This window comes from Telmatherina bonti (genome assembly GCF_933228915.1).
Source record: "Telmatherina bonti genome assembly, chromosome: 17".
NCBI lineage: Eukaryota > Metazoa > Chordata > Actinopteri > Atheriniformes > Telmatherinidae > Telmatherina > Telmatherina bonti.
The window spans coordinates 18657176-18729264 of NC_136615.1; the positions used below are offsets into that span (position 1 = coordinate 18657176).

The window sequence follows — 72089 nt, forward strand, 5'->3', positions numbered from 1 at the left end:
CTGAGCCTTTTACAGCTTCACATTTGGGTACATTTTGATGTTTCTTGTTACAAAAAGCTCAAAACATAAAGGATCAAAATGATGAAAACTACTTATATATTCACTGTGTGTATGCGTTGTGTTTAAAGCTGTTTATTTTTTATAGTACCTCATGTTACTGATGTCATGTCCTGCTGGGTGGCAGCTTAGATAATTACCAGGCTGTCACATCATTTAATGAATGCGACAAAACATCATGATTCTGAATTATTTTGGCTTCCAGCTAATCGTATTGTCACCATTAGATGTTAACAATGACTGTCATACAAAAAGTCCCACTGTGTTTTGTGTGCGAGTTGTCTTTTACGACACCTATTCACGTTTTTAAAAGGTTTTAATTTTGTTTAGCAATTTTTCAGATTTCTTAAATATTCAATTAGGTATTTATTTGTATACAATGGACACAATTTTCACGTTTTATTATTATAAAACATATTTTAAAAAGAAAATTTCTCTGCTAGAACATCAGAATAATTTTAATATACTGGCCTACATCACCAACATATTTCTTTTAGTTACGTTTTATTAAGAAATTGTAATATCAGTGTCTTAGTGAATTATTTGACATTTTAATTGCAATTTTGTTTGAAATGTGATATTTTGAACACAAATGAAAATAAAAATAATAAAACAATATAATCAAATGAAAATAAAAATAAAAAGTTCTCAAAACAGCGTTGATACACTGGTAATGTTTGTTAAAAATGACTGACTCTTATTGTTGCACGTCTCTTCCACTCTTGCTGGAGACACTACAGTTATTGTACACGAGTTAAATCAAAATATAGTCATAAAATAAGGTTAAATTTCTTCAATAATAAATAAATATGTATTGTACATATGATAAAATATGATTTAAACAGAAATGATAGCTTTTACATTAAAGCTATAAGTCAGACATTTACCCCTGAGCTGGGGTACAGCTAATTAATTTATTTTTAGTCATTTTTTGTCCAGGGAAGCTCAAACTCTTCATGAAATGAATCTCAATGGTCCATTTCAGTTTGTCACACCTAGATAATGTCTTTTCTTCGCAAAACGTTGCCGCTTATATGCACTCATATCTGTACATTTTCTAATAAACTTATATCATTAGTTAACCTCTTTCCACATCTGTTCTGTAGCAGATTCTGGATACTTTCAGCTTCAACTAGAATTATTACTGTTTTTTTAAGGATTACGGTTCACTATTTAGTTATTTCCCCACATACTCATCCGCTCATCTCAGAGATACACACGTCAAATCCCAGCGAGAGGTTTAGAGGAGAGCTTACCTTTCCACGATGGAGCTCCCAATAAAAACGCTCCCTCGCAGATGTTTTATACTATCCAAACGATGCGGCTCGTGCAGGTTTTCACGCGTGGTGCGACCAAGCTGCAATGTAGAAGAGAAGACCAGACTGCTGTTGTGTTGCGTTGTATGGCGTGTTTGTAGCCAACACTGAGCCAGGTTGAATCCAACTGGGACTGTGCGGAGGACTTCGCGCTGCAGCTATTGGATAAAGAGGATGGAAGAGGCGTGGCTTTGTGGAAACGAAGAAGAATAACTCCCAAAGTCAGGGGAAAAAAAAAAAAAAAAAAAAGAGAACTGTGTTTTGGAGGTAGTGCACCCTTTGAGCGACTGCACGGAAACGCTTGTCAAGGAGACGGCTTGTTTCCACTCAGCGCTTGTTTAGCCCGTTTTATCAACTTACACAGTTTAGTTTCCTCCTGACCAGTAAACTACATCTGGCTGAGGAACAACCCAGCAAGTTGCCACAGGTTAAATACTGACTGAAAACTAGATTTCAAAGCTTATTTTACTGAACGCTGCAGGTAAAAATCACGCCATTCGGGTTTTACGCAACTCTACAGATCATGTACAAAAAAATAAATAAATAAATAAATAAATAAAATAATCAAATAAAGTTAAAGGAAGAAGATGACAGACACTTGGATTAGCTCTTGAGATAATGCTGCTCTTCTTTTCCCAAAATTAAACCTGGTGTTTCTGTGTTAACCCCTGCTCACCCTGTGTCAGTCCCAGTCAGTGTCAACTGGTGCGCAAAGAAAATGGATATTTAAAAAATCTAAATTAAATAAGAAATTTAATAAGAAGCATATCCTACTCCGTGAGTAACAGTATAAGATATACAGTAACAAGTAGCAAAATGTACAGTAAAAAAAATTAATCAATTTGAAGCGAGTTAATATTTTAACAAGCTGAACTTTTTTTATTATTTTATTTTCAAAGCTAAACTTTATCCTGACAGCATAATGCAATCTGTTAAAGATGCCTGTTTTAAATGCTCCACTCGCCCTTATTGTTAAATTTTGGTGCAGGTATTAAGATTTGTACATAGTACAATAAAAGCAAACTACGCACTAAAGTGTAAAAATGCTATAAAACCTGGATCTCTATCTTTTTGTAGTTAATTCAAGACCCTCTTTGCTATTTGGCGATCTATGGATGCATTCCACCTGATTAAAAAAAAAAGTTAGATTTGTGTTCATGAGATGACACAGTGTAGAGATGGAAACAACTTATAGCTTTGTCATTTCTGCGTCACACAAGTCCCTGGTGTACGTCATGTCACACCAGGGTGCGAGGATCCCCGCAAGTTTAAAACGTTGTTAATTTTGCTATTACAAGCCAGTAAAACAAACAAAACACCTCTAAAGACTGTCTCCCATGGCACCCTGTCGTCTGCCATAAAATATCTGCACTCTTGTTTAGCCACGTGGATTTAAGCGAAACTGAACCCCAAAAAAGGAAGTTTATGACTATCTAAATAACACACAGAGTCTAACATAACTGAACAGTGATGATTTTTTGATCATAAGCAAAGATACATAAGCTGGACGCAAAACTCTCTGCAAAGCAGTTGCGCTCCTTATCTCGTCCGTTTGCGATCCGACGTCCTTCATCAGAAGATCTGCGCTGCTGCAGGACAAAAGGGAGTCTGTTTTAAGATAAATAAAACTGTCAAGAGACCAAAAGGAATCATAACATTGGCTGGAAACAGAGATCTATGAAGCGACCGTAGTGCAGAAAAATGACGAGTGCCTGCAGGGAGAGGAGTCAGCAGAGGCTGAGAGGTTACCGAGAGTTGAACAAGGGATTACTGATCGGTATCTTTACCAACACGGTAAAGAATTAGAATTAAAATAGTGCTTAATTATACAGGCCCACTTGCCAAAGGGCAACATCCATTGCACGCCCCGAATCGGACCCTCTTCTAAAAATTTTGAAATGGGAAGAGAGAAAAAAAGTCCTGCAGACATGATCATTTGTGCCTTTTTAAATGAGTTCATGAGGATCTCAGATTATTAAGCGTTTTTACACACATGGATACAGGTGGAAGATCTTATGTATAACTGATGCACAAAAGGCTTGATTAAGCTATATTTATTAACTAATTTGTCCGTACTGTGAATTCACTTTTTGATCTTAATAATAATAATAATAATAATAATAATAATAATAATAATAATAATAATAATAATAATAAATATACATTTCTAAAATGAGAAATAGCCTACATTTACTAAAAAACTATTCTTAATTTCTAAAAGAAATTGAGCTAAAAATTATTATGATACACAATTTCCTATGTCAAATTTAATTTTTGCTTGGGAGACAAGAAACGGGTTTCTCTTTTGTGTATTTAATTAATAAATTCAAGAACAACAAATATTACCGATAAGATGTGCAATTAAAGCGGAATTTGAAAAACTGGACTGACATCCGGACAACAGTCACATGTGGGGTGTTTGCGTCCAGGCGGACACATTAAATGGGTTCATTTTCGGGTTTTAAAAAGTGCCGGTTCATGAATTTCCTCAAAGTTACAACATGTGACTTCCTGACATGTGACAAACTGTCCATGAGTTGTATTTCCAAGTCTTTAGAGTCCCATTATGAAGTTCACTCATTCACCCTGCAAAAACTGTCCAGTAAAAAGCTTCACATACGTGGAAGAATTGGGCTTTCATTCTTCATATTATTCTAATATGTCAGCCGTAGTAAAGGGAAGAGGAATATGTTACATTTATCTATTTTTCCCTTTGGGTGTGTCTCGTTTATCTCTGGATTTACCATCCGGAGCAAAGTTAAAAATAAATAAATAAATACATTGAAAGGAGCAGGTGACCTGCGGCGACAGGTGGCAACTAGATCTGAGGCTAAAAGGTCAGAGCAGAAAGCATTTCCGACCCCAGAGATAAGACATCTGCATACCCTTACTGGTTCCTGTTTATACTGTAGGACCCAAGTATTAGTTTCTGCCTACAATTAGAACACAAACAACTTGATTTTTATTTAGCTAGGTTATAAAAATGATCTCCAGTTTGATGAAGTTTCAGGGATTAAACTTTTTAAAACTTAAGATATAAGCTAACAACACAAAACATGTCCAAATATAAAAAAATAATCCAGATGTTTTAAGGAGTCTAGACAGGTTAAATTAAAAAATTGTTGGTGAATTTCTATTGTGGATAAATAAAAAATCCTTCAAACAAATATATAATATAAATGACTTGCAGTCTCTCATCCAGCTAGGCCTCCCAAGCGGAGGTGCGCGGTGCGCGCTCCCGCAGGTATGCCTCGCTCCACCCTCCTGCTCTCCTGCGCGTTCTGGTAAAGATGAGCGCTTTCACGGGAAATGCGCCCACTGACAAGTTTTATAAATCTCGCGGAGCCAGCGCATGTCTGTTTGAGGTCAGCGGGTCCAGATGAGACACATAATTAGGTCATAATAGCGGAGAAACAACTCAGTATTGATGAGCCCATTAGGGTAATGATTTTTACACAAGTGCTAAAAGGAGTTATTTTCTGTGCTGTTCCTGGTTGAAAAAAACAAAAACTCTCCCACTCTGCTGTTCAGTGGATGTATGAAGTTTTTCTCTCAGTGAATGTTAATCCACCTGATTCTTCTGTTCTGAGGCACTTTGCTGAGAAGTGTTGCAGTGAGAGAAGCTATGAGGTGTTTTTCTTATAAGAGATGGAAATCTGTTGCCACGTGGGATCAGATGTGTTTAGGTGCTGAGTCTTTCTTCTTCACTGTTACTGTCAAGATGAATGTGTTGCCAGCAGCTTCTTGTCCTTATCCTCTTGGTGCCGCCCCTCTCTGTTCGACCTGCCTTTACCATCTGCTGCTGCTCCCCTCCATCCCATCCCCTCATCTTTTTCTCCTCATCTTCCTGTGTTTTGTGCCCAGTCCACCCTCCCTCCAGCTTCGTCTGTCTTAGTCCAACCCAGTCTTTTGTTACGCCTGTGCCCCCCATTTCCGCTTTGGTGTTACCCTCTGACCCTGCTCCTTGCATGTCCCTTCTTTCCCTTTCCATCTTGCTCCCCCCCTTAACACCCACCCCCACCCTTCAACTGGGACCCCAAATCTTCTTGTTCTTCCCTTGACTGCTTCCTCTTTAGATTTCTTTTGCGGGGCTAATAACTGTTGCCAGCAAGCCCCACACAAAATCCCAGCATGATTGCTATTGTGAAGCCCACAATGGCACACAGGCAGTAATAGCCATTAGCAGCTGAGGGGTTTGGCGTGAGCATACTGTTTAGTTGTGTTTAGCCCACATGTGACCTGGACTGGTGGTCAGAAGTGAACTCTTGCTTTATAACCCTCAAGTTTATAGTTTCTTCAGACTCGTAATGGTCTGCCACTGATGCTCTGTTTTAACTTTTCGCCAAAGAAATGATGGAGAAATTTCTCAAAACATGGTCATTACGTCAATGATTTACATGTTATCACAGTGTGGACAATTCAAGACACAAACACACACACTCTCTGATCAACACACACTAATAATTGCATGAGACTTTGATCAGAGTGGCTGGTGGACCTTGTCGTCATGCCTGCCAGTAAGAGGCAATCACCATGGAGACAGGCATCCCAAGGTTGGCTATTGGCTGTAAGGTTTGGAGGGTTGTGGAGTCAAGTGTCCTCATGGGAACTCAGGTGTTTCTATTACAAGTCAAGGGAAAGAAAGTTGATCAAATGGATGGTAAAAGAGCCTCTATCAGCAGAAAAGTACAGAGCGATAATGCAGAACATTTTAAAATAGAAAAAGATAAACAATCAGCTTTGTCATATTTTGGATCAGTATGTTATTTGTCATTGCTTCTGGTAAATTAACATAAGACTTAATATCAAGGACATGATATGCCTAGTCCATCTAGATAAAATTGAATTTTTTATGAGCAGACTGGTCTTTTAGAAAAGTTCCAGTTTTAAATTGAAGTTGAAATCCGCCAAACTATTTCACATTTTCTTTGTAACCCAATCAGCTGAACTTAGAGAGTCTGCCATTTTGGCAGAAAGTATTGTAAGGGAAGATCATCAAGATGTGTTGATCCTGCATGATGAAGATGCATTTGGACAAATGTTGTTAACTGCCAATAAACTGAACATTTTATGGTATTGGAAGATGATTGGGCCTAATGTGAGGGTATTTTTTTTAATGATTTTATGTGAAATGACCTGAAAAATTTCCAGTGTGGTTTGTTGCAGACATTACAGTTCCTTTAAAGGTGAAATGTACAAAAGCCTCATCATCTGGGCAATTTCCGCTTCAGCCGGTGAATAATTTGCAAGATTACAGAATCTCAATCAGCATCAGCTGTAGTTTGTGAGTACCTAATTAAAACTAAACGTAAACCAAGTTAACTTCAAATTGAGCACGTCAGCGCATCAGCCTTAATGAAAAGCAATATTGTGCATTGAAACAGACTCCAGCTTTTCCAGATGCATGTGTTGTTTTATTTTGTATGATAAATAATGACAAAATGTCATGATGTTTGATAAATTGGCCATTTTGTGACTCTTAGTTATTGTAATCGCCTAGTCATTGCTTTATCATTTTAGCCCTGGAAAACACAGATATTCTATCTGTCTTGATCTCATATGTCTTTCATTCACTCAGGCTTGTTGTGATCGATTCATACAGTGAACAGTTGTAAGTTTACAATGCAATGCACCACTTAAACTTTTGTAGAAATGGTCAATGAACAGCCAGAGGAAAGAAGCCTCACTTGCCTTCAACATGTCTGCATTGGAGGTGGTGTTTCATGGTTTGTTCTCTGTTTAACACTTCCTACATGATTATGCTGACAGGCTCAGCTGATGCTTTGGCTGAGGCCGTCTTGTATTCTGGGAACCCATGAGCTGTCATCTCATGACACGGAACCCAATTATGCTTGCTTGGAGCGACAACTGTAGGGACTGTGTGTTAGCTATTTTTTGGGTTGTTATGAGTTGGCTGATGCCAGAATCAGCTGGCATCTTTGTGACATAATTATTAGAGGGTGTTTGTGAGACACATGCCTGCCTTTGTGTGCCAATAGCTTGTGCTTGAATCAAAGCATCCGCCAACTCCTGGACAGTCTGTGGTGCAACTTGGCGTTGGTGGATGGAGCAAGACATGATGTCCCAGATGTGCTCAACTGGATTCAGGTCTGGGGAACGGGCAGGCCAGTCCATAACATCCATGCCTTCATGTTGCAGGAACTGCTGATACACTTCAGCCACATGAGGTCTAGCATTGTCTTGCATTAGGAGGAACCCAGGGCCAACCGCACCAGCATATGGTCCCACAAGGTGGAAGATTTTATGTATAACTGAGGCACAAAAGGTTTGATGAATCTATAGATTTTTTTGTTAATTTGACTTAACTAATTCAGGTGTGGCATTGCGAAGGACTGACGAGCTGTCCAGGGTGTACCCTGCCTTTCGCCCGAAAGACTGCTGGGATAGGCTCCAGCTTCCCGCGACCCTGAATTGGATTAAGCGGTTAGGACAATGAATGAATGAATGAATGAATAATTCAGGTCTAAGGATCTCATCTCAGTACCTAATGGCCGTCAGGCTACCTCTGGCGAGCACATGGAGGCTGTGCGGCCCTCCAAAGAAATGCCACCCCACAGCATTACTGACCCACTGCCAAACTGGTCATGCTGGAGGATGTTGCAGGCAGCAGAATGTTCTCCACAGCGTTTCCAGACTCTGTCACGTCTGTCACTTGTGCTCAGTGTGAACCCGCTTTCATCTGTGAAGAGCTCATTTTGCAGGACTCTGGCAGTGCTCCTCCTGTTCCTCCTTGCACAAAGAAGGAGGTAGCGGTCCTGCTGCTGGGTTGTTGCCCTCCCACGGCCTCCTCCATGTCTCCTGATGTACTGGCCTGTCTCCTGGTAACGCCTCCATGCTCTGGACACTACACTGACAGACACAGGAAACCTTCTTGCCACAGCTCGCATTGATGTGCCATCCTGGATGAGCTGCACTACCTGAGCCCCTTGTGTGGGTTGTAGACTCCGTCTCATGCTATCACTAGAGTGAAAGCACCGCCAGCATTCAAAAGTGACCAAAACATCAGCCAGAAAGCATCAGAACTGAGAAGTGGTCTGGGGTCACCACCTGCAGAACCGCTCCTTTATTGGGTGTGTCTAACCAGTTGCCTATAATTTCCATCTGTTGTCTATTCCATTTGCACAACAGCATGTGAAACTGATTGTCAATCAGTGTTGCGTCCTAAGTGGACAGTTCAGTTTCACAGAAGTGTGGTTGACTTGGAGTTACACTGTGTTGTTGAAGTGTTCCCTTTATTTTTTTAACAGTGTATATCTGGAACAAAATTAAATGCAATAATAAAGCTTCAAAATAATCAGATCGTATGCAAAGATGTCAAATTTGTATTCCAACTACTCTGCATTAGTTGTTCTTCACATAGAAGTTTACTTGTGTGGAATCAAAGCCTGCTTAAGGCTTTTAAGACCTGACCCATAAAAAAATAGTCAATAAAATCTAGTTTTTAAAATGCGGTCTTTATGTGTCCCTTTAAAAATGTTTTTTTTTAAAAGAATAATTCAAAGTGTATTTATCATTTATTACCACATGATATGTCAAAATTACTGTGGTGTAGCCTTCTGCTTTCTGGTATTGCTAATTAGTTCTGTGGTAGCAATAAATTAATTTAAAGATACTGTCGATAAACTACTTTAAATTAAGTTTTCATGATGCATATTTTCAGACTACACATTAACTCAGTTATTTCATATTGGAACTGAAAATAATATATAAAGGTGCCCATAGAGAATCTCTGCAACCAAGTTTGTTAGCTACTGACTAAGCTAGTGCTACATGATTCAGAATTTAAATAGGAAGCTAGAAAGACTGATAGTTGATTTTAAAGTAAGCTATGACATGAAATTTTGGAAAGATTTCCCGTTTCCAGAAATATTTTGCATAAGAAGATATAAGAATTCAGAAAACTTAGATTTTTCCCACTTTTTGTAAAGAGTAAGGGCACAGGTCAGGCCAAGACAGGCCCCAATCACAGTGTTAGCAGCCTTAACATGGAGTTAGCCACACAAGTCATTATGGTCACACGTAAGGATCCATTCGACTTTCACCAGATGGTAAGCCGAAGCTGCTGGGGGGAGAAATCATTGATCTCCCTACTACTACATGAAGTGCCACATACTGCAACCGAAAACAACCAACACACCTTTGTATAGGCCTTTTTGAACTTATTGAAAATATTTCCACTAAATCCAAATGGTTAAAGTTAAGAGAAAGATGTAAACAGGTTTCATTTATCATGTCTCTCTTCTGTGGCTTTTATTTTATTTTATTTTATTTTATTTTACATTTATTACATCTGTGTTTGTGATAGAAAAACGCAATAATTTCCATTCTTAGTGTACAGCTTCTCTAATAAAGTCTTGCCAGCCATTTATTGACATATAGAAAAAACATGATGGAAAAGCAGCTGATGAGACAGTACAAACCATGTACAACCTATAACCAGGCTGACAGGGAGTTCTGCGGTGGTCACTGCAGGCAGAGATGTCCCGGGACACCCTCAGGTGAGTGAGCCAAATAGTTCATGCAACAATGTTGCATGAAATATTAATAAATACAACAACAAATAGTTCATGCAACAACTATGCCATGCAACAAATCGACCTACATATTCCATTCAGACAATTTAAGCGATATAAAGTAAGCATGGCTGACTTGAGTTTGTTTGGGCGCTTTCGTTGTCAGCAGAGGTTAACAATATAATGATAACAGGCATTAAGGGAGACAGAGAGGGCGCCTGCAGATTTACTTCTGCGATGTCCCACTGATGGCTCATGTTTGACGATTATGGATGGCCCAGGGTAATAGCAATGTAATTACGCCTTTACTGTCGTGTAATTCTCCGTCAAGCACTCTGTCGATATCTTGGTTGATGAGGTTGAAAGTGAGATTGGAATCCGGTGACCCGGGCCAGCTGCTACAACACACACATTCATGCACACACACATGATGCAGTGCCAACACTGTGATATTTGCTTTTGTCCCAGTGTTGATCTAAGCTGACATTATGCTGTATGGCCCTGATCGCTGTTTGTCTGAATGTTACATTTGTCATCTGTGGGAGGGCAAACGAGGGATCAGGAGTGTGAGTGGGAGGGAGGCAGGTGAAGAAGGGAGGAATTGGTATGTGTACAATTGTGTGCTCGTGTCTTGTGTTGCAGATCTGCTGGTGTGAAAGCAGATCTTTTCCCTCAGTGACTCTATTAATTTACCTCATTTATCTTAACCACCTCCCCCTCCCCCAATAAATACTGGAGATCTCACAAGGGTGCGTGTGTGTGCACATGAACAAGCACACATCTGGATGTGTGCGTGTGATGGAATAAAAACACAGCAGCTCCCCTTTCTATTCCCAGAGGACAAATCCGTGGCGGAAAAACTCATTTTCCTGCAAATAGTTTGTCAGCCAAGCTAGGAAGAGTGATAAATTATCTCAGACGTTAGGTGAAGGAGGACGACTGAAAGAAGAGGGAAGCCCCCTCTCTCTTTCTCTCTCTCTTTTTCACACACAAATTTCTCTCGCTCATCACTCACATTTTCCAACAACTCCTCCCTCTGCTTTTTTTTTTTTCTATCATTTCTATTTACCCCTGATTTTACTCATCTCCCATCCAGCTTTGACCGCAACAGGATACATGTGTTTCACACACCTATACAGTACAGGAACCAACACAGAGTAGACATGGCAAGTTGTGGAAATATGGTTGCTCTTACAACTCAAGTGTGACTCCCCATTCCAAATGATGAATTGATGGCCAGAAAAATGGATTTGTTTTCAACTAGTAACACATCAAAGAAATAATAATTCTGTGAGGGGGAGAGTGGCGGGATGATGAATGGGCTGGACAGCTGGATCACAGGGGAGCAATGGAGTGAGTGACTGAATGAGATATGCAGCGGTAGGATGCGAAAGAAAAACTGCAAAATCAACATACAAACACACACACACACACATAATAAAGACCACACTGTTAAAATGGGTTAGCTTGTGTGTGTTTTTTTTAAAGCAGGTTAATATCTCATTAGTCACAAAAAGTTTTTACCAAGGCAGAAGTGTGCCTCTGCATTAAAATACATTGTTCCATCATTTAGCATTTAAATTATCCTTTTCAACTATTTGCAAAATATAGCCTATATATATGTATATATAGGCATAATCTTTAGTTGGTGACATGTGTAAAACAAACTCAACATCTCTAGCTGAGCTCAAGCAATTTCAGGCACATATCAGACTGGTCATCTGTTGTTCTGTTGCTGCAACATTTTCTCACAGAGTTTTTGCTCCCACAAACTTAAAAAGAGCACTTTCAGGTACCACACTCTGGTGAGTCAACATTATATAACATTATTTAACTGCCTGCAGTTCAGTACCGTCAGCTTCTGCAGGGATATTTGTACTTTTTTGTGATAAATAGTGCTAAACAAAATTTTTGTGTCCCATATTGTAAGTATAGATTCCTAAACTACCAAGTAGCATGCTTCTATCAGGACTTCAAAGCCAGAGCTTTAACCTAGGTATTAACTTAGACCATTAGATAAATTATTTCCAATCAATAAAATGTCGCCCAGTGTTTTTTATACATAGATTCGATAAAGTATTTTTAACACACTGTTAAATAGTAGTGTTAAAACCAAGTAAAAATTCAATACTTAAAACAAAGGATGGACTCAAACCCACACGAGGCTGTTTGTCTCTCCAAGTGTTACACCTGTACTCCAGGTGTTTCATCTGTACTCCAAGTGTTACACCTGTACTCCAGGTGTTATTGAGGCCAAAATTAGAATTTGATTTAGGTGAGTCCCAAACCACTACTGCAACACTGGTTTTTAACTAATTCTGGTGCTCGATCATTTTATACACTCCATATGCAACACACCCATTCATTATCATTATTTATAGTTTACTTAAATCATACTAGTATGATTTTAACCTTTCTAGGGTTGTAAACTCAAAAAAGAAAAAACATCTGGTATTAATTTGCACTTTTTAATGTTTAGAGTGATGTATTAGTGTGTTGCTGAGTTTGTATTTGAAAGTAATGAAAAAGTTCAGTAGACACCACATTTGGAGTAAAAAAGGTAACCGATGTAATTAGCGCAAAACATGAAATCCTCCATAACCAAATAGCTTAAAATTAGTGCTGATTTGACCAACACTTTTTACATCAGTGGACCTCTGAGAGTCTAACCTGGTCCATATTGTAATAGTGCAGATGAGTCCACTAGAATGACTACAACAAAGCTCAACTGTGCAACTTTTGTGATGATCTATCGACTGAAACTGAATCTATATGTTTATTAACTGTAGTTTAATTCATCCAGGAAATTCATCATATATATTTATTCAGTTTTACCTTAGATTTCTCCCCAGATCTCTTAGGTAGGAGTCGTACACCTTGTTTGATCCCAAACCACAGTAGTTGTCACTTTGACAAAGGCAGCAAACTCAATTTTTTATGCTCTGATGGTTTCCTTACTATATATCTGTAATAAAAGCATACTATTTATGGAAATATTGTGGAATTTGCAAATATCTTGTGAGAGTAAAAAGAGATTAATCAAGCTTTTGATTTTTTTGGGCTACCTCCTTTATGGTTACATTGGCTAGCTCTCTGGAGAATGTGAGAGTATTGTTACATTCAGAATATACAAATCTATGGCTTCACTCACTCTGTGAGCAAATTCATTCTTCCAAGTTCAATTATGGCTGACAGAGAACACAACTAACGTGTGAAATTGATCAAATCAATTCAGGAAGTAATTCAGTTTAGTTTATTCCTGCAGATGTGTGATTGTCCTGAAGTGAACTTTAACTTTAACACTTGCTAACTGGTAGCAGAGTTTTCCCATCAGTAAAACACAACAAGTTGTTATTTAATTATGTTTTTTTCAAATAAACTATCTAAGCTAAAGTACAAAATAAATAATCTAAAATATGTTTGCTTTGCTGTAAAAGAGAAAGCTGACAGAGAACTTTTTTTTTGGTTTTGGGCCTTTTCATGAAAAAAAAAAACTAATAAAAGTTTGAACATATAACTAAATATTCATAAAATATGAAAGCAACAAAATATTAATTGGGTAGAAAATTTGCTTGCCAGTTTACTTTAACAATCTACTCGCTATGTTGGATTGTGATTAAAAACACAGTTCATTTAGATCTTTGTTCATGAATATATAAAGATCACAGAACCATTGCTGAAGGTCAAACCATTTGCATGTATGAGTGCCACAAAAGGGGATTTGTTTAAAACAAAATGCATTATATAAATATTTAATTGTTTAATTGTTTTTTTAATTTATACTTTTCTTTTGTATTTACATTACATCAGTTCAGTTTTCGGGGTTTGAGAAAGTGCTATTCAGTTTCATCAATTCACTATTTTAACTTGTGTTAAACTTCTTACAATATGGCTTTTTTTTTTTTTTTTTTAAGAACCTGTTTTTAATGTATTATGTGATCCATCTACTTCTGATTGCACAACAGATTTAAAAAAAAATCTATTCAGATCTTCATTATCACTCATGTTTCCCAGACAGTATGAGCCTTAAATTATGTTGTGGTGGTAAAAGAAAAGAGACTTTCTCATGAATGGAAGTACATGGGACTGCAACAACTTGTTTGGCTGTTTTTATTTTCCTTTTTTACCTTTACCACCTACGTCAGAATGGGTTGTAATTTCCACATGAATCTAAAAGCGCAGCCAGTGGGCTTTAAATGTCACAGATGTCTGCAGGATCTCCAGGCAACACTTAAAACCCACAATCATCCTATAATCAAAGCTTTAATAGGGAATCGACTAAAACTACTTTAAATAAATACAGTGTTGATTATTTCAGCAAGCTCCTTAATAAAAACAGCAAACAAACAAAGACAACTAGAGTGAAATTAACACAACATTTAGAAAGAAAATCGTTTTCATTTCTACTTATTGCAGCTCATCCACCATCGCAATCCTCCCACCCAGGTAATCATCTCGCTCAGGTAATAACTGGTAACATAAGCATTAAAATCGCATCATCATAATCATCACTATATTATCGCGCAGGAAGAACCAGAAAAACACCATTGCATCCATATATGCACACAGTTATTTGGACTGGTACTGTGCACAGTGGATCATTAAATGTAAGAGTTGGTCTTTCCACTTGTTCACTTCCCCCCAGGTTTCTAAAACCAGTCCTTTACAATATCTATGCCCACTGTCTGTTTTCATCTCCCTCATTTCTCTCAACCATATCTTATTCTTTTTATCGCCTCATCCCTTACACACACATACACACACACACACACACACACACTTCTCTCTCTGTTCATGGTGATTGATGGAGTTAGGCAACAGAACACAGAGCAACGTGTGGCCAACAGTCCAAGACAGTCAGCATCGGAGCGAAAGAGAGAGGCTGGTGTGGTGGGGAGAAGGAAGAGGAGGAAGGTGGAGATTAAACGAAAAGAGAGGTGATAGGGAGGGAAGGGAAGAGGAAGGTAGTTGGAAAGTGTGTGCGTATGAAAGAGAGGAGGGAGAAAGAGGAGTGTATGAGAGAGAGAGAAGGGAGCTCAGCTGAAAGCCACAGACTTAATTCTATGCATCATTAAGCAGTCTCACTCAATGCAACATCCCCTATACATCATCCACGCTCAGTAAACACAACGATGACATTACATTAGCAACTGCAAATGAATTTTCTTTTTAGAAGGAAATTGAGAATACTCTCCTTCTCTCCCTCTGTTGTACCCTCTCTGGCGTTCGCTAAGCTTGAGCGTAGGGCATAAAAGACACGGAGATATAAACAAAATAAAAACACAAACAATATTTTCCTTTCCTTTGCTTGTGCACTGCACACGCTGATACTTTGTTACCCTGAACAGTGTAGAGATTGGTGCATGAATATCCCTGTGTATTCATCTGAAATGTATTTATAGAATGAAACCACCAACATAAAACAAGCATTTTATTCACTCTTTTGCAGGATATATACACTATTTTTTATTTAAAGATAAAGTATCTTTGAAAAGCCAAACAAAGTCATTTGTGTTACTTGTTCTTGGTTTGTTAAATCCGATGTGGTCCTGAGACTTACATATGTGTGTAAGTGGATATTTCTGCAGCACTACATGCACACAATAACTTGTTCTACTAAAATGAGCCAAAAATATACTCTCAGTTACTGACAAAATTTACTGCCCCAACTGATGGAAATTATGTTTATTTTAATATACATTTAGTCTGTTATGTTAGTATCTTGTCACTCAGTGAAAATACTGAATCAAATGAGGAATTAGCACCATTTGCTCAACTTGTGCATGTTATGCTCATGATGGAATCTTATGCCAAAAAAAGAAAGGCTAAAGACAATTTATTCTGACAAACTTTTTTTTTTTTTACGTTGGTAAAGGAAATTGATCTCATGTCACCATTTTAAAATATCCTGCCTTCAGGACCGCAAACTGCAGGACTGCACTTCTGTGGCTTTATGTGTGCAGCTTGCCCAGGACTGCTTTGGGACTTTCAGATGTGCAGAGCATTTATCTCCCTGATATACAGAAGACAGTCTTCTTATCTATCTGTGTATTGGTCACAATGTTAACCTGTTTCTCAAAGCAGTCATGACCTAAATTATATATCATTTGTATAATTTCGAATAGGAAGCAGAAGAGTTATATATAAATTCAACCCTGCACAGCCATCATGAAGGGATAATTTAGCTATATACTGAAATGGTTTTCTGCACCAGGCAATAAATATGTTTATTCCTGCTGTAAAGTTGGGCATTTTAACATTTGACTCCAAGAATTGACTTTATTTTGAACCCAGCCTCAAAAGACCATTCAGAAACTTCAGCTTTTAGCACTTTCCAAATGGCCTAAATTTTTGAGACTGTAATCATCCTAAAAGCAAATCCACAGGTCATTTGTTGATGCAGGCATTAACAACATAATTATGCTAAAAGAATTTAAAAACTGCAATTGAGACATCCATTAAAAATACAATGTCACATGAAGAAACCTTTTACATTCCCTCTGTGCCAGACCAGTACTGTAAGAATTTGTTTCTAAACTTTCATTAATCCCAGCTGGGAAATTCCCTCCCTGTATTTATCCCATCCTTGTTAAATTAGAAGCAGAGGGTAAGAAAAGCTATACTTTAGCCTTAATCATAATGTTTTTTTTTTTATTCTAAGCAAGTAATTTTGATATGTAAATATTACCAAATGATATTACTGCCTAAACTCAACCAGGAAGGGGCAACAGTGTTTTAGTACATTGTTGTGTACCTGTATCTAGCTGTCAAACCTGTGTCTTATGGCTCAAAGTGTGTGGAAGAAAGTACTGTGTGTCATCCGCTTTCTGTTTAAAGAAACTTTTGCCAAAAAAACACATTTGATTTAATGTGGAAATGCTTGTAAGAGATGTATTATCTTCCTGCTGTCTATAGGATTAGTAGTGGTAGTATCAGGTAGCGGTAGCAGTATAGCTACAGGATTTCCCTTTGGGATGTGTTGACATATCATTTTAATTTTGGCATCATTCAGTCTTGAAGAATGCAACTGAAACTGGAAAAACAACAGCCTTTGAGCAAGACATCTTTTTGGGTCGTACGGTTAGGGAGGCATTCTTTGTTAATTTGTGGATAGCTGTGCAGCTTTACAAAGGTTTACAAAATGTCGTGTGTAACGGAAATGTTCATGTGTGTTTTACCATCATATTGATGTGTGTGTGTGAAAACCTTTCTTAGCAACTAATTTGAACAATTAGTAGTTATGAAATGAAAAGCATACCATGCTAATAGATTCATGACTGTCTATTCTTGGTGAACACCCACGAATAAGAGTACATACACACTTCGAAACACACAGACATGCACACACATTTATCTTAATGCCTTATAATATGAGAGTAACATAAATTATCAAGCAATTTGAATGAATAATTGTGTTTTTATTGCACAGATTACACCCCCTTCCCCTGCACTAGCTGGGCTCTGAGGCCTAAGAAATCTATTAAGGCGACGCCATAGATCATCCCATCCACTGTGGCGTGTATGTAGATCGGTCGGCTCATTTGAGAAATATTGAATCGGTTACAGTAAAGTAAGCTCCTGGATTGAGTCAAATGTAAAAATCCAAGCATGTGTGAGAACCTGTCAGCGTGTGGTGTAATGACGGATGGGGCTGGGTCTCTGTTGCAGTAAGGGGTGATAAAAAGTCAAATTATGAGCGCCAGGGAGAGAGAGAGAGACAAGAGTGTGGGGGGAGCAGAGACAGAGGGAGACAATTGGACCAGATCTGTCAGCTGATAAGGCCAATCAGTTAATTTGGAACGATGGAAAGTGTTATTTCCTCCCAGTGATAGGGTTGGTCAGGGGTCAAGAGTATGACCTCTGACCTTCTGCGTGAGGAGAGTGAGACACCAACCCAGCAGTTATTGATTCCTGGATTTACTTTCACTTTCTTAGATATGATTAATGTCCAGATGCAGTAATTTGCACTGGATGTACATGGACACAAATAAAAATCAATGCCACTGTTAGAAACATTTTCTGACATGTTTGTTTGTCTTATAAAGAGAATTAGGTAAGAGTGGAGTTCAAATCGACAAATACTTGCAGCAGGACAACACAAGCAACCATCCATAATGTCACAGTTTCACACACTCATAAATTAAAAGTGAACAATGAGCAGCTTGAGATTGTTGCTGAGATATTATCATGATTAGGATTATTTTCTTTTAATGCACAATTGCTGAGTCCCAAAAGAGGGGATGTCAGGGATATAAAAGCAACATATTCAAGGAAATCCAGGTGAGTAGAGGGTTATGTAATTTTGTGAACCGGCTGAAACATGAAGCATAGTAAATAATACTCAACACATATTGGTCATTTCTTGTCGTTAGATCCTCACTATATCTGTGTTTGTGTTGACACTATCTTCCTTTCTCTGCTTTCTGTCTCACAAGCATCAAACAACAATCCCAGACCCCCTCCCAAGCTGAACTCCACGCCGACCCCTTCAACACTCTGAAAGTGACCCTCTCTAAGGTGTGAATTTCTGTCCCTCCCAGCTGAAAGAGCTCCCTGATCATTTTTATAGTCCCCATCTCTTGTTTTTATGACTCGGCTGTTTGATTATCATGAAGAGGAACTTGGGAGAGGTAAATGTCCTGCAGAGGTAGACACACATCAAAGAAGCTATGAGAGGAATGTGGGCATTTGTTGTTTGTTTTATCATCGAGCACTGGCACTTCTCTACTTATCAATAAAGGACTGGCTTGGGAATGAGGCAGGATGGAGGTTGTGTTAGCTTAAGAAACTATTCTGAATATTGTAAATATTACTTGTGGGATATATCATTTACAAAGGAGGTTAATTTCAAGGAGAAATGCAAAATGTAAGAGGCCAATTATACATAATGTGTTGGAGAAGAATAGTGTACTGTTGTTCGTTTCATTAGAGTGACCAATACCAATTTATATGAGTTTACTGCTTCTTTGTTGTGTTGATATGATAGAGGAAGCAAGCTGAACATGTTCTGTATGTATACATTACTGATGTATTGTTTACTTATGGTGACACATTGTCAGCGGGCAAGTATCTAGTGTCTTTTTTCCGGATGAAATCCGAACAACAGGTTATTTATTTAATTATTAATCATTAATCAGCTTACCTTATTCAGTCTAAATTTATTAATTAACTGCTTGGTCGACTTTAAGTTTATTGTCAGTTAAATGGTAATAAAAACATTTTATAAGAGAATAATTAGCATTATGCAATAACAGGACCATATATGAAGTTATCAACATAAATACTTTTTTTTTTATATTAATATACAAGCACTTGATACAGAAACATAAAACCAACACATGAGCATACGAGGACAGCCTATTGGATTTTTTTTTCCTCCTAAAATTCCAATCAACCACATGTCAATGATTCATCAAGGCATTTTTATCTTTTGTATTTCTTTTAATTTTCAAGTCACCTTTCATTAAACTTGATACTTTGTAGGACTCATTTCAAAACAGAGGAGCTGTTAAAAATACTTTAAACTTTCAAATACAGCAATATGAAATAGTTATTGCAAACATGTATCCAACAACTAAGGCTCCATTTTGATTTCACATTGAGTTAGCTATGAAAACCAAGACTTGCAGTTAATCATTGCATCTTTGTTGCCAATGAAAGCACGTGAAAGTAAGTGTTTACCTTAAAGCAACAGAAATCCCATGGTTAATATTTAACACTTATATGGAACAAACTTAAACACAACGGATTTCTGCTTTGTTCAAATAATTATAATTGTTTCTTATGATTTTCATAATAATCCCATAAGAATGGTTAAAGGGCCTCAAATAATCATTTTTGGTGAGAAATTCTGACTCATAAAGAAAACTATTATATTTCAGAAAAATCATTCTGACATTTCCCTTTTATTTCAGATGTATTACAGGTGTTACTACTCTGTTATCTGACTTTTAATTTTCCTTTCAAATCCTGCAAATATAGGTCTTATTCATAGTGCCAACAACTAATATCCCATCTAAAAAAAATACCTTAAAGCAACATTAATGTAATGACCAAAAATATAATAGTCCTGGTTTCTGGACCAATTCTTGATTTCCTGTTTATTTGCAGAAATATTTTGTGTTGTGAAATGTTGGATAAGCACTAGTATGTGTTGGTTTTAGAAGAAAAAGGCAGCAGAGATTTGAAATATTCAGGCTTAATTCAGATGTGATTTTCACCAGATTACATCAAACAAGAAGCAGAGAACATCCTGAACTGGTTGCGTGCTTCACAGGGCCAACAAAGAGAAAATCGACCATACACGGTTACTTTTAGTCTCTCTTTGGACTTTTAGAGAAAGGCAGATTGCCTGGAAGGAACACAAACATGCACAGAGAAAAAAAATGCCAACTATAAGGCAAGACAGACTAAAAATCAGTGGCCAATGAACCAAACTACACATAAAACGTACCTTCACAACCAGATATCATGATTCCTGACTACTTAACAGTTTACCTTGAGCTGAAACTGCTCTTTGAAGACATTTTTTTCTAATAAGCTAACACAAAATGTGGCCATAATGACTTTCTTTTTCTTTCAGTCTAATTCTGAATTAAAACAGTTTAATTAAGTCACAGGATCTCCCTCTCCCTGTGTCATTGGCCCGGTGAGTCAATCATACTCTGCCCTTCGTTTCCCCTGTGTGGGAGGTTGGTGTGTGGCCTGAGTAGCTGGGAAAGTCCCGTGATTTATGGCCTTTTGCAGGCCTGACTGCTTCCCTGATGATGAAGGCAGAGGTAACGAGGACTGGTCGTTCAAATCCACTGTTCTATTTGGCAAATCCAATTTTATTCATTTGGGATTTAAGGGCACTTCACAGCCTTGGCCATCCGAATCACATTCTATTGGTAGATAAAATGGGAAGGATTTATCAGATTACTTTTATGTGCCAAGGAGTATGTTTTTACAGGTGGAAAGATTATAACATAGATAAGATGTTAATGATTGAGCAATCCAAAGGAAAAGAGAGGGCATTATATAGTCAGACTCGCATGGTAGGCTTGCATTTGTTTATTTATCTTCTTTTTTTCATCTGTAAATATTGAACCTTATAAAAAGGTTGCATACATTTTTGCTACCAAAGTTAGAGCAGCTTTGCATAAAAAAGTGTAGGAATCCTTTTTCAGTTTGTGCAACTAGATCTGCTGTGGCTTAATATTTACCTCATAAGTCTTTGGCCTGGTCAAGTTTACCACACTGCTGTATCAACAAAAATCTAATATACTGCAGCAGAAAACATGCACATGCAACATGAGACCAAAGCCCAAATTCACAACTGAATCATTATGAGGCCCATTCCAAGGGGTTCTGCACTTGTTCCAGTCTCCATCAGAGGACCAAGCAGCTCTGACATATTAAAATCAGCCAACCTTAAATATGAAGAGGGACACACAAGTGCACACACAGCACCAGCAGCAGGGCAGTAACTCAAGGCCAAAAGAGGAGGTTTATTTCTATCATGGGCAAAGGTGCCAAATCATGTTGGTATGAAGGGGACTATATAAATGCAAATTGTACTGGAGAGCTATTAGTACTGGAAAAGGTTTGTATGTAAATGCCCCATAGGACCAAAGTGGAGCACTCATCCAGTTCAGATTAGTGGGGTTTGTGGCAAATGTGCTCCAAAAGACAAAAGAGAAAAATAGACAGAGAATGCAATTTTCTTGTGGTAAATCATGGCGAACAAGGTGAGAATTTGAGTAATTGAATGGCCAAGGTGTTTCTATGTGGTTTGCGTAAGCATGAGAGATGTGTTTAGGTCTATTTATTGTGTGCATATGCAGGTGCTCATGTTTATGGTAATTTTGTTCAAGATGTAAAGTTTATCTATACCAAAGAAGAACATGCAGTGGGAGAAGTAGGAATGAATAAAATGTTAAAGAGTCACTTAATGGATCTTGGCTGATTAATGCTATGTGTGTGTTTGGCCTGGAATCTGTCTTACAGAACACCAAAAACACACACTGTGGCTAGTAATAAAGCATAGTGCACATTATTGGAGGAAGTGAAAACAACCTGATCGTGAAATCAACTAATCAAAGATGGTGCAGGATGCCACATCACCTATAGAAAAAAAAGGATGTAATAATTCAGCATGGGGTAGTGTAAGAAAACACTAGTGCAAGGTTGCCCTCTAGTTTTCAAGAGGTAGACCTGCAGGCCCATAGCGCTTACCAGTCTAGCTCCTGCTACTCCAAACATATTTACTCACAAAGTTACTGCCTTGGATTAAAGTAATATTACAAAAATTGCATGCAGAAATAACAATTTAAACAAAACAACATATATAAACTATACAGACAATAATTATAATAAGTTACCATAAAGAACAAGTGTATCAAAAATAAATATTTATAAAATGTTTTTTACTGCCAAATGTAAACTAAATGACAAATCCATACTGTCATAGAAGAAGAAAAAGAAAAACATATTGCTTTTATTAAAAATGTTTGGATAAGTCAAGTTTAAAGTGCAGTTGCAAGTTTGCTTTGGCTCCTGTCCTATTTCTTCTGAAATTTTATATTTCTGCAAACCCAGGTCATTCCATCCTATAAAACAAACAAAGAAATAATTACACAAGTAGTAATTTTGCTATTAAACATAGAGATTAAACTGGTGTGTTGAAAGAATTACTGCAGGGCAGTTTTTGCCCATCTTTAATGCTTAAAGTTTATCATCCCTTTAGGCCTAATATTAAATAAGATAAAATGTATGTTTTTAACCTTTTTCAGTCTGATAAGCAACAACCCCTCTGTTTCTAATGTCAATGAAATCTAATTTCTGTTTGCTAAGATACACTTCCACAAACATTACATTACATTTTGACAGATTCCCCATTAACTAAGACAAGGTGCAAACTTGCACATGATCTCATGAAACTGATTGAACTGAATTATTCAGCGTGTTTATAGTCATATAAAAAGAACTGCTACTGCTAGCTGACACTACTGCTACCACTTCACATAGTCATAACAAAGACAGATCATTTTCAAATATGGCATAACTATATATAATTTTTACAGTTTAGCAGGATACTGATGATTTTTTAATCACACATGCAACTCTGAAGGTTGTTTCTTCAGAAATAATGAGAATTTTAAGGGGAGCAGAATCCACTATATATGTGTAGGAAATGTATTTTTATCTATATATCCAAGAGAAGAAAAGCATTTTCATATTTTGACTTGCAGTAAACATATTTGTTACAGAAAAAGATACCAAGTGATGTCTGCAGTAATTTAAACCCAGCTAGAATGCTGCTGGCTTGTGAGTCAACACTAATGGTGGTATATCAGTGAACATTTGTAAGGAGATTGCAACTAACTTTATACATGATTAATACTCTGAATGCACAAACTTCCTCACAAAACCAGTCACTGCCACTATGCAGCAAACTCTGCCTTAACTTGTGCTGCATTTGCAGACTGTTTGAGCTGCATTTACCTGCACTCCCTCAGCAGTAAGGGCTGAGCAGGCCTGCACCTGCCACATGCGATCCCGGATGGTGTGCAGGTTGAGACATTCAGCCAGTTCTGACGCAGGACTAGCTGTCATCAGGTCCTGCTTGTTGGCAAAGATTAGCAGTGGCACGGCAGCAAGTTTTTCCTCCTCTAGTATCTCAGCAAGCTCCTGAAGGGACAGATGAACGTAATAAGAAACACTTTTGACTGTAAATAAATATTGGTAAGCCATATGGTCATCATTTTAGCTTATGTAATTATCCAAAGTACAGGTCTTGCTTTATGACATGTTTTCTATATTCTAGAATATCTAAAGGAAGTGTGCAAACACAACAGAAAAAAATGTTTCTTTTACACTTTCTCCTTAAAGAAACTGTGTTTCATATCTTACCAAACTTGTCTCTTCAAATCTTTTCCTGTCTGAGCTGTCAATCACATAGATCTGCAAACAATTCAGTCATACAGATAAATAAACAAAGATAAAACATTACACAATGGTGACAATCTATAAAGTTGCTATTTTTTTTAACGTGTGATTATTTTTGCAAGCAGTTTAACTAAACCTACAAGGACATCTGTGTTCTCAAAATAATTCCTCCAGTAAGGACGGATCTTGCGTTGTCCTCCAATGTCCCAAACATTCAACTTGAAGCCAGAAGACTGCACACTCTTTATATTAAAGCCCTGTTAAAAAATAACATACATGCTTAATGTGTTATTCAGTCTTTGCAGGAGGCGTGTTTATGCATAACTTGGATATCTGTTTGACTAGAAGATAGAAAAATGGGGTGTGAAAAACAGATTTGCATTTGTGTGCATTTTGTACTTGTGTAGGGGTGATGTGGCTGATATCTTCAGCAGCTAGCTGTTTTAGCAGAGTGGTCTTTCCAGCGTTATCCAATCCTAACAGCAGTAAGCGCACTTCCTGCTCTGGAGACTGCTTCAATCTTCGTAGAATGGACAACAGGCCCTGCAGGAGCATTACACCTCAATTGGACACTGGTCAACAAAATTGTATGACACTGGGAAACTTGTATGTTCTCAATGGTATGGGGCCATGGAGCTGCATCTGGTAAACTTAAATAATTTCAGAGATCATGAGATTCTGTCCTGGAAGAAGCTGACTCACTGAGCCAACACTTAGAGCACAAGGATTTAGCAGCTGACCCCTAAAGTCACCTATAAATGTACCAGGTCGGAAGAGCTCTGCAGTCAATCAAGATTAGACATCTGCACAGTGGCCTGTGTTCAAACAGTGGCAAAGAAAGCTTTGGCTCAAGCTATTGACCTAACAGTGCTGTTTGTTGGAGTAGAAATAATCGCTGCACTTTGATAAGTATCCAAAATGTATATCCAACATATTGAATGGTATCAATACAGTTTTTATGAACCTGTACATTGCAGTGCGCATCTTTTATAGGTGTCTTAAAAATTTAAGACACCTAAAAAAAGTTGTTGTTTTTTTATTGGTAAACTTAGTACTGAAGTTTAAGTTATCTTCTTTCCCTCCTTTGGGTTTGCTTTTCTCATCTAAAACTCAATACTTTTTAAAAAAATTTTTTTTATTTACAGCTTAATATTGAATGCTCTTGTGCTAGCCTTCCATGCTAGACACACTTTACTTGTACAACTTGGCAACTACACATGAACCAGACACGTAATCTGAACCAGGCACCAAATGCAAAAATAAAATAGTTCTTCTTGTAACAACCAATATCACCATCTCCGTATTTAAACCAAGGATTGCGAAATAAAGACGTTATTAACCTCTTAGAACTAAATTAGTCTCTATCATTCCGTGTGTACTTGAAACATGAGAAAAATGTTTTCATTTAAAAGTGGACGCTGTCGTGAATCGCAATAACTCACCATGTTTCCTCTGGTGCTTTAAGTGGTCACTGCCACGGGTGAGTGGATTAACATCTCACAGTGAGTCCTCGGACACTGGTAGACAGCAGGCGAGATTCAGTTGCTACGGAAACCTTGACGTCATCATAAACAACGGAAAGCTGAAGTGTCTTCCGTTTACGTTTTCTAAAACCAACCGCCGTACAAGGATTTAAAACGCAATGAAAAAACAAGTCATTTTAACGTTAATAATAATAATAATAATAACAACAACAACAACAACAACAACAACAACAATAATAATAATGTATTTTTATTATTATGTGGCATTAGTTTTCTTGATAATAAAAATGTGGGGCAAAATGGCCTAATTATTTTACATTTTATGGACCTATTCCTATTATTTTATTGGTTTCTTTTATCTGCTTGACACAACTTTATAAGCTCTGTTTTGTCGGTAAAATTGTGAATAAACTTACCTTCATTTTTTCCATGTGGTTGTCACACGCACACACAGCACCCTCTACTGTTTAACGGCCGTGTTAGAGTATATTAGCCTACTAGTGTTTCTCGGTCAACCAAAAACATGTCAGAGTTGGATAGACTCAACCATTTATAGCTACTGCCGTCTAATATCGCCGCAACAAGTCATCGTTTCGACTGAGTGCTACATGATTCCCGTCATATCAACGGCCGACAACCCAGAACGATGCCGCAGAAAGCACTGGGATCCATTGTAGGTCTTCTTTGTACTGGGACGTGTCTGGTGCAGGTAAGCCCGCGCCAGAGCTCCGGAGGTCGGCGAAAGCTTTTAGCCGAGGCGGCGGCTTCTGGGCTGGGTAAAGGCCCCGTTTACGCTTTTTTGTCTCCACAAAGGAATTGGGCACGGTTCGCTACTGTATACTATGGATGACGTCAGTTAGTAAAGTTTTCCTGAAATTTTCTTTAGTTAATTTAATGTCAAGTTAAAGTGTTAAATGGGGGATATTTACATATGTGCTTTATGAGCTCAGTTTTGCAGTTTAAATGGAGGCTATCAAGATAAAGGTTAGCTGTTGCTAACAGGCACCCGGCAAATCGACGTTTTTTATTTTGATTTATTATTCCTAGTTGTTGATGTTTGCTGTACGGACTTTGCAGTCGAAATCAGAAAATCTACTTAGTTTCCCAGGGTGAATCGCAGTTTTAAGTTTGTATGAATAATTTGATATTGAAACGAAACCCTCGATGGCAGAAAACGGCGAAATTGTGTTTTCTCTTTTTATTCAACATTTTAAGAAAATACTGACGTTGTTCAACAGTATACCACACAAGATAATATCCTTTATCAAACATTTCTTGAAAAATATTTAAATTGAAATAAAAGATAAACGAATATCTTTGTGCTTCGTGCGTTTTTGACACCTAGATTGGGTTGATCCGGATACTGACTACATCTCAATATGCTGTCATATCAACCAACCCCCTTCCTTTCGTAGTTTGACTGAGTAATGGTCTGTTTTTATTTATTTATTGTGTGCATTTTTTAATGCTGTCAGTAGTTTTGAGCTGCACTCGATATATATATATATATATATATATATATATATATATATATATATATATATATATATATATATATATATATATATATATATATATATAAAAAATCGGGTTTGAAATGTCACTATTCCGCCTGACTAAAAATAAAGGAACGTGCAAACACAGTAGATGACATAGATGTGACAATTGGCACGTTTTAGTTTGCGATGCATTTCCTTGTTTACTTGTGTGATTGAGTATTGACTCATACGTTGCCTGTGTGTTCCTCTTGTGTATATTTAAGGGGAAAGAGTTCTGTTTTGGGGTAAACAATGAACAGTATCGCTGTGAGATGGGGTACTGCTGTGGCGAGACAGAGTGCTGCACTTACTACTATGAGCTTTGGTGTAAGTATATTTTATTCCTTTGTAAACCTAACTTCATTAAGATATATTTGTACACAGTTTTACCCTTTAACTTTTGTTGTTGGATGTTTCATTCTTGAAACAGACCATCATCTAATGATTTTATGGTTTCATTCTCAGATTAGTTTCACTTTCAGATATATTCTGTTAACTTTTATATGGTTAAAAAGCTAAACACACAATTAAAACTGTTTCACTTAATGTGAAAAAAGACCTTTTTTTTTAATCATTTACTCTTGCTATATAAATGTAGCTAAATTACTGTAGATCAAGCTTATCTTTTGGTGTTTGTTGTTTTGTTTTTTTGGTCAAGCCAAACTGGTATTTTAGATCACCTCCCTATGATCCTTATGAAAAGTTTAAATGGAGGCTGTTCTTTCTCATAGGGTTCTGGTTGGTATGGACTCTTATTATAATGCTCAGCTGCTGTTGTGCCTATCGACACCGGAGAGTCAAAATGCGTCTGCAGCAGGAGCAACGTCAACGTGAGATAAGCCTCATGGCCTATCAAGGAGCTTCCAGTTCCTTCATTTCCCCTCCTCCTCTCAATTTAAGTGAGTATTCTCAAAATATTCAGTTTTTCAGTTTCTATTGCCTTGCATGCTCCCAGTTTTTATATCTTGCTGCACTGTAAGCAGGTCCTCAGTTGCTTAGTGCCCACTCTGTTAAATGGAGAAGCTATTCTCAGATTGCTGTCTGAATGTTGATTACAGCTTAGGAACTGTAAATTTTTGTGGCAGAAAATCTTTTTTGTTGCAACTATTTGCTTGAAGCTCATGTGTAAGGTGATAACACTGAACCATGCTCTTTCTGCACCACTAAGGTTCACAACAGAGTCTGCATTACTGCTACAAATCAGCCATTCTGCAATCCTTAGAGATTCAAAAATATCAGATATTTTCCTCTCCTTTGAAATGAAGCTGCAGCTTTTCTCTGGTAGACTCAACTTTAAAATTTGAGATACTAATCATTATTTTGCTCTTGTCATACTCATCTAAAAAATGGTGTGCCTTGGATGCTATGGTCTGGATTGAAAATGCAGCAGAGACAGCAGACAGCAACGATTCCACCATAATGTCAGTTGTTAGTCTGGACCTTAGCTGGAACAGGATATTCAGTAATATCACAAATGGGGTTTAGACAAGATGCACATTTGTCAAGAGTGTGAATCTCGGGAGTGAACATGCTTGACTGAAAATCAAGAATGAGAACACAACTCCCGACTGTGCATACTTAGACTGTGACTCAATCATAGACAGAAAATCTATTTGTGTAGGGCTCCATCTAAATTTCAAGGGGAACTTGAAAATAAGCTGTCTGTGTGGTAATGGCTCAACATATTTTTTTGCAATACCTTTAGACACCAGTATCTAAACAGGGTGATTGTTGTTGTGTTCATTGCTCCTGGTGGTTAGACTATGTTTTAAGATTGAATAAAGTGAGATGTTCATCAGAATGAATTGTGTCAAAGCCTAAAACCCAATATACTTGGTAAAAATGATGTATTATTGCTTTTTTTTTTTTTTTTTTTTTTTTTTTTTTTAAAATCCTCTATTAATAAACCAATCTATTAATTGATTTCTTATCAGGGTTCTGGAATGACTGCAAGCTTCCTGACTATGAAGAGGTTGTAGGCCACCCTCCGACTCCACCGCCTCCTTATTCTGAAAACCCTCCTGAGACAACTCCAGCTCTCCCTCCACAGTTGAGCCAACCAGACGCTGCCTCCGCTTCCCAACTCCAGCCCGAGGATGAGCCGAGGGCGGACTGTCAGGCCTCAGGCTCGTCATCAGATCAGCAGGCCGTTTCGCTCCCGATCCAAGCACAATGTCAGTCAGTTGAGAATGTAGAGGCTTTGCTGTTAGGAGCTGTAGAAGAAGATGAAGAGCTTGTCACTCGACGCCGGCACGTGACCGGCGACTCAGGGATTGAGGTGTGCGTTTGCCAGCTGGATGTCGACGAGGGCTCGGGTCTCGAGGAAGAAAGTGATGAGGAACACAGGATGTGCAACGTTCCCCGTAGGGATTGCTGCTCCAGGCACCAGCAGGAGAACTTCAGAGAGAAGGAATGCACCTCAGATCTACCCAGCCAGACCGCCAACACCAGCACTGGAGACCACATGGTGTGATCCTCAGCGTAACTAACCAGCCAAACTGTGCAGCTTTCCTGCTTCACATATGGTGATAACTGTTGCCATCATCATTACCACAAGGACTGTCTGTGCTTTAATTCTCTGAACTAACACATAGACATGACAAAGATGATGATGATAACTAATCCTGGTCAAGAAGAATAAACTTGGCTTTTTTCTCTCTTCTTCTCTCGGTGGGTGAACCAGCAAACACATCGTGTTGTTTGGCAGAGATGTTCTTAGGATTAAGCATGACAGCATCAGTGGGTGATGACAATACAGCAATTGATTGTGACTGAAAACAAAATCGACTGTTTCTCTTCCCACTCCTTCAGCACTGCTGTCATGTTTCCTTTTCCGTCTAGACACTGTCATAGGTCAGAACATTTCCAGCCTTCTCTCCAGCTGAAATTTTACCTCCATTTGGACGGTCACTCAGAAGCATGCCAACAGAGTCAACAACATTTCTCCCCTCTCCCCATTGTGATTTAGCAGACAAGTCACAAACAAATCTTGGATGAATTGAAAAGAGATCATGTTATTTTTTTGCCAAAGCTGTGAGCCTGTAGCCACTGAGTGAGTGTTGTGAAATGTAGGACACAGCTGCAAGGTGATGTCAGCTCTGAGGTCATGGCAACTTGTGTTTGGTGTCTTCTGGTGTGAAGGCTGTTGAACATGAAATGGTGTGTGTGTGTGTGTGTGTGTGTGTGTGTGTGTGTGTGTGTGTGTGTGGTGGGAGCAGTGGACTAAACACAAGCAGAGCAGAGTTCAGTCTGTTGTTTAGTCTGTTGATTTTCAATGTCATGCTAACCCCTTCTTATATTTGATATCTATATTGTCACAGAAATTGTGCGGTCTCTTACTAGCATGACATACGAGGTGCTCTGCATTTCAATGATTTATTGATTGTGTGCATGTGATCCCTTTCCCCTTACTTCGGTTTCAGACTGCAGTAAATTCATAATAATGACAAAGCAGGCTTTACCACCATTTTTTGACAGTTAAAAAGCCTTGTGGTGGCTCTATGACAGTGTTTTTATTTAATACATAATGTCCAAGGGAATTTCTCACTCAATTTCTAGTTTGTTTATTAATGTTGAAGGATGTATTTGCATTTATTTTTCAGTTACGTAACTAGCTGGGCTTCAGGAAATGCCACAGGTGTCACTATTAATTGCAACAAAGCTCCTGGCTGGGACTGCAAGAGTGTGTAGCAGGGAATGGGTGTTAAAGTGCAGTAGGGGAAGGGTGAATTTAGTTTGTGTGTGTGTGTGTGTTGTGCAGCATCTGGTTAAAATCACTTTTGTGGAGTAAAAATTAAAAGCACTGGTAATTTGCATGATTTGCTGTTCATATTTGAGTTAATTGGCGTTTTTTTAATAGTAGTTTTGTTACTTTGCTCAGCAGTTGGAGTGCTGGTCACCTATAGTGGCTACAGAACTTTGTCCAGATGTTTGGCCTCAATAAGTGGACTGGGGTTGAACTGTCGGACATTTGGATTTAGTTTCATTGTGCTGTAAGGATGGTGTAAACCACGTTAGTCTGTTCGGCAGTGTTAGTGGCTATGTAGCTGTTGGTGTCTTGGGTCTCTGTTGCCAATGTAGCTCTTGGCAGTGTGAAGGATTTGCAGCGGTATTTTCCACTGGCAGCAGTTCGTCAGTGCATTAGCAAGTTGAGATGGTTGCAAGCTCTGCTTTGCAGTTTATTTAGTATCAGCACGACCACAGAATCTATTGTCATTAGCTGCATGCTCTTCGGCGTTGCATGTCACTCTTTTTCTTTATTCACCAATGTTATGCTCTCACAATATTAACACAACGGTCATGCCAGATCCAAAGGCCACAGCCAGAAGAAATTCTTTCACAGATCTGACAAAACTGAATCATTAGCTACTTTTTATTTAATTGCTTCAGCTGTGTTGCAGAAGGGGGGGGGGGGCAGTGTAAAGTCTGAAGTCACTCCGCTTCACATAAGCAAACACAAAGCTCTTCTCGTAAATAAAAATGTATCATAATTTTGATGCCATATCCATACTGTAATACTCTATATTTAGGGCAGTTGTAGTCGGTACAGTCCAGTCACTACAAACATCTTGCAGCTTTTTTACAATAGTTATAGCTTAGCATCCTTTTCTACTTTCTAAAGTGGAGAGTCGAAACTAATATTTCACAAATACCTGAAATGAAATGTGTGCTAGTTAAACTCTGGAAAATTTTGTGCGCACACATCTCATTTCAGGGGTTGTGTACCTCAACGGCCAATATTTTTCCTCTTTCTCCCACTGAGCAGCTGTTTGCTGTGGATGTGGTTGCCCCGTTTAGAGAACTTTGTGCTGTAGCTAAAGTGTAGCAAAGGGGGTAAAGAGAGGAAAAACAATGAATGCGCCACAACCTGAGGCTTAAACTGTTTCACATTTAGTCAACAGTTCCAACCATACATTCACTGGTGAAAGGTTTCCAGTACTTGCGTGTGTGTGTGTGTTTGTGTGTTGCTTCAGTTGAGCAGGTGCATGAACATGAATGCATACTAACACGGCAATGACCTTTTGCGGAGGAGCAGCTGCACAGTGGGCATAACTGCACACCCATAAGCAAAAGTTGGAAAGACAGTTTCTTTGACACAACACCTCAAGCTGCCTTGCTGCATTTCTGTAAAGCAGATGTTTAGATTTATGGAGCTGCACAATGAAAATATAACCTCTTCTTGGTAAGATATTGCCTTATTAGAATAGACGTAGTCAAGTGGTTTCCTTTTTTTTTTTTCTTTCTTCTTAAGAAAGAGGTAATGTTTAGGTAGGTCAAAGCATGGTTGTATTAGAGAGCAGAGGAGTGCTTTTGTAATAAAAGATTTGCATTTGATCCCCGTGTGGGAAAGTGCGCTTGCTTCTTGAGTAAAAGATGTGGTGTATAAACAATTTCACGTCACTGAGTTGAAACTTGTTACGTTGTGTGTGGTTTGACTTCCAGCGGTGTTGTAAAAGTGTAGAAGTGGTTGTGTTAAATACTGTGTCTAGTTAGTTGTGGCACTGATGGAGTTTTTCAAGATCAGACTGTTTTTTGGGTTTTTTTCGCTGCATTTCTGGATGCAGTTAGTTTTTTTTTTTTTTTTATTTTGAATGAACTCACTTGAAAGCATGAAGAAAAATGAGAAAAAAAACATTTAAAAAAAAATTTTTTTTCATAATGGCTTTGCTGTGAGTCATTGTGTTTGTATGTGTTTGGAGAACAGAAATGAACTCAAACAAGAGATTTCTCCATACCCTTTTTGTTTGTATGCTCATGTAGAATAACAAAACATGGGAGGGATGTGGGGAGTTATGGGAGGACAGGAGTTGTTTTGTGCATGACTGAACTGGAGGTCTATAGTCTCCTGTTGCCAGACAACTACTATTCCTCCTTGGTTTTCATGTGTTTACTGAGAGTAAGGGCTATATCAGTCATGAATTGTCGATGGGACAACCATGCATTTAATTTTCATGGGATTCATATGTGTGTGCTTTTCATTGATGCCACAGCTGCCCAAATTCACCCTCTGCACACAGAGATGCGCTGTGTTTGCATGGTTGTTCTTAAAAATTGTATGTCTTGATTTTGTGCTGGAGCTCGTATTTATCTAATAGCTGATTGTACATCAACACACGTGTTTGTTTTCTAGGCTTTAATTACGCCTTTTTGTTTGTTAACTTCAACAGAGGTGCGTGATGCATCATGAGTTGACAACCCCTCCTCCCATGTATGCACACATTTTTACACATGTACAGGAAGTAGCTGCATGTGTGGATGTGATAGCGTTTGCTCCTGTTGGCTCTTTGTGGACCATGACTCCACCCTCCAGCAGGCTGTGTCCTGGTAACAGAAACTGTAGCCAACACTGCAGCTGTTTTCCTCAGCTGCACGACACCATACGCGGAACCCTGGTAACAAATGGGATCACATCCACCCATGCAGGAGTGTCGACAGAATAATCTACCAAAGTCTTTGCCGTTTCCACGCTCAGTGGACCATCACACCATCGTAGCACTCTGCGTTTGTGGTTGTCGTTAACGATGGTCTCGTTTCTCACACTCAGGTTTATTGTTAATAAGCAGTGCTACAACATATTTTTTTGATCCGTGTCTCAAAAAGCCAAAGCAGTTGTTTCATGATTGTTGTCACCCTGTTTGATAAAAACGTTAGCATCATGCATCTCTGTAAACTTTACTCAACTAGGCTATGCAAAAACATAAACCTACTTTTATATGCTGCGATCCCTCTTTCTCTGTCATGTCTGTGGGCACCAGTACAAGCAATATAACTCGTGGCACTGCACTGTACTGTAATCTACTTTGGTCTGTGTATATGTAATTGTTTAAGAAAACTTGTTAAAATATACTTGTAATGCTACTACAACATGGTGACTATGTATGCTTGTGTTGAAAAAGCCATTATAGCTTATATATGTATGTTTGTTTTTTTTTCTTCATTTTCCTTTCTGCTCCCCTCAACCACTAACATGTCCTACTCTTGACTTAAAGATAAATCATGTTAAGTTGTGTATAGCGAATGAAAAAAGTTGAATATATTCATTTTATTGATTAACTGTTTTCTTATCTAAGCCTATTTTTGGTTCAACTTCTCCAGCTCTTATAATCATCCATTCAGGCTTTATTCTTTAACAATCTTCATTGTTTTTCAGACAGAATGTTTAATTGCTGCCTTTAATCCTCTGTTTTATGGCACCATCAGTTTTTTTTTTATATCATACACATGAATGGCCTCAGCATGGGACACAGTCGGCCCATGTTAGACCAGCACATGTTAGCTTAATGGGCTCACTAAAGTGTCACTGCTCTGGCAAGTCAGAGTTGCAAGTTACGGTTGAATTATCCAATAATTCTCCCCCCTTTTTTTGAAAATTTATGAAATCATAGTTTAAAGCAAGAATATACTAACAGGAAAGTCCACCATTTCTACTTTTTTTTTGTCCTGTTGATTTCAATGAAGCTAAATTGATTCAAGTAGAAAAAGAAACGTATTGGAGCTCTGACTGGTGGATGAATTGCTTTGGTTTTGGTAACAAGTCTGCCGTGTACTGTCTTGTCATCATTTGTATTTTATTTTTTTAATAAAACAAACATTGGCAGTCTGCTGACTTATTTGTAATTTCTTTATTTTAATTAACTGAATTAATTAAACCATCTTTTGGCAGATCATTGTATGCACTCTTAAGCATGTGTATTTTTGAGGAAGGATCTTGTATTTTAGCATTAAGGAAATAATGTTTGGTGGGTTCACACGTTTCCGTTTAGTGTGTTCCTAAAGTCCTTATTTTTATGCTTTTTTGTTAACAAAAAATAGTTACAATTAACATTTTAATCAAACTTTCAAATAAAAGAACTGCATGCAAAGCAACAGCAAAGAAAATCAAGTAAAGAGCAAAGTCTTACTATTTTGAGACTTTCAGTTCTGTTCAAAGTGACTGAAATCTGACTTGTGACCTATATGGGCTGCACGGTGGTATGGTGGGTAGCATCACATCCTCAAAACAAAATAGTTACTGGTTTAAGTGTAGAGTCTGTCCTTTGTTGTATGCATGGGTTCTTTCTGGGTACTCGGCCTTTCTCCCACAATGACACACGCTCAACTGTCAATTCTCCTGAGTTTTTCTCTGTCCGTGTAGTTTTATTGGAAGTCAATGGGGGCAGTTTTGACTTTGAAGGTCACCCGCAAAGTAACTCATGTTACATAAAAAATACTAATGACATAAACTCAATTTTGTTTCTAATCCATCCCCTTCATATTTTATAGAAAACATTTAATGTTTTGTGTTATTAAAATAAATAATATCTTTTATATAATCAAATTCAAATTAAAAAGAATTTAAAAGGTTAAAAGACTCTGGGTAAGACTTATCTCACTTTTTGGGTCAGAAAACTCAAGACAAAACTCAACCCAACTCAGGCTTAACATACTTAAGGGTTATGTTAACATACTCAACAAAACCTGCCTTCCTGCTGGAACAGGGCCCCCATTTATTCCTCTCTGCGTGTGGGTCACTTCAGGGTTTTATAAGGTTCACAATGAAACATGATGATGGTTGCATTTAATTAAAAAAAAAAAAAAAAAAGATATCCACAAAAAAATCCGATTTGAGTATTAAGACATACAATTTAAACTTAGATTTTAATTGTTTTATCTAAGACTGATTTCACGTCTGTTACTCTGTATCCGCAGCAGTCCTACATTTTCTTTAGCCCTTCCCTCTTTCACATTATGGTTTGATCTCAGTCTGTCTTTACATGGGAATGGTCACATGGGGTGCCAACCCAAAAACAACCCTGATCATCCTTGTATGGATTGTTGGCAGAGCTGGAGTATAAGAATCGGCTCTCTGCCAGCTAGTTTTTGAATGACACATCACAGATCATTGTATAGTTAACAATCTTGCAGGTTTTCCATGTTTCCCTGTTCCAACACACCTGCCTCAAGCTAATCACTTATTGTGCAGAACTTCATTGGCTGTTGGATCCATTGAATGTCAGCCAGGTGTGTTGGAACAGGGATACATGGAAAACCTGCAGGACCGACTCCAGGGCACCCCTGGATTTAGGCAAGATTTGGTTTGAAGCTTAAAGATCGTTTCCACTGCAAAGGAAAGTGGGAGAAGAAATTATTCGGTTGGTTAAAAAGCAAAATGAAACCCCGTTAAATTTCATGTCAGAGTTAAGAATTATTTTTTGAAAAGGATCATAAGAAATAATAAATATATCGTAATGATATTCCATTCGGCAGAAAATATTTAAGAAATGGTTATACTTTAGGCTGCCTTTTGAAAATCAGAAAACTGGTGTCACTTGTGTGGTAGTATGACATACATGCATCACCTGAACACCCAAAGCGTGCACACACTTTCAATGAGTCAAGTCAAATAAATGAGGACAAACAAGATATGACCTTTACATGTGGAAACTGCAATTTGTGACTTACTCAATGCATGAGGCACACAGGTTTAAGACAAAACAAACAATAAATAAGTAAATGTCAAAGTGGCTACAGGAAACAAGTAACTCTTATAAATTATACACATACATACATAAAACATCTCTATAGATAAATAATGCTGACATTAACCAGAACACAATGTTTATGTCTCCATGAAGACGCAGCAGTGACGGCAATGACAGCTTGTCAGTGGCTGGGTTTGTAAAAGGTTGTCAAACCTGCATGTGTGTTGGGGTCACTGAAAGTAACATTTAACTGAAAAACACGGGTGGTGTTTCAACACGTAACAAAAGAAACAAACCAAAGGTCATTTCAGAGTGCAAAGTAAAAAAAAGGTCGACTTTGATAATGCTTACATGGTTCAGATTTTAAGGAAAAACCCATTACTGACTTACTAGAAGATTTCTTCTAGTAATATTCTTCTTGTGATATGAGAGCTATTTTCTAAGTGGAATATATCACTAAATGATTTGTAAAAACATGTAAAGAGACAACAATCAAAATAACATTTCCCTGAAAGTCCACTGATTCCTCCCATCAGCACATGCACAACAACTATTCATGTTAATCATTTGCTTTACAGAAACACATTAAAAGGACACACATAATGCATATAATAGGTCACTTATTTAAAAAAAAAAAAAAAAAAAAAAAGATTAACAAATGCCATGCATATTAAAGTAGCTTGAAGAATATACAGTACGTTACACAGCATAGTACACAGTAAAGGCCTTCATGATGCAGAGAGGTGGAGATGCATCTGGTGGTCTGCTAGAAAATGAAAGTTACATACAAATGGTGCAATTATTCAATATTAATGCTTGATTACAAAGAGAGCAAAGACGACATTTCAGATGGTAAAAGTTGAATCTTTAAAAACCAAAAACATACTGGGATTTCTTTGTGCAAGACAGTCTAAAGACGGGACAGGGACAACAAAAGACCAGCAATGCTTGATGATGTTACTTTTAAAGCACAAACCAACACAAATCAAGGTGCTTATTTCCCAAAAATGCAAGAAAATACTATTTAGGAATTTGGTGATTTCATCATCTACAACATATGCTTGTTAAAAACCAGCGGTGAGATGTTTAAGCTCTTAATCAGGACTGCATTTAGAACAAGCAGAAGAAATTCTGCCGGAAACCTTTATTAATGTACAGAATTTGCATCCATAAACAAAATGCTAAACGTCGACCAAGCGAAGAAAGAAGGGAAGTATGTGTAAGACAGATCCAGAACAATGGGCTGAGCACATTCAAGAGGAAGCGATGTTGTTGAAGCTTGTTAAGAGTTCAGTAAGATAAAATGGTGACTCAACTGTCTTGCCTCCTGTCAAACTGGTCAATATGGACTAAAAGTAGCCTGATATGTTGAGTAGTTACAAAAGAAGAATAACTACAGCAGCGTTTCTAAACATGTAGCTGGCATCTCATTTAAAACAAGTACATTTCAACTAATAATTTTTCATTTACAACCTTTGACATGTGTCTTTGTTCTATTTTTTTCTTTTTTTTCTGAACTGAGAACAAAATGACATGCAAACCTGTTCTGTTTTAATAATTAGGCTCCATTTGTTCAGTGCTTCAGGAATAAAGCGGAAGAAATCTTCAGGTACTCATTTACATTTATATCTCTTTTAAATTAGTGAACAAATCAATTTATAATTGGTTAAAAAAAATACACAAAAACTTCATCATCAGTAGTGAATTTAAATAAAAACAAACATTATAAGTCACGTGAGACATCTGTGTAACCGTTGAAGAGGTGGAGATGGTAAGGCTGAATTGGTGTGTGTTTGGCAGGGGCCGGAAAAAAAGCTTAAAAGGTTCCCCAGCTGCTTTCACAACCACCAATGGCAAAGTTGGAGAATGGCTCTTGTAGGGGAAAACATGTATTCGTCTCCTGTTTGTCAAACTAGTGTTATCCTTGCCCACAGTTCCACCGGCCGCTGGCAGCAGCTTTTTGTTTTAGTGCAGTTTGATCCACAGACCCCAGCGATTATAACAATCATTATTCCGTTGTGTGTTCCTCTCAGTAGAAACGTTTACGTCGACTCTCATTCCAGTGGCTGTAGACTATCAGGCCAATGACAATGAGGAAGATGCAACCCAGCATGGAGAAGAGCACGGTGAAGAAAATGGCTATTCCACTCATCCCCTTTTCACTGTCTCCCACTGAAAGAGAGGGCGGTGGGCAGAAAGAAAGGGAAAGAATCATGATCATTAAAATAAAATATCGAGTTAAATTCTCTAACTTTGGGGAGGATTAAGCTTTTCACACTTAGATGTGTGTCTTACATCTGAGGAGGTGCATATTATCTACACTGGGTATAGTGATTTCATCTTCTTCCTCTTCTTCCTCCTTTTGACTCCGCAACACTGTCAGCTGGTAGAGTTTTAAGGATATCACATCATGGTTGTCTGTTGATAGAGAATAAAAAAAAGTACAATCACAAATAAGAAATCAAGGTATAAAAAATTAACAATATAAATAAAGGTGACAAAATTTAATTTTAAGATTGCCGCACTTTTACAATGCACAACATACCAAAAGCCTGATACTGAAGAGCTCATTCGTGGGACCAGAACAGCTCTGACCTGTAAAAACCCAGGAGCTTTGGATCCAGTGCAGAGTCCAAAATGAACTTTTACGCTCCTGTCAATCACATCTGAGCTGAGAAAATTTACCATCCAAAGCTATTTTTATGATACTCAAGTTAACGTATCACGCAACACTTCAGTACACACGATTACCTTCAGTTGTTAGTATGTAATATGTTTTTACTATGTAAAACTGTGGAGGCTTAAGGCCATGTCCACTCCATGTTGGATCACTCTGTGTTGGGTCCCTAAGCTGCTCATGGGCAGTGTTCATGCAGCAGGAACACTGTCCTGCATGGAAAAGACTACTGTTGTACTGGAGTGCCAAGAGATGTTTTTTGTTTTTCTTTCAATGTTTAGGTTTATGGTAGGAGTGGGACAATCGAATCAAAAAAGCGAATATCAGGATTTTTTGCATCACAATTTTTTTGTTAAAAAAAAAGAAGAAAAAAAAAAAGATTTTTTTTCAAATAAATAAAAATAATCCATTATAAAATTTTTGTAATTTTTATTGTTTTTATTGATCTTTTTACTTGTCTTCTTGGGCATTATAGCAGCAGAATGATGATCTGGCAACTGTGTTGTTTTTTCCTCTTTAAACTGAATAAAAATTGACGAGCAAAGAAAGTTTTTTTTTTTTTAAATTTTTTTTTTTAGCCTACAAAAATCAGCAATATGGAAGAACTGTGAGAATTGTAATTTTAAATCAAATCGCCGTCATGGATGAGCATTTGCCCCATTAGCCTTCCAGTAAATCTTAAAAAAGGCAGATTTTAAGAAGTGGGGTTCTATAATTGAAAAACTTATGGAACTAATCTTGTCACCTTGTGGGGTGAGACTTTTTTTTTTCATTAGAAAGTTGAAGCACGGCATGTATATTGTTACTTATAACTTACAAACTGTTTGACAATGTAGTCAAACCAAAGAGTTGAAATGTTTGAGAGGAGTTGAAGGCAAGCAGCTTCAGCCAGTTACATGATCATTGCAGAGACAGAGCTTATTTGTGTATCCACAGATGTACATTTAGTAAATAAGCGTAAGACTGTCATCTAAAACGTAAAGAAGGCTCTCTTTTTCTTTGAAAGAAAATCCTGCAATGATGTTGTTTTAGTAAACAAATTAGTTCTTACAGATTTAATCAACACAATTCTAGAAAGTTAATGTTTTCCTTCCTACATCGCCAGCAATCCAGTAGTACACTTTATCAGCTTCCAGTGATAATGAAGAAGTTAAATAAAAAGCTACAAGTTCTCGAATCTTCTCAATCATTCCTCAAAGTATCTTATCAAGAATAATTGTCAAGGTTTTTAAAGATATGAATTCAACTATAGTGGTCACACCATAAACTGTGAGAAATGAAATTAAGATCAAAATCCCATTTTACAGTACAAAATATCACAACTGTGACATGATGCATAATTCTGCGCATCATGGTATTTATAGCCTCCTTCCATTCACTGGTAAAGTGTCCCTTTAAATGAAGAAAAGAAATGAGTTACCTTACTAAACATAACAATAGTCAAGTTCTATCACTTGACTTTTAATGGTAATTTAAAAAAAATGTTTAAAGATAAATAAAATCACCAGACAGTTTATCCCAAAAGACAATAAATCCAGATAAACATTAAGTCAGACATATAATATATATGAGTGCATCAGTATCTATGGTGAGTTAACAGATATGTAGTTAAAAACAGTTCCAGTAGTGTTTAACATGGCACAGACACCGTGTTTAGGACACTACAAGCTGTTTACCTGAGAGATCTCCTGTGATTGCGGAAGCACCAAAATAATACCCTTGTGGTAGCCGCACCCCAGGTAGGTCCAGGCAGTCCCTCCACTCATGCTGACCATCAATGTCTATCATCACCTGCTCAAAAGAGCAGATAAAGAACAATTATGTGACATCTGGCCATTAGGTTGATTCCCTAAACTAGGTACCACAAGTAAATCTGTGCTTTTCTATTCTTGTGGAATATTTGCATATAATCGACAAAAATATTTTAAAAAAACATAACAAAACACACAAAGACACAACACAAACAACAACAGTACTTTTACAAAACCAGTGCATACTAACAGTAAGTTTAATATTGGAAGACATGAGGAAGGTATGTGTCTTCAGACAAGGAATTTCAGCAGATAAATAGAATAGAAATAGAGATCAAAGCGGGCATCTCTCACCGTTAGCCTGCGGCGGATGTATCGGATAAAGAGGAAGGTGTCGTGTTTGAGGTTGCGCACCATGGCGTTGCAGCCACCCAGCTCTGTGGGCCGACCGTCACGCTCGTGGTCATAGCTGATGCTGCCATTTCCAACCATGGCGAGAACAAAGGGGAAGATCCTCTTATGGTCACAGAAGGAAAAGACAGGGATGAGGAAGAGAGCTGACTCCGAGTTATCATCAAGTGCTGTTTTAGGTCTGAGAGAATTTCATCATGTAGGAAGAAAATTGTAACATTACATCATATTTACATTTTACATAGCCATTCAAAACAAGGAGGAATCTCAATTATACTTTTTTTTTTTTTTTTGCTATCAGAATATTAACTCTCACACTTTAAAAATACAATAATATTGCCCCCAAATATGCAGGACTGTATAAAATATCAACAAGATCAGAATTCAATGAAAACGCTTAAGCCCTCTATTCAACTGAAGGTAATATAAATAAATCATGTGAAATAGTGACACAGAAAATTTGTTATTCATTGTAAATATGTATAATATTCTTTATTAATTGCCATAATATATATAGTGGCCTTTCTTATAAGAGAATGTCTTGCTTTTTTTTGGCAAAATAATGCCTAACCAACGTGATATAAAAGAGTCTGGGAGCACAGAACTGCATGGCAGCTACCATATTAAAGTCATTTAGCTGGAGCCTATCCCAGCCGGCTTTGGGCGACAGGCAGGGTACACCCTGGACAGCCTGCCAGTCCATTGCAGGGCCACACAGAGACGAACAACCACACTCATGCTCACACTCACACCTAGGGGCAATTTAGAGTGACCAATTAACCCATCATGCATGTCTTTGGATGGTGGGAGGAAGCTGGAGTACCCGGAGAGAACCCACGCATACACGGGGAGAACATGCAAACTCCACACAGAAAGGCCACTGACCAAACCAGCCAAGGATTGAACCAGTGACCTTCTTGCTGTGAGGCCACAGTGCTAACCACTGCTCCACCGTGCAGCCCCTTTGCTGAACTTAACGTGTATATATATATATATATATTTTTTATATATAAAAAAAAAAAAAAAATATATATATATATATATATATATATATATATATATATATATATATATATATATATATATAATGTGTGTGTGTGTGTAGCAGAAAAAATTATTAGACCATCAAAATTCCAAGTTAGTTTTTAGTATTTACTACAATTAAAGGTACATTTGTTTAGAAAATAACAATGGTCTAATAATTTTCTGCCAATGCTCATATATATTAAATATAGGACTCTTCAAATGTTTGGAAACACCTACCGATTCTAACTGAATGTGTAGGAGTGCCCAAACCTATATTTAATACTAAACTGTAATAAAAGAAAGCAGTCCCAGTCACATGCCACTGCCACAACAACCACCCAACAGATGAACAGACAATGAAATCAAAGGATAATGATGATTTGCATTTATAATGTGCAGGATTCTAAACACAGCATAAAGAATTCACTCTGCTTTCTGTTCTAACTCTAAGACTCACCAAATTACCATATGTACGGTATTTCATGCTATTTTGAATGCAAGTTGAATGAAAAAAATGTGATTTATTTGGTGAGATTTTGTAGCACAGAAATCAGAAAACAGCAATCAGAAAACAGGAAACCATGCAGGAATAAAAATATCACCAACAGAAAAGTTTCAGATACCAAATGTGTTAAGAGAACCATGCATTCGAGCTAGTGGAGGCTGCATAATGACGTAAGACAGAAGGCCAGGTTACCTGTGTGCGGGGAGTATATCTCTTCTTCTGTGCCTTTCTCCAAATGATTGCACAAAAGAACACAAATATAGCCCCTTTACACAACTTTGCAACAACACCTACCAGTGGCTGGAACTTGTCTATTAACCACACCTCACTTTGCATTTACTTAAGGGTTGAGTTTTTAGCAGAGCTGCTGCTCCATACCTCTATGTGTTTCTCCTCGTTGGGATACGTGTCCACAAAAACGCCCAAGCCAGTGAAGTTGTCCATATTCCCAAATACGGGACCTGTAAACATACACAAATACAGACATTCAAATTTGTGGTGAAGCTTAGCACTACAGTTCCAAATGTACATTATGTATGTACATGATGTCCTATCTTCTATACCTTTCTGCATGCGTTCCTTGGTATACCAAATAGCCAGCCCGTCACCATTCAGGTTCTTCTTTCCTTGGCCATGAATCTTAAAGTGCACTTGCATCTCCCAGTCCTTCAGATTGCATGGCTAAATATACAAAGCAACAGAAAAACAATATGTTTATCAGAAAGGACATAATAAACATATAAGAAGTCATTAACAGCAGTAGACGCCCTCAAAACAATTAATAGAAATGACATAAATCTTACCTAATCATTACTTCTAGAGGGCACTGTCATAATAGCAAAAGCATGTCTAAATTTGATCTCTAAAGATTGCTGTCAATATCTGCCTCAAAATCTCAAAATTATTAGCAGCAAGTACACCCATTATCATTCGGGTACCTTACTTTTACATCCCTAAGCCAGGTAAGTCTATGTGTTATGGGTTTATATACATTTAATGTTTATTACGAATAAAAAGACTGCATATTATTATATAAAATTTGGAATAATAATGTTCTAAATAAAAAACTCAGCATAAGTGAACAGTCCGGACTAAAGCTAAAACATTTGAAAATATTCATTGTGTGATGTGTAGTGTATTGCTCTGACAACAATTCATTGCTAAACTAACAGTGGTGGGAATTCTCAGCAAAAGGGATAAGTTATAAATGCAACTTTGCTGAATAGTATGTAAACTCAGACCTGTCCTCAAGATGCATCATGAATAAATATGAACAATTTATCATCCGCAACACAAAATTCATTGCTACAGTCCACATGAACAACAATGATGCTGTTGTTCCAAGTTTTTACAGTGCATACTCACAATACGGCTCCACACCGCCCCCTGCTTGCTCTGCATGTCAGGTGTGAGTCGCACCTGGTCGGTGGTTACCATGGCATCCCCCATCAGCTCCCAGTGGGAGGAGCTTGAAGATCCTACACCTGAGACCACATATGACACCATAGTCATTACTTATTTCTGATAAAGAGCTGATCATCAGTCAGTTTGCTGAAAACACTGCTGTTTTTCTAACAAATGCAAATCAGGTTCCTGCTGCTCTTTGTGCAGTTGAGGATTTTTCTGAGGCAAATGGCTGATGCTCAAATCTAAAAAACTTTGGATTACAAACAATTATAGACTGTGCTACCAGTTCCAATTATACAAAAAACTCAAAAGAAACTCAGCCAATGGCTGCAAAGGGATTTGTCTCTGAAAGACAGAGTGCTAATTACGAGAAGCAGAAGGGATATCCTGTCTGACATGTGCTGCTCTCTCCTTACATATTGATAAAAAACAATTAATGAAGACATCGACCGTATGCTATTTATTCTTTTTTGGAAAAAGTCATTACATCAGCAAGCCTGTTGTTATGAATAAGATGGGGTTTTAATTTTCTGGACTTCACCACTTTAAATAACACTTTTAAAATAATTGGGCCAAACATTTTCTCAAAAATCTTATTTGTATCTGGAATTTTATTCCGAATTTTGTCTTCTGGCCCTACGATGGTTTGGCAAGCTGTCCAGGGCGTACCCAGTCATTCACACAAAGACTGCTGGGATAGGCTCCAGCTTCCCTGCAACTCTGAATTAGATTAAGCGGTTAGGAAAATGAATGAATGAATGAATGAATTATAATGTTGACAAACTCCCTGTGACATTTTTATCCTTCCATAGCATGGTCCCTTATTTATAAGCATATTTCACCACATAAAAACCTCATCTGGGGCAACGTAGATATTTTATTTAGAAATACATGAGTTTTTATTAAAAACTGGATTAAAAATGGGATTCCACTGGTGGGTCAGTTGGTTGACAGTGACAGATGACTTCTCATATATAATCAGTTCCTGTTGCTATACATCTTTACAGCCAGCCCAAAATAATTCTCATTACTAATGAGTCCTAATGAGTCATTAGGACACATTAATGTACCTTCAGGTAATGTTATTTAAAAACAGGCAGTGTAACATTCACCTAAGTCCCTTTCTCTGATCCATTTGACTCAGCAGTGGGTAAATGTGTTTTTCTCAGCACCGAGAAGCAGAAATAAGAAAATCTGCAGTTTGTTCCCAAAAGGACATTGTCTCTCTCCCATTTTTAGTATCCTACTGGAACTGCTATGTCCCAATGGAAGAAAGTCTGAACAATCTACCATAAATACTGAATTGTAAATAAGGTAAAGAAAATTCTTCATTAATGTTATCCAGCCAATCACGGCATGCTAAAATTTTATAATGGACATGAAAGCTCATTGCATTTTCTGTGGGAATCCTTCAGAAACTATAACACATCTTTTCTTGTACAGCCTTTCACACAGAAATTCTGGAAAGAATTCAGCCGATTTATAGTTAACCATTTTTTAAGAACATCTTTCTGTGATGGGAAAATGTCACTGTTTTTTCAGTATCACCAAAAGGATGACAAATGTGTTTTGAAATAAACGTTTTAATTGTGGTAGCTAAATTTTTCATGCATAAACATGTACTTATAAAACACTTATTTTCTTAAAGACATAGAAGACTGCATACTAGACTCAAATAATAAAAAAGGGTTTGAAAACCAATTTGATATGTGAATCTTTGTATTTGTTTCATCATTTTATATTTTCAACCCTGGCAATCTGAATGTATATGTTTATATGTTCACTATGTTGTATATTTCATATGTTCACGTAATTCTGTTAAAAACATAACCAGTGAAAAACAAACAAACCGTAATAAATAAAAAAAAAAACCTGACACAATCTCACAGCTCGATGTACATAACGTTAAAGAGGATCTGCTTTGACAGCCAACAAAAACTGAGAGAAGTGATGAAAAAGAGGACATACTAAAGAAACATAAGGTGAAAGAACTCAGTATACGTGCTGAGGGTCAATATAACGATAGGACAGCTGAGTGATGTTAAAATGCATTATGTAATAAAAGAAATAATAACGAAAAAAGAACAGCTTTCTTTATTTTAAAATAAAATATGGCATAGATGTGGTTGATTGGTTTTACGCCTCATTCTGGAAACATCTGTCTCCCCAGCCTGCCCCGGTGCACCACTGCTACTGTACGGATGAGATACCTTGGTAAGGCTTGGAGAGAGAATACTCCCGCTTCAGAAACTCTTCCAATTCGTGGTCGTCGTCGGCGTAACACCGTAGTATAGTTAGCTGAAGAAAAATGTAGGTAAAATATAATTTTAGATGCATTGTCTTTCCCTTGGAAATAGAAAGAAACCGTAATTTGGGATCGCAGTTAAGCTTGCTGCTGGTTACGGTAGTCATCGTGGGTCAAAAATGTCCTCTGACCACACACAAACGTCTCCGTTCCTATTGGTCTACTCTGTTGTATAGCTTATGGCAATTGGTTAGTTTAACTATCAATCAAAACAAGCGCTTATGATTGGATACTCTATGCCAAGTTTTAGAACTACAGACGATGCCAGGAATAGAAAAAAACCCATCATGAAATAAATGAAATTTCGGCTTATGAGCAGTTTTTTTTTAAAACATCTACAAATTTCGCCTTCACATTTATAGCATGTCATATGTTAAGTAGCTCCATATTTACTATTGTGTGATGCCAATCTATTTATTCTGTTTTTTTCTGAAACAAAAAGCAGGTGGAGTAGTAGCATCATATTACATGCAGCAACCATTACATTTAAAAACTCAGCATGACTTCATAAACATGGATAAAGTATTGGGCCTGATACAACTGACTTTCACACAATCCACAAAATAATAATAATAATAATAATAATAATAATAATAATAATAATAATAATAATAATAATAATAATAAACTTCTAACAAAATGCACCGAAAGTGTTTTTTGCTCTGTGTTTTGGGTGCTTTGTGAAATAATACACTTTTTTGTGTTTTTGAATTCTGAAATATATTATTGTTTCCTTTGGTCTCCTATTCAGGTTGATCAGGTTCTGTATGTGTAACAGAAGATAGATAGAAAGTAGAGTTTACTCAAGTGGAACACAGTTATTGACGTCAAAACTTGTTTTTATTAATTAATTTGATCACACAAACAGAATGACTATTCTTTCTAAATAATTTATAGTTCAAATGTTCCACACTTTTTCTTCACAGCCTTATTTTTAATATATATATTTTTTTCTCTTTATCCCCTTTTCAGGTACTGCAGACAGAAAACTATGTTTGGCTGTGATTGTGCCACAGTTTCTTGTCTCTGCTTGCAGTTTGGGGCGTTGAGCTGCAGCCAGTTGGTTGCTGGTGATGACCACGCCTCCTTCACTGTCCTCGCTGTCTGTCGGCTTTCTCATACGCTGTCCGCGTTTATGAACATCATCGGGGGATGGAATAGAGGGAAGTATGGATCCCAGTGAAGGAAACACGGGCAAAGCGGTTGACATTTATCGTGACACATGGGTCCGTTTTCTAGGTACGTATTTATTTTTGTTTGATATATTTTGCCAGCGTCGTTTTTTCTGTAAAGACCCAAAACAGTTCTGAAGAGGACACCACAATGACACCGGAGCTCTCCGCTAGCTAGCAAGGATGTAGCATGGCTGGCTAACACATTCTTTTAAAAAAATCTATTTATAGTAAACTCGATTGTTGAAGGATATTTTGTTACCAGATGCCGTAATAGGTGTCTTAAAGTGATCAGTAGTACTGCTGCTCCTGACTTATTTCTACCGTGTTATATAACAGTAGTGAACTATTAGGTACACATTTTCGTGGCAGTAGCCTGACTTAAGCAAGCATAGTTGTTAAGCAAGTTCAGTGAGTCATAACCACACACACGCAAAAAAAAAAAAAAAAAAAAAAAAAAAGTGGTGGGGCATGATCGTGATCTCTCTCAAACGATGTTGATTATATTGTTGATTTAGAGTGGTATCATTGAATTTGTCCCTTTTATAGACCGTTACTAAAGTAGATATTTAATGAGTGTACTTCATGAAGAAGGACATGTAGTATCCAGTCTGAAGGGCGTTTGTGGTGCAGCGTTTCCTACTGACACTTCATGCCTCCCGCACATCTATAGCTTAGTAAGCATGCTGTGTAAGTGAGTCCTTTTATCCCATCATAAAATCATAATCTTTTTGCCTCCAGCTTTAATCCTGTTTGTTCAGGATAATCTCCATTTTCACATTCGGGATTCTGTACACAGAAATGTGGAACTGTCCATCTCTTTGTAATTTTATTTTTCAGCCTGTTTATGTTACATTTCAAGTTATATCAGTTTGATTCTATACTTTGTATGGGAATATATAGTTGTAAATATATAAAGAAGTGTGTAATTACAGCAGAACTCAATTTCTCATATGCTTTTATGAAATTGTTGCAAAAACCCATGCCATAAAAACTCTTTGATCCAAAAAGTAACTATTTAACTATATCCAGTATTTCCAAGTTGAAAGATATTTAGATATACACAAAAGACCCATTGCTGTCTTCATGTATTGGAACAGATCACATTAATTCAGACTGTTTTTTTATTCTAGCACAATCTATAATGTATTAATTAGGAGTCCTTCCTTACTCCCTAAATATGTTTTTTCAAATGTGGTAATATGTATGTGTGATTTGTTGTTAAGTGATAAAGGGCTCCAAATTACTTTTATAATTTTAAAAGCAATTGAAATGATACAGCGTGTGATACAGCAATCAGATATGTTGTCTTGCTTGACCATCAGCCATTGTTGAGAAAAAAACCTCAGAATTTTTCATTTATCATCAAAATCCTGCTCCCTTTTTAAGTGTATGGCTTTCTTATCTCTGCTCTCTCTGTTTCAACACCTCTGAAATACCCCCACACATCACACCATCCTATCTTCCAAGGCAAAGTAAAGGCTGGTCTAATGTACCAGAGCATCACTTATTTTCACAGTAGCTAAATGCTTTGCATGTAGAAAATCTTACCTGTGCTCATTTTGTTATCATACACTATTAGACAAATACAGCTCTTATCATTTCCCAAATTCAGGCTACAGACAGTTGAGAAGTGAAAGCTTCTTGTAAGACAGCGTATCTTTAGTAAGTCGGTAGCAACTTGCCATGAAAACATCACTCGACTCTGCACTAAAGCTAAACTATGATGTATATTTTGCAGATGGTGCTGCAGAAAGTGTTGAGAGTACTGATGGAGTACAAAGTTCCCTTTTTTGAATAGCATGCTTTACAGAAGGCTGGGCAATTGATTGAAAATGTACATTTCTTTTAAATATGTAAAAATATTAGTTACATAACCATATGTATTTAAATTTTTAGTCTTTCCTTTCACTTATTATTTGCATTAAAAAAAAGACTCAGGTGGCAATGAAGAGGTAAAAATGAAATGATACAGAAACAATTGCTGATTAATTGTGATTGAATTAACCTGTTGAATTAAGATATTGATTTGCGGTATATCACAAGTCTAAGTTTCATAAACTGCACATGTCTGAGAAAATGCAGAGACATGAATGCTGTCTTTTTCCTGTGCTGCTCCTGGTGGGGCCTAGCTTAGTGTAAGTTTACCAACTTCAATGCAAACTTTAAATCAAAACAGCGTTATTAAGTGCAGATGAAATGATAGCTTTTCTGCAAGGATCCTCGAATTGCTCTGCAGGAGAGTTTAAAATGAGATAACAATCAGTACACTTGACTTTAAAGCTGGGGTAGGTAATCTTGCTCAGGGGCAATTTTTTATGCTCCGGGTGAAATAGTTCCTCGTTCTGATAGTAGTCGTAGTAGTGATGTACGTTTTGTAATCATGAAGAATAAGAAATATAGTTAGACCCCTCAGTTTACTGTAAATCTGTAAAAACTTTGACCGATCAAAATGTACGGTCCAAGTTGTTAATTTCTTATATTTCAAAAGCTTCTTTACAACTGAGAAAAAGCAGGAAGGATTTCACCGACCCGGCTCGGTTTTTTTTGCCTCCTCCCGCTAAACAGCTGAGAAAGAAAAAATCATTGGTGGAAAAAAGCTGCGAACTAGAAAAGCACTCAGAGAGCGCAAACCTCCGCAACAGCCTTCCAAACAGCGATCCGGACCAACACCAAAATTAAATCTGGTCTTCCTTTTCACATTTCCAACAATTCCTGAAAATTTAATTAAAATCTGTCCTTAATTTTTTGAGTCATCTTGAACACAGACAAATAAACACCGGTAAAAACATAACCTCCTTGGTGGAGGTAAGAAAAAGGCCTAAAATCACGCAAGGAGCAAAACCAGAGGGGGAGTAGCCAAGACATGGTGCTACTTTCACATCATCTCCCCAACATTACCTACCCCAGCTTTAAAGGAATGACTGACAACACATCTTTCTCTAAAGTGCAGTCTGAGTTTTTCCAGCAGCAGCACCTACTATAGATCAGTGTTCTGGCAGCAGAATATGAGTCCACCGTGCTCTGGTGGTTTTTTGTCATTGAAGCAAAAATAACGCTTTCTCTGTGACTGCAGTTCATTTTACCGTCATGTTTATATTCTGTGGCCGATGGCAAAGGGAACTTCTTAATAAGAGATCAAGGTCATATTAGTCATTCCAGTCTTAGTGAGTGAATGCTGTATAATTTTCCAAATGTTGCTCTCTGTTTCCACCATAACTGTGTCAAAGGTGAAGCCGGGGTTCATTAGCTGTTAGTGAGTCCTCCTTAGAAAACCAAATGATTGAATGCTTGAAATACACATATTACAGTTTCACAGCAAACCTTGTCATGTTGTGGTCTGCAAATGAAAAATGGCTTTTTAATATTAATGCTCTGACATTCAGAAAAGCCAATAAACCTGAAGTTAATGTTTTAATCATTTGATGGTTCTGATGGTTACTTTTATAAACTATACTATGTGTAGTCCTTGTGGGACAGAACTGCGTAGCCCTGGATCCCAGCCTGACTTACAAATGAGTTATTTTACCATTGCAGGAGACAAAGAAAGTTAAACACCTCTGTTTATGTATTTCCACAGGCTATGCCAATGAAGTTGGAGAGTCTTTTCGTGCTCTGGTGCCGGTGAGCTTGGTATGGGGGAGCTATGCCGTGGCCACTGCCTATGTTACTGCTGATGCAGTGGATAAAGGGAAGAAAGCTGCTGTGGTAAAATGTCCCTTTATGGCTTCACTACATGAGTTCATGATTGAACAGATTTATTTTTAAATACAAGATTATAAGTAAACATAGTTATTTTAGATTGTTAGAATTATAAAAGGTTGCTGCCTTAAATGATCTCTTATAGAAACATGCAATCCTGTGAAGGAACAATAATAAAATCAGCTTAAAAGACATTCAATTTTATTGCATCTGCTGAGTTTAAAAACTAGTCTACAGTCCTAATTATCTTACCCGCCATCTGTTTCTCAAGGCTCACGGAGACAACCCAGGGAGAACAACTCGGGTAGCAGTGGCAGTTGTGGACACCTTTGTGTGGCAGGCTTTGGCCTCTGTGATCATCCCGGGCTTCACCATTAACCGTGTGTGTGCTGCATCACTGTACCTACTGGGCAAAACTACCAAGTGGCCCCTGCCTGTTCGCAAGTGGACCACAACAGCTATAGGTCTTTCCACAATCCCCTTCATAATTACTCCAATAGACAGGTTTGTACTTTTGCCTCATTTGTTTTTAGACACAGATTATGTAAGCTGCTTGTATGTTTTCATTGTTTTTCAAAAAATAAAATGGAGTCAGTTAGTTTGTTGAAATAACGGTGTCAACAACTATTTTTATTTGTTAAAAAAAAAAAAAAAAGAAAAGAAAACATGAAATAGCTGCCGCCTTCTAAGCACAGTTAATTTTTTTTACATATGAAAGAAACATAACAAACATAACTTTCAAATGTTAAACATATGAAAGTAAGAAAAAATAATTTTGGATGCTGGTTTATAAAAAAATGTACTAAAATTGGATTTTAATTGTTTGTTATTATTGTTATGCAAATTAAAGATTACTTATGTACATACTTGGTCTGAATCTGGACGGTCTCCTTTTAGTATTTTTCAAGTACAAAATTTTGCCAAAACAAGCAGAAAAAGGAAACATTAGGAGGCACCAAACCATAGGTTTGCTAACTTTCTAACTTCATGATTACATAAGAAAAAAGTTCTAATGAGAAAAAGAAAGTTTAAAGAAAAATGATCAATAAAATGTAACCTACTGAATAAAAAGCCTACTTTCCTCCTGCAAAGGATTGCCCATCCAGCTTCACCATAAAGAGAAACACAGAGGGTTCAAGTTATTCATTATTTTCAACAATAGAAAGTCCAGATACGCGTTTAAAAAAACCCAAAATCAGATCATTAACAGCATTATTTGTTCAGACACATGAGAACAACATAAAAACAACATCGTGTACCATCATCAGTCACTCCTTGTGACTGATGATTCAAATTATACATCACCTGTAAAAACAATGAAAATCTATCATTTTCAAACTCTTCTTCTCCTTTTTCTGAGACTCTGTACTTTCTTTATGAAAATGTTATAGTTGTATTTGTAAAGGGCTAAAAACCTAAAAAATAAAACATTCTTTTTAAAGTGCTTATATCCTAAGTTTGCTTGACAAAATTCTAAATCTTCACATTATTTGTTAAACCTGTATGTAATATGACAGGATAAGATTGATGCTACAATATGATGATCGGTGATACTTTTATTTTTGTGAGGAGATCCTTTCATCTGAAGCAAATGTTTCTCATGTTTTAGGAAATGAATTCAAAGATAATGCCACATGTATATCAAATTCTTCCACTCTGTACACTGTAGGTCAGTGGATTTCCTGCTTGACTCGAGCCTTCGGAAGATCTACAATGAGGAAGAGAAGCACAAATAAGGCTGGATCATATAGGATGGACTGTGCCTACCTGGGATCTGTGAATATAGAGCTAATGTAAAGGAGGCTTTCATGGATCAAGATTTCATACTCAGTTAATGATATCTATAATACATTGTTTTTTATGCAGAATTAAAATATTTAGTTACACATTTAAGTTGTTGAAAGTGAAATCGTGCTGCATGAAATATCCCCCTGATGATGCTGAATTTTAACCTCTCAGGGCAATCTGGCAAATACTTGTGAAGGTCAGTTATGTCAAGTAAAACAACTAAAATAGGAATGTAATAGTATAAAAATATAAGACTACTTATCTTTACACAGAGAAGCCCTTCTCCTGCAGGGTTTTAGTATCTTGACATGTTCCTGTGATCTTACAGGCAGAGGAAGCCTCCAAGATTGCCCTTTAGAGCCTTAGTTGTGAGAAATTACTCTGACTTCCAGAGTATCACTTCATATTTAAATATCAAAGTGGTTATACTGTTTATAACCACATTAGATTTTTTTTTTATCAGACTTAATCTGTGCTACTGTAATAAAAGGCCAAAAACGAGTTTGCCATTGTCTCAATCAAAGTTATTAACTTGACTTTGATTGTTTTTATGTCTTTTTTAATATAAAGTTTCCTGTTTCTTGAAATGGGAAAAATGCAGTTAAGCAGTTTCATCTTGTGTACTTTTCCATTGTTTCAGTTTGAGTTATCATGTAAACCAGTAGGTCCTTTTGCACCATATAGTTACAGTTTATAAATTCTACTTACTGTAAAGGCATTGATATGTCCAACACTGTAATGCATTGTAGTTATCTTGGGTATTTAAAATGGGCTCTCCAGTAAAAATAGTAAGCCTATACTCGTGGCTTTTGATTAATGAGATTATATGTTACATAGTTTGCGCAGTAGGTGGAGTAATTAGAGTTAGGAAAAGTTAACGGAGCAATCAGACTTTGACTATTAAAAAAAACCCCCATGTCTTGTGGGTCAGTTCACTATGTGCATGCGTTAAACATACTGTTGCACTTCTCGCATACTTTTGAAGGTCAGTGAGTTATCTATGCAGAAATTCGAATTAATTAAAAAATTTACAAAGACTGTAGACCTCTTTTGTCTGTGGAGTCAAGGAAGATAGTGTATTTCATGCTGAGCTATGCAAAGAAAAAATCTTGTATGTGTAGGAAACCTTGAAAGAATTTTTTTTTTCTTTTAATAAAAAGATAATGTGTGGTTGCATGACTTAAATTTATGAAAAATTTAAGAAAGGAAAATCTGATAAGCTGTCATTGTAAGCCAGAAGGGAACATTGTAAGTTGTTCTTTTGCCAGTATACACCAGGGGACAAATTTAGCCTTCACTGTTTAATGTGCCACAATGTGAAATCTTGGGGTGCATCATTAAGTTTTATTGCTGATGTCGACAAGAGGTGCAACATTGTCAAGAAACACCTTAACTGTGCTTGTTTTGGGGGGGGGGGGGGGGGGGACAGAAATTCATGCTGTGTGCAGTGTATGATGTTTTCAGTTACATTTGGTTCTGTCAGTCCTTAGGACGTTTGATTAGTCATAGCAAGAAAAGCAAAAGCTCCAAAGCACAGGCAGCCATTATTATTGTAACCAATGACGGCAGTCCTTTGTTGTTTTGATGTGCAAATGTCTGCCTTGACAGAAAGTTTAATGTTACTTTTTTCCTGCAAATCATTCATTCATTCATTCATTTTCCGAACCGCTTATTCCAATTCAGGGTCGCGGGGAAGCTGGAGCCTATCCCAGCCGGCTTTGGGCGACAGGCAGGGTACACCCTGGACAGCTCGCCAGTCCATCGCAGGGCCACACACAGATAGACAAACAACCACACTCATGCTCACACTCACTCCTAGGGGCAATTTAGAGTGACCAATTAATCTAACATGCATGTCTTTGGATGGTGGGAGGAAGCCGGAGTACCCGGAGAGAACCCACGCATACACGGGGAGAACATGCAAACCAAACCAGCCAAGGATCAAACCAGCGACCTTCTTGCTGTGAGGCCACAGTGCTGACCACTGCGCCACCATTTCCTGCAAATCTTTTATTAAATTTTTTCCACTTTACATGTGACACATAACTTTTTTGAGCTGAAAAAATATTTGATTAAAAGAAAGGGAAACGTTTGCTTTTTGAAACATGGTGGATGTGTATATGGTGCAGTCATGCTTTCAATCTGAAATAAAACATTAAACTGTTTTGTTTACCGTACTTCACAGGAGAGTATTATTATTTTTAAATATGAAATAAAACCCTAAAAGTCAAAGATGCATTCATTCAAGTTAACTATGTACAATTCTGATATTCTGAACAACTTTAACTGTACATAAATAAAAACAAATAGTATTTCTGAATTTTGTTTTATTACCAGTCCCCCAACAATGATGGCTTTTAACAAAAACTGACTTTATATGCCAGCACACGGTGTAGTTTTAGTGCAGTTTATGCTTTATCAATTTACCTTCCTTGTGTCAGATTAATCTGGAAAACGGGTGCAAGAGAGCAGCTGAGTTAGTCCTGATTGAGTCACAGCTGATACCACTTGTGCTGATGAAGGGCCCAAATAAAAAGCAAAGGAGAGCCAAGCACCAACACCAACAGTCATGTTTGTGCTTTGTTTGGTGTTTTTGGCTCATTTGGCCTTATCAGTGGGTCAGTCAGGTGAGAGTTAAAGCAACAGTATGTATAGGTCCTGTTGGCTGAATGCTGAGAATTCAAGTCTATTGTAGTTGCTCTCATGTGCTGATCTATGTGCTTTTACAGATATTCCTCAGTATGGCAGTGGCCAATGGCTACTGACTGAGACTCCACAATATGACACAGATGTAGATTCTCCATTAGTAGAGGAAAACATGTTGCCTGAGAACTCCTCTGAGGCTGGACTGCCAACAGTTGAGGATCCGAACTTGCAGACAACTCCGGAGTCCTATCTTCTGCTGGGACAAGGTGGGCTGGAAAAGGATTTTTTTTTTTTTTTTTTTTTTTTTTTTTTAATGCTTTCAGTGAAATGCCATCCTTTTTTACCTTTTTTTTCCAATTTTTTTTTTTTATTCTTGCTTTAGGATCCAATGAAGAAGTTCATGATTCAAAAGTATGGAAAATTGTCCTGGTAACTGCCATCTTGCTGGTGTCTTTAGTGGGATCTCTGGGCACAGCATATTATCTGTGTGTCTGGAGAGGAGGCAGGATTCACTACCAGCCTCAGAGGACTTATGCTTGAATGTAAATAAAGCAAGTGTTCCTTGTATTAGGTTCAGTCTTTTACTTGATGTGCATTTCTTGCAGAGACTTTAAACAGTGTAAATTTAGTCATGGTGTATAATAGCATTTATGTACCCAAGCAACTAACTTGTCAGGGGGAGACTTTCAAAGTTAATAATTGAAGCTGGGTGGCTGGCTTCTGCCCCCCCCAAAAATTTTTGTGTGTGTGTACACTTTCAAAAGTGGTACATGTTGCACCACTGGCTTTGAAGACTGCACAAAAATTGGCTCAAGTTGGGGTGGGGTGTGTGTGGGGTTTTTTCTCCCCCCCCACCCCAGAGATGAACTTGGTAACAAGCTTACTGAAGCCATTGTTCCAGAAGTCTGGAGTGAAATGATTTGGGCCACTGGAAAGAACCACCACCTGAAGTTTAGGAAAAGCCAACAAAAATGCCCTTTTTAAACATATGTAGTACAGATTAAATCTTGGCCCAGGTTTAATTGGACAAATGCTGATAACTTTTAAATGTAACTTTTTTTTCTTTTTTCTTTAATGCGGGCATGAACACTATCATTCACCACTACTGTGTAAAGCTCTTTGAATGGTTTGGTTCAATATTTTGATTCCATATGAGATCTTGTAGTTGGTATAATGACCACTAGATGTCAACACTTACTTTGGTTTTGTTTTACTTTTCAAGCTACTTGTCAAAATTTCTGCACTTTTCACTATAAAGGTTTATTAAAAAAAGGTGTATTAATGCTAATCTGAACCTTGACAAGTTTCATGGCATTTAACATTTGCTAAGGCTATTGTCTAATAGTTCTACCTCTATAATAGGGATACCATTTCAAATGAATAGAACACATAGTTTTGTGCCTACATGTTGCAGTGTAAAATATATCGATAAACTCACCAACAGCAATTTAAAATAATCCAGGATTGGGAGATATGGTAACATAAAATACCCATTGTGTTATAGTTTAAATAATTCCCAGCAATAACAAATCAGCTTAACATTTTCTTTTTCTCAAACATTTAGTCTGTAGCTTTTATTTACCCTACCCCTTACAAAATCTCTTTCTTTGAAATCTCTACTTAAGGGACTTGCTGACTGCCTCTGGCAAACATTTTTGAACTCATGAATTTGTCTTCAGAATTATTGCAGAAGTAGCTGTCAGGCTGTTGGCATAGCCTGCGTGCTGTTAGGAGTTAAGAGTAATGTTTTAATTCAGTGTCAAGCAAGTGAGCACAGATCAAATCCACAAACATTTATAAGTCCTCCTTGAGCAATATCAGGTGGCATTAGGGGGCCCAAGGAGACAAAAAGCTGATGAATTGAATTAATCTCCCCTGCCGTGATGGATGGGCCTGTTCACAGGGGGGTTGGAAAATAGGAGCATTGTTCATCTGTCACTCCAATTGCCATGTCCCTCTATGATTTGTGCCTACGTTGTGAAGGCCACAAGTGGCCAAAAGACCTCCCTTTCTCCTTCTCATTCATCTCTGCTTTTTTTTTTCCTTTTTTTCAGAAACTCAGCCTTTCAATGGCTCCGATCAACCCCCACAACCCCTAATATCCGTATAGGCAGATGCAGAAAAACAAGCCTTCAGTAAAGACAAGCAAATGTAAATATCTTTCACCCTCAAATGATTTAATGGGCAGCTTGTGTGGTTGCATTATGAATTATCAGTATTTGTGTTTATTATTAAAAGCTTGTTAGGCACAGCTTACGTTTGGTAACAACCCAAACATGTAAGCCTGTATACAGTGTGTCACAGCTTCAACACACAGATTTGCAATGCTAATTAAATTTTTTTTTTTAATTTATTTTTTTTAACAAAGTATACTAGCAGAGAGGAATGCCTTATGAAGACTTTATTTTTCTTTAATAGCTACATAATCTGCCAAAAATTAAGCTTGTGAACTAAAGTATCCGCCTTTAGTGTTCCCCATCACCTGTCCATTTAGGCGCAGCTGCCCTACTAAAAGAACAGATGCTTACAGGTGATTCAATGGAAAAATCAGATTGAATTTCTTCAGTGCTTTTGTGTTATTGTGGATAAGGAGATCTAATCAGTTGCCAGATAATATATGCCAACAGGGTACAAAAAGAGGAGCAGAGGACTACTATGGGAGGAAAAAAAGGGGAAAAAAAATGAATGAAAGGGTATTAGAGAGAGACACACACACACAATGCAGCACTTTAAGCTAAGCACCCACTGTGGCACTGGATGCAGAGGTGTTTATCCTAAAGAAATTGTGTTAACAGTATAAGCAATAAGTAGGATGCGACTCTTGCACCACATCAGTTAAATCGCTTCAGTTAAACTAAAACCGAACCAACAGAGTAAGTCAAAAAATGTGCTATATCGTCATGAAAATGTTCAAATTTCTTAGGAAATCAAAACACAAAGAGATTAAAAACAACAGAGGACTAGAATGACTCAAAAATAATGTTTAAAAGATCATAAAAACCTATTCAAAATTACTATATTAAGAAAGACGCATTCAGTTATAAGGCATGAACTACTGAAGAAACATAAAAAGAATGAAAAGTAAAAAGATCTGCAAAGAGACACCACAAGGCTTGAAAGAAATGCAAAACAACCAGAACAGACTAAAAATATCAATGGGGAAAAATGAAATGACAAACACATGAAAATTTTAATCAAGAAGTGGACTATAAAAAGAATGGAAAGCAAAAGTCCAAAAAATATTCAGGCCACCAAGAAGTATCCAAATTTTTAAATAGGCAGTCTTCTGTGCAAACAGATGTCAGACTACAATTCAAGTGAAACAGCTGCTGAAAAAAACTTTTCAACTACATGCAAAATAAACACCATTACCACTGTCATTAATAGCTATAAAACTCAAAACACATCTGTGTTAACTGGAGCTGCTCTCCACTCTTTCCAGTCAGGATATCTGTTGCCTTAAGGAAAGACTGGAGGCCTGATGGAAATCTGTTTCACAATCTGTTCATGTTGACGAAAAGCAGGTATGTTACCGATCACAGTGGTAGCCGGATAATGTTTTCTTAATGAGCTAATTATCCAGTCACCAAGTTACCTCATTTTTCTAAGATTTAACACAAATACACAAATATTGACCCCATTGTGTTTTTGCTCAGGAAACCAGAAATGTCTCTGCAATTTGGTTTCCAATCCATCAAGCAGATGATTAATTTTTCCACAAGAAAAACAAAGTGTTTTAGTAGCTCCTGTGAACAAGAAAGAAGACAAAAAGTTATTTGCACCTTTTGTGAAGCAAAAAAAAAAATCTCTAATTTCACTCTTCCATAAAATGGTAAAGAGAGCAGAATGTCTCTTCAAAGAACCATAAACACACACAATCATTAGTTGTGAGCCATAATTCTATTAAGCTACAGCAGTGGATGCGACCGAGCTCTCCCTCCACATAAATACATGCACACAAAGAGCTCTAAGTGCCCCCCTTTAGCAAAAGGCTATGTTTGTGGAAAGGCCACTTTAGGGGCACTAACTGAAATGTTTAACATTGGCTGGTGAATTTATTGAGGTCAGCACAAGGCTACGTTTTGAAACATAGAGGAGGGGGGGCCATGCTGGGATTGATTTCCATGAATGATTTTATGCTGTGAGCAAAAGTGAAACAAAAGACTATCACGGCACATCAAATCATAATACAAAAGAAATAAGGGAAGGCAAGATAAAAAATGGAAGGCAAGGCCAGAGCGGTGTCGCTGAGCATTAAACTAATAAATATCACTACGAGTCTCTGAAATGTGAAGACAAAGAGCAGAGAGGATTCTGTTGGCTAAGCTTTTATGCTGACTTGATCAAAGCTTTTCCTCTTGAAGGAGGTAAAATTAAGACATTATTTATTAGGTCTGTATAATTTGTGACGGATTATCCAACAGTAACAGGAAAAGGAAACAAACTTACGTTCAAATATCACATTTCTCCACACTATATGATACTTATCAGTAAATTATTGAAGTGACTGTATACTGGATCAGCAGGTTTAACAGATTTAACAAAGCCACCTGATTATAGAACTTGTTTGCAACAAAAAAACTGACAGCTGTAAAGTGACAAATTCAGATTTGACAGTGTGATACAGGCTGTGTGTTCTCTCCTCCTTTGTGAAATGAATTAGGAGGACATGAAAACTGAGCGGACCTTCTGCAATACATTATGCATGAGGACCTTGAAGGCTCCTGCTGAATTCTGTTCAGGTGGCATCAGAGAGAGCAGCCAAGTGGAAATGCTGGCTGGTCACTTAAAGCACACTATCTGTGGTAATCTTTCTACTTGAAGGCACTGCACACAGCTTGGGCTATATTCTTGTGCTTGCAAGTTGAAATATGCAATGCAGCCTGGTTTCTGTCATGGCCACAGAAGAGGTTTACTGAAACAGCTGGGGATTAAAGACCTCGCTATAACCCTCAGGCTCTTTCCTGCTATGTATAACTGTAAACTAATCTTTGCTATCTAAATTAAAATCTTTATTTTTCTCACAATTACCAGTCTCTTTATATCTGGTAATTATTGTTGTCAGCACCATCACAGGCTCTCTGTACACGTTATCTTTGTATCAGTAAGTTCAACATCATTCTAAAATCAGACAACGTACTATATGATCCTCACAGTTTTATTGTCATTAGATAACATCTAATTTCCCATCTCTTGAGTTATCTTACAAGACATTGTCTGCTCATTTTGACATCAAGCTGCTGTAGAGCATGATGAGCATACACAGACAGGCGGAGAAAGCACACATACACACAGGCATCTGAACACAAGAATTGCAGTGGTTAGCAAAGCACATATAACTTTTAAAGGGAAGCTGGAGTCAGAATTATTATGATTCATCCTCTGGAGACTGTGATTGGATTAAATTTCAAAGATATCAATCTAATAAGGTATTTATAGAGGACAGATTTTATAAAAGAAAAGGACACAGCCTCTAGCTCTGAGAACTGAAAAAAATGCGAAAGTTTTTAAATATGACTTTTACTTGATATCTGTCTGACTCCAGTGCAAAAAGAGGGCTGCCTGTATAAAAGCATATGAGGAAATTTTTCTTGTCATTTTATTGATAGACTCTGCAAAAATAGTTTCAGATGCTAATTAAAAGTCTTTAAGTATTGCATATAAGTGATTTTAGATCTAGTGTCTGTTTTAGAGTAAAATATTATTAAAATACTACATCCTGTACACAGCTAAAGAGCTCATCTAAAACTTCAAATCAGTTCTTTGCAAAACAATGAGTGATGTTGGCATGTCTACCCATGCATCTTACAGCGGTGGGTCATTTTAATGGTAGGTGGGTTCCAGACTGAGAAAAGGGTGGTGTATGGAAATGAGATCTTTTAAATAAAGATGTAGATTTTATTAAATAACTGATTACCTGTTTAATTCAAAATATAAAGTGTAGTGTAAAAACAAATGGCCAATAATAGTATGTCATCGAAAATTGTTCACATAGGGTGATCTTAAATTAAATTGGCTTTGATCACAGCTGCACAAACACTTACAGTTAAGTGAAATGAGGAAAATGTATTTTCAGACATATCACACCTTTTTATTTATTTATTTTATTAATCAGGCTTTCTTCAACATTTTTGGCTATTTAAATTTGAACAGTCATCACATCTGCTGTTTTTATGACACATTTTACATTGAATATAAAAAGTTCAAACAAAGAAATATTTCCACACATGTAGACAGTTGTTGAAATGAATCTGTATAAATGCCACATTATGATCATGTAGTTATAATGGATAAATATAATGTATAATGTAAAAATAGTATATCATGTGATGTATATTATGTAATCATAATATAGAAAACCACATAGAATTACAGTTAATCTGTATTCATGTGCACATGGACATCAGAGGTTTACCAAGGTAAACTTTAGTTTACAGTGATTAGTTGAAATAGATCTTCAGGTAGTTGGGCTTTTCCATGGTGGGCCAATCAGATTATATCAAATCAAATCAAATCAAACTTTATTTATAAAGCACTTTTCCTACAATAAAATGCAACACAAAGTGCTTTACATGATATTAAAAGTAAACACAACAAAGAAAATTCATCAGCCCCTCCTTTCTTACATTCAGACACATACACACTCATACACACACCAAAACAACATCAAGTTCAACAGTACTCTTAAACATGACCCATGCACCTACTTAGTTATTTATTGCTGAGCATAGATGAGCCTGGTAAGGAACACCATCGCAGGAGCCATCTGCACCAGGAGTCGATCAGACAACAGTATCAGGGGCACCGTTACAGACCAAAGCATGAAAGGTGCCCCTGCAGCCACGGCCATTATGACACCCAGTGCATCGGGTTCCCTCTGAGGAAACACCGGAAAATATCCTAAAATTGATCAAATACATTAAAAGAAAAATAAAATAAAATAGTAGTAATAATAAAAACAAGAAATATTTCAATTAAAAACAATACAATAAAGAGTATAAAAGCAGATTTTAAAAAAAAAATCCCTAAAAAGAATGGGGTACAAATAAATAAATTAGATGTTCAGACTTATATAGTAAATACTAATTAAAAGCCAAGTTAAAAAGGTGAGTTTTGAGCCTGTTCTTAAAAACATTAATGTTATAGTTGTGGCCCCACTCTTCTTATAAATATAGTATCAAAACAAACAAAAAATCCTCAATAATATTTAATAAGGGGATTGTCAAAACCATTACATCTGATCCATAATTGTGTATAAAATCTTTAAGTGAACCAACATGACGTTGTCGCTCTTGGGACAAAAAAAATCACTGGATGTCAGTTTAAGATTCTGCAGCTAGAGATAACAAATATATCTACAAACAATAAGAGTATTTAGTGAGGTATTCATCTTTGTAAACTGCTCATCTTCAAGTATTTGTCGGTGGGTAAATCCTCTGGTTTCCTCTGTCTTTACCACTGATGTAAGTGCAATGATTTGCAAAAGTAACCAAAATACTAATTGATCACAGTAAAAACAATCATGATATAAAGATAGCAAGAAGACAGACACATGACAAGCATAATAGTGGAAGAAGATTTTTAAGGTAGCATTTTGAAAGGAATTTACAGTATGTGTGCAGGAATCTGACAGAGAGATAAACAGTTTGACAGTCTTGTTTCTAAGAGTAAAGCCAGAAGTGGACTGAGCAGTTAGAAACAATAACAACAATGAGCTGATGACAGTACAGGAGGAGCTGGACCTGCAGACATTCGGTGATTTAAAGTCTCTCTCTTTCCTTCTCTCTAGCACTGCTATAATTTTCCTGGCTGGAATGATGGATGAGGCGGTGTCAGCCCATGTTCATTATAATGCACACCATCTATTCTTCTCAGCCAGACTCTCCGCGCTCCAGGAAATGCCAGAGTGGTATTGGATCCACGAAGAGAGGCGAGACTCCCATCTGATTTTATGGAGAAAATTTGCTGCTAGGTGTGTGTTAAGTCAGTGCGCAGTAATCCATCAATCACTAATGAAGATACTGTGAGGCTACTGCTCTTTCTGACGAGAAACACATTCCTCTGTGGGTGTGAGTGGTGAACACCCTCAGATGACCTTCATCACTTGCAATATGCTCCTTTTGAATTAATGATAATGAGAACCTACTTGCTGATTTGTCTTTGTACAGCAACAAAAAGGCAATGCTTGTCACCATGAGTGGAGATGTTTTCTCAGACAAATTCAAAGTAAAATCTGGTTTGTGTGAGATTTAGAATAGCAAAAACTTAGTCTCATACATTTTGTAAAATCCTAAAGGGATGAGATAATTGTTTAATCCTCTAAATAAAAACAGTACAAAGACTATTTTCTTTCTTTTCTTTTTTTAAATATGCTTTCATACTGACAATATGGTTACAAAACACAAGACAGGGACGTGTTTATCAATGTCAAAACTAGGTGTTTGGAAACTGAAGAAGCATATTGTTATTTGTGCAGAATGTGGTTTAGCGTTATTCTATTACAATAAACTTCCCATTGCTAAAAAAGACCTTGTCTGATGGACTTAGATACTGCCCCAAACGTGTCATTCAACTTTAATAGTGCACAGATCAACTTGCCAGTTGCCAAAATGTAAATTAATACACTTCAAAACAAACCTCTCAAGGATGCCTTGCAGCGGTGCACTGAAAACTTACTGGATACTCCTTTGTTTCCTTAGTCTAGGTGCCACAACTTTCTTTTTTTTTTTTTTTTAAGGAACTAAAAAATTGATTTTTAAGACAACGTCATTGTTTTCAGCCTGAGCTCATCTTAAAAGACCACAGAAGAAAAAGTACAGTTGGTCTCCATCTTGTTAAAATATTTTTTCAGGCTATGGGGCTTTAACTTTCAGTTACAAACTAATTCCTGAATGCGTTTCAGAGATGATTTTCATGGGATGAGTATTCATGTGGCCACAATCTGCACCGATGCTTTACAGCAGTACTACTGACAACTGTGTAACAAAGGCCAATTTGGCATCTTGCATCCAGTCTCTTCTCAGTGATCTTCCCAGCCCGTAAAATTCAGTCCAATGTTGACTTGTCTTATCTTTTGCTGTTTTGAATTCTATTTTCTTTCATTATTTCCTTAAATAATGTCCTATTGCATTTTTATTTTGCTAACTCAGCATGTACAAAACACCCAATGTGTTGTTGTCCAATTGTTGACATGTGACATGATGCTGTAAAGCAAAACACAGATGTCACATGATGTCCCGGGTTGGAAAAAGAAATGATGATGTGCGTTTTCTCGGCTTCAGGATGGAGCAGTTCTAAGTTTGTAAACTTATGTCGTGTTACTTTAAGATATGAACACACATACAGCCCAGACTCACTGAATATTATGACAGCAAAATATTTAGTCAGTACGTAACTAATTTAACAATTAACTGAGATGATAATGATGACAGCTTTCATTAGCACACCCAAAAAAATGCATTTTTAAAATCTATACCAAATTATGTATTTGTATTTTTTAACTCTTAATTAACCTGTCGTGACTAACAGTGAAATATAAAACCAAAGGTACAGTGGAAACTATTGTACAGGTAAAAATGAAAACTGGAACCATCACACATAAAAACCAAGGGGATCAGTGTTGTCACATTGACGCAAGAGTGAAAAAGTAATCAGAAATATGATTAGGTCTGTAACACAATTGAGATTTAAGAAAATAAAACATGGTTATTTTACAGAGTATTTGCAATGTTTTCTTCTGTGCACATTGAAGGCATCAGATTAAACTAAAATAAAAGAGCAAAAAAAATCTGCTGGTGCAATTTTTCACAAAAAGCACATATTACATTTGAAGAAAAATATCAAACTGCAAGGCAGTTGTAACAAATTTTCTATTAATCTGACCATTATTGAAGAAAAATTTATCCTGGCTTCATGCAGAATTGCTTATCTGAGTTAAGCTGAGATGGTACAGCTCACCCATTTTCTTAAAAAAAAAAAAAACAAACAAAACTCTTCCTTTGGGTATTGTCCATTCTCTGCATGTTTATCTGACAGGCCACTAATTAAAGTCCCACAGATACCAAAACAGAGCCCTGCATGCAAATGTCAGTTTGCTCAACCCTCAACAAATCTGAACAAATGGCACAGACAAATCTACTATCTTTAATCAGAAGAGTTCTACATCTTTTCTTCTCACAAACAGATCAAGTCAACAGGGGTTTGATGAGTGGAAATGCTTAGCGTATTGAAATAGATTTATTCAAACTGATAGCATCTCATCCTATCAACTCCACACCAAGTGTATCACACTGTGCACAAGTCTTTTCAAAGCCTCAGGATGTATTGAACAAAGGGGGACAAAAGTGTCTAAATGAGTTCTGGATCATTCCTTGAGCAAAGGGATCAATAACCACCAGGCTAAGCCCTCGCTCATCCATCTGATTCATATCTCTGACACCACCCTCCCCGTCCTTACTCCTCCTCATGCCCTGCTTTTTGAAGATATAAGAAGAATCACCAATTCAAGTCCACAACTCTGTGGCAATTTTTACCAGCTACAAGCTGTTTTCTTAACACACAAGACTGCATGAAGTGACAAATGTGAAAAGTCACATCATAGAGGACCTGATATGTCAGTGCATGCAATATTTTCTGGAAATGTAGACTCTCGTAAGTATGGTTAATTAAGAGTTAAAAACCGTGTTGGGACAGTAGAACCTCTTGACAATGGCACATTAGTTTAGACATCTCATATGATTGGAGTTAGCAGAAATATAGACAATTTTACCAAAAAGGAGGACAGGAAGTAGAGAGAAAAATGTGAAAGATTGATAAATAACATTTATGTAAAGGTACAGAAAAAGCTCACCTGTGTTACCTCAGCATATGAGTGTATGTAACTGGGGAGTGTAGTCCTCTGTAAGAGTGGGTGAGTGTGAATGTGTCATCTATGTCCATTTTATGTCCTGAGAGAGGGAGACACTACACGGATGCAAACTTTTGAAAAGACATTACATCAAACTAAACAGAAAGAGCAAATGACAATAAAAAAATGAAAAAAAAAAGACCATTCGGTGATTGTGAGGGCTTCACATGCTTTCCTCTACCCAGTGCAGCCGGTCACCCCACCACACTTACTGGACCCAACGTTAGCCCGCCACAGGACACAAGGTCAGGCCAATCATCTGCTCTATGAACCTCCTCACATACACACCACCTTAGACCAATCTTGTTAGGATTTAAATGAGGGGAGTATAAATGTTTCTGCAAAAGGAATAATAAAAAAAAGAGGTGTACAGTGTACATTTATCCAAGTAATTATATTGAAGTTGTTTTTTCTTGATTTCTAGACAATTAATTAAAGTAGGTTTTCTTTGGCTTTGGCTGAAGACAGCAGTAATATTGTACTGTTGGTTTGTTTAAATGTATTGCAGATATGTCACTTAAAATACAAAGAGATACAGACATTAGGATGTAACAGTCCATAAAACTGGAAAGTGATTTATTTACAGCCTCCCAAAAAATCTTTAACTGGGGTGCTATGCCAGATGGCGTGAAGATAAATGTCTGAACTATTTTGTGCACAGTGTGAACAAGTCTCGGCAGTGAATCCCCTCTTATATAGCTTCTGTCCAGTGAAGTAAAACCTGTGAAGTACCTTAGACTGAATGATCTGTGTGTTGGCTTCTTTTTAAATGAAAAAAATATTTTCACAGATTTGGGTCCAGAAACTGGCCCCGGAAATAAGTGATAAATCTGATTCACATTTGGTGTGTGGTAAGCTAAATGTGTTATCTGATTGTGCTATTATTTGATGCATTTTAGAAAGCAGTTTCTTTGTCTGTGTGATGTTAGTTTGCTTAAAGATTGGAGGAGGAAGGCTGAAGACAGGTGGCTGAAGATTTAATCTTGACTGAATTCATAATTTGACCTGAAGATATTGCATGAAATGTTTACTACTGATAACATCATTCTGGACCAGTTGGGAAAATAAAACATACTCGTTATTGTAAAAAAGGTTTTGATCATGTGTTATGCTCTTATTTATCCATATGGGGAAATTAGGTGGATTCTTACTGGCTGTGAAATCTGGCCTGTTCTTAGCAAGTGTGAATTTAGGTGGTTCAGGTTCGTGTGCCAAATCAGTTTCAGTTTGGGATTTTTGTGAAGTGATGAAACTTCTAGCAGGGTGTTAGTTTAAGTTTTGAAACAAGGATGTTTTTTTATTGCCTGGATATTAGTATATTCTTTATTATTTTTTCAATATCATGCCATATGTTACCTGATGGAATGGAATTTGTGTATGTATTGAAGCTGAGTGCAGAGAACAATGGTAAAAAAATGTGGTGCTTCAAATCCTCTTTATGATTTTGATTTTAGTAAAGTGGAAAGTTTAATTCTTTATTTTTCCATATGATTGAAGCAAAAGATTTAGACCAGGCAAGATTTGGGATTTATATGGGTTATTTGTGGACCTGAATCTGACATGGATAGTTTCATAGGAGCTCGAAGATACTGATTGCTTTCCTGAACCTGGATGGTGTTAATAAGATGAAAATACACATTTGTTGTAGTTATATGTTAGAGATAATGTTACATTTCACGTGACACTCTTAAGTATAAGCAGTCCACAGTCTATCTGTTTTGTATGTTTTCAGGAAAGAACAATGTGAGTTTACGGTAAAAAGACTCCATGAAAATGCAAAAATGCATGCATGATTTCAGTTTTTTAATGTCTGTTGTATGATCAAATTCTAAATATGTATTTTTAGATTAAACATTTGGCACATTTGTTGTCACTTTTATACATGTAATTAGAATGTATGAAAATACATACAAATACAGATAATAGCATATAATGAGCTGTTGTGATAAATGAATAAGAATAACAGAAATATTTGATGAGCATCCTGTATAACCTCTGCGGTCCACCTCAGGAAAGGGTGACTAATGCTCCTTTGTTCTTCAGCCTCAAAAGTTTCCACCTATTATCCTGGAGAACAGAAGGATCAAAGCTTTTGGTCATAGTTTGTATAAACATAACCACCTGCAATGTGCTCATAACATGAACACAAACTGGTGTGCACAACACTGAAGGTGTGTTAAGAGAATATAACACAGTTATATATTTGCACTGTATAATTTAAGTCATAAATCAAATTCACTTACATTTAAAATATAACCAAGGCCGAGCCTCCCTTGAGGACGTTGTGGTCGTGTCTCTAGCATTTTCATGGGAAATATGTGTATGTGGGCATGTGTGTTCCAACAAACTCAGGGTTTGTTTAAATGTGCCACTCGTGACATATTTTTATGAACATATATCTGAGTTTGGACTCAATTAGTGTAATCTTGAATACTTTGAGCAAAATAAAAATAAATGGCCCGCAAGAAAAAAAATGCTTTGGTGGGAAATGGTTATTTTGCAGTGCATACTTCCCAAATATCCTCATCTTAATTATGACTTTGAGAAAAACAAAATAGAAACAAGCTGACATTTGTTTATAAGAATCTGTTGATTTTGCATCTTTAGACCAACAGATTTTATGAGGCACCAGTTTTTGTAACGCATGAATCTGTAAACATGTCACTAAAATATTTTTTGCCTTTTTAAGCCGTTATGGCAAAACTGCTAGAAAAACCGTTTGTCCAGATTTCATTCATGTTTACAGGAAAAATGGTTAGTCTGACAATCCCACGGCATACTACAACTGGTTCACATTATAAGGAAATTGTGGGGGGGGTCTAGCTACTTAAAAGCAGACCAGGACCCACTGGTCTCTCCCCATCCATCTCCCCAAGGTAGGGCGAGTGGCTGTTCATCTCTCAAGCTCAGGTTCTCTCTCAGAGTCCTGGGAGCTTGATGGTCCTACACAGTATCTTAGCATTGACTGCGCTTTTCTGGACGAAATGTCTGATGTCTCACCAGGTATCTGTTGGAACCACTTCACCAGGGCATGGCTCCCAATGCTCCGATCACTATGGGTATGGGTATGACTAAAGACCCTCAGCATGCTCATTGACTTTGCAATGGCAATCCAATAGTCTGTGGGTGGTGCATGGCCTTCATTAATTAGCTAAATTGGCTGCACCTGTGAAGGTGCATATAAGGCATGTCTGTGAAAATGCAGTTCTTGCTGTTTGTTTTGGTTATGGCTGAACTTCTTACTTTATGTAACAATTTTCTAACAAACCCCTAACTTTTCCAAACTAGTATATTTAAAATTTGTTTGGATAAAGTAAAGTTAAAAAATGTTAACAAAGCAGTACAAGCAGAAGCATTTTTCTCATGATAAGTCACTGGGTTCTAATATACAATGGAAAGTGGAGACAATAAGGCAAGTAAAAAATTTGCAATGACACAACAATGCCAAGTCAACACAAGTTTTCACGTTACTAAAAACAACAAAACTACTCAACAACAGCATAGTTATTAAAGGAGTGTTCTCTGTTAGCCACACCATGCAGATGTTATCCACAGCTCTGAAGACGGCAGATGCAGCCAAGAAGCCAATTAGTGCAAGGAAGCCTATGTACAATCCAAATACCTCTGCACTGCCGTTGCAAAGACAGGGTTATAACACCATGAACACATCAGCACATGCTTTTACATATTTATTGTGTAAGTCAGTGGAAACGCTAGTGATCATTAGCTCAAAGCTTTATTTTGGGTATCTTTTTTTTAAGCTTTGATGTTTTTTTTCTTTGTAAATTTTTCTCTTGTTACAGTTTAGTTTATTATATTTGCTTTCAACTTGCTGTTTTTTCTCAAATCTGTATTAAAATATATTTAGCTTAGTTCATGGCTGGGTGTTTAATTTGCTGTTTAGGTCTGTACTTATCATACTTATCTTTTTATTTTGTCTTTATTTCTTCCTTTTTAGAGGCTCAGATTAGATTTTGTCCATGAGTCAATATGAGTAGAACAGAAAATGAGATAGCTCTCGCTTTGTTTGTTAGGTAACTTTGGGGAAAAGCTAATGAACTTGAAGAGAAAGTTCTTGCTAGACTGATATTATGTCTTTCAATCCTTCATCTCAAGTATTTTATTAAAAAAATGCTAAGAACTGTGATGGGTATACCACAGCATAAAATATCACAGTTTTTTTGTTTCAGTCTGATGATTCATAAATGCGAACAGTGTAATGACTGTTTAGATATAAGCAATTACTGAACTCAAACATTCATGGTTCAGATACTTCTTTTGGATATTTTTGTGGTTTATCATCTGGTTAGAGGACAGCAAGCTCAAACACAAAGCAATTGTACTAGATGGATAGATGGATGGATGCTTTGTTCCTCATGGAAGAATCATCTGGAAGACAGAAAGAGGAGGACCTTTGACTCCAGCTGCAGTCAGAGACAAGTTAGAGTCCGCCGAAGTTAAGAGTCTGTCCGTCAACAGGACAAGAGAGTTGCTGGAGAGGCAGCTGAATGACATTGAGAATCATCACAACAGCAGCGTGTCCAGCCTGGAGGAAGGCAAACATAAGACAGAACAAGGACACGGCTTGCTGGTTAGAAACAACTTTCAAAATGTAATACTCATGTACTACTTGATACTGAACAGGATGGCTTACATAAAGCCATAAGGCAGGAGGAGGTTAGGAGCAGTGAGCCAATAGGATATAGCAACAAAAAGGTAGAAAATGCTGTTAAAAACCAACATCAAACCAGATATGATACACATCAATGGAAAGCATGACTCATGCGATTACCACCCCCCCTCTCCACCACCCTCTGCTTGTTATCACTCAGCATGTTTATAGCATGTCTGACTCTGCTATGATAGGTTCCTGCTTTCAGTTTGTTAGTTTTAAACTTTATCTCATTGACCTATTAAGTAATGGAGCAAAACAACAGAGGAAGAAGTGAAGATGGCAGCCAATTATTTCCACATCAAACAGTAAACTGGACAACTTTTCAGTACCTTATCCACAAATGTAATTTGCTTCACTCCTTCTGCTTATTCTGTTGTTTTTTCTTTTTTTCTAACATCTTTTGTTGTTACATCTGAGACAAAGGCCAGGATGGGGCATGTGTAACATGCAACATTTGGGTTCAATGTGATAAAATGTATAAGACTAATTTGACTTCCAACAGCAGAACATGTTACCTCGATTTAAGAAATTCGGTTTAATAGAATTTCTGGAACATTAATTTGCTTACATGAATTTGTAATCAGTCAGATTAACACTATATATCCCCCTTCACATCATGTAAATGTGAATATCAGATGAGCAGGCTATGGCATACTGTGAAAGTTCTCGATGAACAAAGTTATTGAGATGAATAAGAGTTAAATAAGCAGTAATAAGTAAAACAAAACAAACAAAAAAACAAAAACAAACAGAAAGACTAAAATGCTCCACATGCACATCTAAAAACGATTATTTTCAC

At 37.1% G+C, this 72089-nt stretch overlaps 4 protein-coding genes across 4 annotated transcripts; 2 read left to right on the plus strand and 2 right to left on the minus strand.

Moving 5' to 3' along the window:
- Window positions 1-22449: 22449 nt before the first annotated feature.
- LOC306768636 (ADP-ribosylation factor-like protein 3) lies at window positions 22450-24391 on the minus strand (the record flags this gene model as incomplete). Its single annotated transcript, XM_079257044.1, has 5 exons — window positions 22450-22497; window positions 23393-23578; window positions 23801-23851; window positions 23977-24093; window positions 24236-24391. The coding sequence occupies 5 exons, from the start codon at window positions 24389-24391 to the stop codon at window positions 22450-22452; spliced, it is 558 nt and encodes a 185-aa protein (XP_079113170.1).
- Window positions 24392-25834: 1443 nt separating this feature from the next.
- wbp1 (WW domain binding protein 1) lies at window positions 25835-34458 on the plus strand. The gene is made up of 4 exons (XM_079256617.1): window positions 25835-26029; window positions 27083-27185; window positions 27590-27757; window positions 28793-34458. The coding sequence occupies exons 1-4, from the start codon at window positions 25967-25969 to the stop codon at window positions 29329-29331; spliced, it is 873 nt and encodes a 290-aa protein (XP_079112743.1). The 5' UTR covers window positions 25835-25966; the 3' UTR covers window positions 29332-34458.
- A 2481-nt stretch (window positions 34459-36939) lies between these two features.
- Window positions 36940-46488, minus strand: lman2la (lectin, mannose-binding 2-like a). Its single transcript, XM_079256103.1, has 8 exons — window positions 46307-46488; window positions 44055-44173; window positions 43253-43370; window positions 43068-43150; window positions 41102-41263; window positions 40673-40787; window positions 38615-38737; window positions 36940-38491 (listed from the first exon to the last, which is right to left on the minus strand). Exons 1-8 carry the CDS (start codon window positions 46431-46433, stop codon window positions 38349-38351), a joined length of 990 nt encoding a protein of 329 aa, XP_079112229.1. The 5' UTR covers window positions 46434-46488; the 3' UTR covers window positions 36940-38348.
- A 1019-nt stretch (window positions 46489-47507) lies between these two features.
- Window positions 47508-54453, plus strand: mtfp1 (mitochondrial fission process 1). Its single transcript, XM_079256951.1, has 4 exons — window positions 47508-47640; window positions 51154-51281; window positions 51547-51779; window positions 52945-54453. The coding sequence occupies exons 1-4, from the start codon at window positions 47571-47573 to the stop codon at window positions 53009-53011; spliced, it is 498 nt and encodes a 165-aa protein (XP_079113077.1). The 5' UTR covers window positions 47508-47570; the 3' UTR covers window positions 53012-54453.
- Window positions 54454-72089: the final 17636 nt, after the last annotated feature.

What these genes read in the sequence shown, in the direction of transcription:
- wbp1 (XM_079256617.1), top strand. Translation starts at nt 25,967, where the DNA reads ATGCCGCAGAAAGCACTGGGATCCATTGTAGGTCTTCTTTGTACTGGG. An exon ending in CTGGGACGTGTCTGGTGCAG is followed by an intron (nt 26,030 to 27,082) that starts GTAAGCCCGCGC and finishes TGTATATTTAAG; the next exon opens with GGGAAAGAGTTCTGTTTTGG. An exon ending in CCCTCCTCCTCTCAATTTAA is followed by an intron (nt 27,758 to 28,792) that starts GTGAGTATTCTC and finishes ATTTCTTATCAG; the next exon opens with GGTTCTGGAATGACTGCAAG.
- lman2la (XM_079256103.1), bottom strand. Translation starts at nt 46,433, where the DNA reads ATGCATCTAAAATTATATTTTACCTACATTTTTCTTCAGCTAACTATA. An exon ending in TCTCTCCAAGCCTTACCAAG is followed by an intron (nt 44,174 to 46,306) that starts GTATCTCATCCG and finishes ATGTGGTCTCAG; the next exon opens with GTGTAGGATCTTCAAGCTCC. An exon ending in ACATCCGCCGCAGGCTAACG is followed by an intron (nt 40,788 to 41,101) that starts GTGAGAGATGCC and finishes TCTTTTGAGCAG; the next exon opens with GTGATGATAGACATTGATGG.
- mtfp1 (XM_079256951.1), top strand. Translation starts at nt 47,571, where the DNA reads ATGGATCCCAGTGAAGGAAACACGGGCAAAGCGGTTGACATTTATCGT. An exon ending in CACATGGGTCCGTTTTCTAG is followed by an intron (nt 47,641 to 51,153) that starts GTACGTATTTAT and finishes GTATTTCCACAG; the next exon opens with GCTATGCCAATGAAGTTGGA. An exon ending in AAGGGAAGAAAGCTGCTGTG is followed by an intron (nt 51,282 to 51,546) that starts GTAAAATGTCCC and finishes CTGTTTCTCAAG; the next exon opens with GCTCACGGAGACAACCCAGG.